Source organism: Microcebus murinus, chromosome 32, assembly GCF_040939455.1.
Source record: "Microcebus murinus isolate Inina chromosome 32, M.murinus_Inina_mat1.0, whole genome shotgun sequence".
NCBI lineage: Eukaryota > Metazoa > Chordata > Mammalia > Primates > Cheirogaleidae > Microcebus > Microcebus murinus.
The window spans coordinates 155,757-227,263 of NC_134135.1; the positions used below are offsets into that span (position 1 = coordinate 155,757).

Sequence of the window (71,507 nt, forward strand, 5' to 3'; positions counted from 1 at the left end):
TGGAGCCTGGGCCCATGTACAGCGGCCGGGAGAGAGTGACCAGGACAGGCAACTTGGTGGTCAGGAACTGCATGCTAAACGACACAGGAAACTACACGGTCCGGGTGGACACTGGCAACGGCACCCACACAGCAACTGGCTGGCTCGAGATCCGAGGTGGGTTGGCAGGCTGCCCACGTCCCACCCAAGGAGGACTGGACCTGAGGGCCTTGGGTGTCCTCGTCCAGGTCCTCCGCCCACCTCCGATGACACGCGAGCTTGACACACGGCTGTCCAGCATCTCGCGCAGAGACGGGTCACTGCCACCTTTAAAGATTTCAGTGTCTGTGTCAGATAGTGATTCGATTTCTACCTGTGTGACAGATATCCTCCAACGTAGCAGCTTAAAACAACAACCATATTGCACAGATTCTGGGGGTCAAAAGTCCTAGCATAGCTGAGCCGCAAGTCTGGGCGTGGCTTAGCTGGATCCTCTGCTCTGAGTCTCAAAAATCACTGGCCTGACCAGTGTTCTCATCCGGAGCCTTCATTAAGTAGGAAAGGATCTATTTCCAGGCTCATTCAGGTTGGTGGCCCAAATAACGTCGCTCTGGCTGTGGGATTGAGGCCTAGCTGGCTGCTTCCCGATAGTTGCTTGTAGGCTCTTGGGATCCTGAAGCCACCACGTGACCTGCCACATGGCTCTATCCTTGGTATTTCAGATCACGCCTGTCCCTTCCTTCAAGGCCAGCTAAGTGTCCTTCTCTAGTCTGGTAAGATGGAGTCTCACACTAAGAGGGTAGTGATGAGAGTGCCGTTCATGAACCTCTGTCATGCTAGGCTAGAAGCCAATCGTGGGCCCCACTCACACGAGACACAGGAGGACTGTGCAGGGATGAAGGTCCTGGCGCCATCCTGGAGTTCTGTCTCCTGCAGACGGCTCCTGGGGCTCCACGGCCGGGGGAGGAGAGGTGGACTTTGAAGACAAGATGTCCTGCATTTGCTTCTGACTCCCTAAGCTGGTCATCTTACCTCTGTGAGCCTCAGTTTCCTCCTCGGTGAAGTGTGAGAAATGTCTACCATTGCAGTTTGCTGCAAGATTGGAGGGAGTATTCGTAAAGTGAATGGGACTCCAGGATTGGGATCATTTATGATGTGTCATTCAAATGCCACCTGGATCCTCCAATGAGGGTTCCCGGTTTGGGGGTTCAGAAATAACCATCAGGTCACGTGTCTGTGGGAAGAGCCCACGATTATTGAAGCTGACACAGAGAGATGTCCCAGGAAGGACCCCCACCTCGGCGGCCCCAGTGTCCACTCCCTTCCCCTCTGCCCCTCAGCTCCAGCTTGACCCTTCCCAAGACCCAGACCTCACTGTTGGGCTCTTAGCTTCTCTCCAGCATGCCCCACCGCCCGTCCCCCTTAGAGGAACAGAGCGCAGGGAGGCGCACCCCACCCCTAATCTGCCCTCTTCCTGTTTCTCCCAGTGTTGGGGAGCATCCCGGGCATCTCAGTCAACGCCACCTCCCTGGTGGAGAGCATGGATTCTGTGGCCGCCTACTGCCACACCAACGTCACCAGTGTCACCTGGTACTTGAATTCTGTGCCAGCATCCAGCAGTAACCGAATAAGCATTTCCCCCGACGGAAAGACCCTCGTCATCCTCAGGGTCAGCCGCTATGACAGGACCCTGCAGTGCGCGGTGGAAAGTGACCCTGAGACCTTTCAGAAAAGCGAAGAGGTCGCCATGACTGTGGCCTGTGAGTGACCTGGGGTCCTGGGAATCAAGCCAGGGTGGGCTCGGGGCCTCCCAGGGACAAAGTGACAGGCCAGGCAGACCTGGAGCGAGGTCCGTTCTGGGCCGGCCTTCGGCCAAGTTCATCTGCAAGGAATCCCCGCTGGGCTCTCTGGCTCTGTGGCCTTGGATCTTCCCTCCCCACCGAGAGCCACGGAGCACTTGATTGAAAATGGGGAACCCCGTCCCCACTTCTCAGATTGGAAATGGTCAGTGTGGGTTAGATGAGATTGGGCTTTGTGTCTAGAGGGGACTTCTTATAGCCACTGTCTCTTAAATCAATACTCAATTTATTAAGTTTTCACTATCGTACTTTCCCTCAAGCCTTCAACTTCTAGTGGGTGATTTCTTTATTCTGTTCTTCTAAATTTAGGAAAATCATCATATTTTCTTCTTTCCTCAAACGGAACTGACTACTTACACAATTTGACCTAAAGACGTGATGATGCATCCCACACTTTCTCCTTCCTTTGTGCCTCTCCTGCTGCCAGCCAGACAACTTTACAACCCAGAAAGAGCTGCTCAAAGTGTCCAGCAGTTCTTGTCAATCTAACGCATTGAACCTACAACTCTGAGACGCCCATTCTTTCCAATGTTCCATGACTCTTCACAGAGAGTATGGAACTCTATCCCTTCTTTCAACTTAGAAAAAAAATCGCAAGTCTAAAATCATTTTCACACCTCCATCTGCCACCATTGTCATGGTCCCTCAGATTTCCTAATTAGCAGGCTACGGGGACGGGCCCATGGGAGCCCAGGTCGCGGTGTGGACGATTTCTGACCCCCATGCAGCGGTTGGCAGGTCAGAGGTTTGGAATCAAGACCCAGGATGCAGAGTCTGCGGCTGTTCAGGACTTGCTAACCCTTTCCTCTCAGTAGGGGACTGAGACCCTAGTCCTCTCCTCTGAGCCTCGTTTTATGCACCTATAAAAGGGATCAGTTAGTGGAGCAGATCACATGAGCTGCCGCGGGGATTGAAGCTGTGTGGGGAGGGAGCTCAGAAGAGTGCCGCCACCTGGTCGGCCCCACTGGCTTGCTCCCACCCGCACCTCATTCAGGGTGGGCGAAGGGCGGCCGTGGGCTGATCACGGAGATGCTCTCGTTGTCGCTATTGCGGCTGGCATGGTGGCCTTGCCTGGGGGGTCTAGGTCAGCTCGGGGTGCAGAGTGAGGCCCCTCTTGGCTGGGGAAGGACTTCATGTGGACTGAGGGAAGGAGACGGGGCCCTGCGGGGTCAGAAGCAGCTCCGGACCTCCTGCCCTGTCTCCGCAGATGGGCCCGACAACGTGGTGCTGTGGGGCTTGCCCGACATCTTCAACGGCATCCTCACTGCTCAGCTCGGCTCCCAGGTGGAGGTCGAGTGCGTCTCCACTTCCCGCCCCAGCAGCACGTACCGCTGGACCCACAACGGCTCCCTCCTGGACCTCTCGGACCCAAAGATGACCCTCCCGAGTCTGGCCTGGGAGCAGACGGGCCACTACCGATGCATCGTGGAGAACCCTGAGGCCCAGCTGAGCTTGTACAGGAACGTCAGGATCCAGACTCCCGCTGAGAGTGAGTGTGGCCGCCCCCTCCAGCCTCTGCCCTCCAAGTCCTCCTGCCTCCATGCTCTTGTCTAGGCAGTGCCTGCATCAGGAATGCCACCGTCCCCTAAACACCCCATGCTCACGACTTCTGGGTGAAATCCTCCCACCCTCTGGGGTCTGGTCCAAAGCTGCTTCTCTGTGGATGCCCAGAGCCCTCGGATTGGAGTCAGGGAGGCCGCCAGGCAGTCTGGAGCACTCATGGCTGCCTGCAGTATTATGCATCTCCTGCTTAATTGTCCACTGTCCACTTCCCAGCTGGAATGTCAGCCCCAGGAGGGCAGGGAGTTTGTTTGGTTCGCAACTGAAACCCTAGTGCCTGCAACTGTGCTTTGCACAGAATGGGTGCTGAGAAGCCTTTGAGAAACAGAGGTGTGGACGAGTGAATCGAGTGAATGAATGAGCCAACGGTGGTCCTGACCCCAGGTGTCCTCTCCCTCCAGAGCCCTTACCTGAGGTCCACAGCGATTTCTACCTCTCGGGAGCCATGGTGGTGTTCCTCATCATACTGACAGTCCTGGGCAGTGTCTACCTCTGTGGAGTCCTGGTCTACGCTCTCATCAGACATTACTCAACCAGGTGCCCTTTGTTGCTCTGGGTCAAGGGTAGGGCGTTGGCGGGGTCTGGGACTCAAGGGCCGGCACACCCTCCAGAGAGGAAGGCTGAGCCAGAGGGGAAAGGACAAGCCAGGGGAAGGGTGGTCAGGGATCACCTGGGGCAGACAGGTCCCAGGACCAGGAGCTGGTGGGAGAGCGGGAAGCTTAGAGACAGCCACGCCTCTGAGTGGCTGTGGGGTTTCAACCAGCCACTCCCCTTCTTGTAGAAGCATCCCTTCCCTTCAGATGCATTTAAAAATGGACACTGAGTTTTACCTGGAGTGACAGGAAATAAGAGGGTCACATGTCAAGTTTCTGGTACCGAGTAGTCACTTTTCACCAAGTGAAGTTGAGGAAACAGGTATCAGAGGTCCACCATGCAGAGAGAAGAGGTTGGGTGGCGAGATGATCAGGGTGTAGGTTCAAGCCCCAGCTCTGCCACTAGCTGGCTGGGTGACCTGGGGAAGATCACCTCTCCCCTCGGATCTTCCTTGGCCCCACCTGGAGGGTGCAAAGAGCAACATCTGCCCTGAATGGTGAGGTAGGGATTAGAGACCTGTCGTAGATGAGGAAGGGATTGGCGGTGTTCTCAGCATAGAGAAGATCAGAGTTTCTTGACCTCAGCAGCTTTCAGCATGGTGCCCAAGGAGAAGCTAATTATTACAGGACGTTTCCAGGACCAAAGATTGCTGCCTCCTTCCTCCTAAGACAGGAGCAAGCGCAACAGGTGGATCTACTTTGAGCCCCCAGGTCTAGGAAAAAAGAGCCTTGGTCTCTTGGGTCCATTGTCTCCACAGGAGATCATAATGCCTTGGACAGCTCACTTCCCGAAGACTCTCACATATGTCCAGGTGTCCAGCAGATCAAAATTCCTCTTAATTGAACTAATTTTAATTTAAAATTTTAAACTAAATAAAAGTCTAATTGAAATGTAAACTTTGAGATCAAGCTATATTGAAAGTTTATCTATGCTTGAAGCTCTTACTCGAGGGGGAAGGGGAATGGGCAATATATGTAACCTTAACATATGTACCCCCATAACACGCTAAAATAAATAAATAAATTAATAAAATTCTAATTTAGTCATAAAAAAAGTTTATCTAAAAAAAAGATTCATCATTAAACAAGATTTTAGTCCTGACTTTATTTAATGTCACATTTAATTTAAAACTTGAAGGGAGGGTCTCTAACCTGAATTATCCAATAGGGTAGTTATCAGCCCTATGTAGCTATTTCAATAAATTAATTAAAATCAAATAAGAGAAAAATTCGGTTGCTCAGTCACACCAGTCACATATCGAGTGCTGGAGAGCCACATGTCGCTATTGGATACCAGTGGAATCATGCAGATATCGAACGTTTGACTTACTGCAAAAAGTTGTAATGGACAACATTGCTGCAGGCCAATCATATAAAAATGTCCTTAAAGACTAAAAAAGAAAAAATAGAGAAATAGAAAGAGACAAATCGAGTGATTCCTCCTCCGAGGTCTGAGCACTCCAGTCTGCATGAGAGCAGGGTCTGGGAGTCCGAGAAGCCAGGTTGACAACTGCAGCCTGTGTCATGTTCTGGGAGTGGGACTTTGGGCAGATGACTCCACCTCTGTGAACCCGCATTTCGCCATCTGCAGTGTGCTTAAAGTGTTGTGGCTGCTGGGAGGGTTAGAGATAATTTCTGTATACTATAAAACAGACATATAATAAGTGTGAAGTAAATTATTATTATCCCTATTATCATTATTATTACTGTCACCACTGGTAATTAAGATGGCAGTGCCCACTCCTTCCTCAGGTTCACGCAGCCTCTTTTCCTCCCCAACCCCCACCCAATGGCATCTTCCTCCAGTGACCTTAAGACCTCAGAAACTTTCAAAGTGTGGGGATGCTGACGACTCCTGGTGTAGAGGTCAAGCCCCCAGATCCACTTCCCCCACTTCCTAGGGCCCCACATGGGGAGGGCTTGGGCGTGGTGTAACAGTTGGGCCCCCTCATCTCTCTACCCTGGACCCTCCTGGGTTTCTTGTGACTCTGAGATGTGACTCCCCTGATTTCTTCCCACAGGACACACCGGGCTACCTGAGTGTCCACCTCAGACCTGGACGACAAGACCAGAGGGCAAGGAGGTGAGGGAGTCTGATGGAGAAGGGCTGAGATCTGACTGGGACCGGCCAGGGTGGACAGGGTCCAGGGTCTCTCTGGACAGTCGAGAGAGGGAATCAGCCCAGTTACACCAAGATGGGAGACAGAGGCTCCTGGCAGAAGTCTTGAGGCCCCACTTTGGACTTGGGATGACACCATGGGCAGCATGGCCATTGGCAGCTCCAAATGCCAATCAGAGCTGGCCAATAGGATGCAGGCTGGGGCGGGCCATGAGCAGAGCTCTGGCTCTAATTCCCAAGGCTCCTCCCCCTCAGCTCCTGAGGGTCCAACTTCTCAGTTTCCCGCACTGGACCCCATGGCATCATCAGAGATGCTGCAAAGATGCCTTCTCGGCAGTGCCAGGGACAGGGATACGGACCAATCTAAAAGTGCCACACAACAGGAAATTGATTAGATAGGGAACAGCCCACATTGAGCTAAGCTTTCATCGTGAGAAACCACCTGCGGAAGGATGCTTCCTGCTGCCGAAAATGCTCAAGACCTGATAGCAAGTTAGAAATATGTAATGCAAAGCTGCATCTGACAGGATCGTAGTTACGAAAAAGAATAGGTTAATAGGCAAAGATAGATATAATATGCACAGTATGTCTATATGTGTTTTCCACAGTTTTATGTGTACAAACACATACAAAAATTGTGGAAAACAAATATTAACAGTATTATCTCTATTTTAATATTGCTCTGTATGCCTTACTGTATATAGTGGTTTTTTATTCACAAAGTCCACAAGATGATTTTATAATCAGAAAAACAAATTAAAAACAGTGAAGTTACTTCAGAGTTCATAATTCTACTTCTGGAAAGCTTTTCTGAGCTATCTTCATGAATATGCTCCTAAATATGTAAGGAAATTTGTTCATCATAATGGCATCTGTAATTGAAAAAGAAAGTAAGAAAGTGGGAGGGGAGACAAGAAGGGAGGAAGGGACGGAAGCAGGGAGGGTGGGGACAGAGGCTCTTTACTGGCTGAGTCTGACTCTGTGTGGGCTGCAGGCCCTGCTCTCAGGAACAGCTTCACTGTGGGGCACCCTCCTCACAGGGCTGCAGGGAGGAAGCAGTGAGCAAATGCTCACAGTTATGACAGTGCCTGGCACAAGGCCATCCCTTGGTTAGGTGCAGCTCTGTGGCCCACTGATTAAAGCCCATCTATGGCCCACTGATTAAAACCCATTTGTGGCCATAGGGAAGCTGCCTGGATTCAACCCGGTCCCTGCACTTGTGTCCTGTGTGGCTCTGTGACTGTCTCTGAGTGACTGTGAAGCCTGCATGAGACAGGACAGGTGCAGGATCCCATGCACAGTGGTGCCCAGCAGGTGTGCTGCCTTCACTGCACTGGCTTCTTAGGGCTGCTAGGACACATTGCCATAAACATGGTGACTTAAAACCACAGAGATTGATTCTCTCACAGTTCTGGAGTCCAGGTGTCCAAATTCAAGGTGTCAGCAGGGCCATGCTCCCTCTGAAGGTCCTAGAAAGAACCCTTTGCCTCTTCCAGCTGCTGGTGGTTGCCAGCAATCCTTGCCATCCCCTGGCTTCTGGCACCATAAGTCCAATCTCGGTCTCCATTGTCACTTGGCCGTCATTCCTATGGGTGTCTCTCTGTCTGAATTTCCCTCCTTGTGTCAGGTCACCAGTCATGGGATTTAGGGACTGTCCTAATCCTGTTTCACTTCATATTATCTTGATTGCATCTGGAAAGACCCTGTTTCCAAACTAACTCACTTTGGCAGGCACAGGAGTTAGTACTTAAACATATCTCTTGGGGGACAATATTCAACCCACAGCACTGGGGGTTCATGATCAGAACTATGTGACCACCTGATGTTTCCCAGTGTCCATCTCTAGTCCTCCCCTCATGAGCTGCTGGATGCTGGTCTCCACCGGGACATCCCAGAGACTCTGGAGCAGTTGTCCTCAAATGTTTTGAACAGGGGGCCAGTTCACTGTCCCTCAGATCGTTGGAGGGCTGTGGAGAGTGCGGCGCACATTCCACACATGCGCACTGTGAACCTGGAACGAGTCGGCTGCTAAGCAGGACAGGCAGCCTGGGCAAAAACACCCGGCAGGCAGGATAAATGTCCTAGGAGGGTGGCCTGTGGCCCGAGGGCCACAGTAGAGGACCCATGCTTTGGAGCATCTGGCATGTGAATCTGTCCTCACTGTGCCCGTGCCACCCTTGCCCCCAGCACCCGACAGAAATGGAAACATCTCAACACAGTCTTCTGCAAACATCTTCACAGCAGTTATATTCATAATTGCAAAAATGAAAGCAAATATTCATGAACAGAAAATAGTAGGTAAAGGAACAGTGATATGCTCATACTGTGGGATCCTGGTCAGTGATAACAGGGACTACAATGCTGACACATGAAACCACATAGATGAATCCCAAAAAGTACCATGCTAAGTGAAAATAAAATGAGACACAAGAATACATACCATAGAATGCCAAATATATAATGTTTAAAGACATGGAAAAGTAATGTCTAGTGATAAGTATCAGAGTGTGTTGGTTCTCATGTTGCGGATTGACTGGGCATGGGAGCCAGGAGTTCTCTGCTGTGATGGGAAATTTCCATATCCTTGATTGGGGTCCTGATTGGGGAACACAGGTGTACAGGTTTGGCAAAACTCATGGAATCACATGCTTAAGATTTGTGTATTTGTAGCAGGTGAATATTGTCATAATTTAAAAAACGAATGATACTTTTCATTTTTAAGAAAAAAATAAACAAACAACGTTCAATTAAAATAGCTAATAACTGGGTGACAATGAACAAATAAATGAAGAACGGCCAAAAAATTGAGATGTTCCCATCCCTTATCTACTCAACTTCACCTTTCTTCTCCCTCAGACTCTGGACGATTTACTATCACCTCTTTAGCAAATATCAAGACCATTCAGGAATACTATTTCCTACTAACTTATGGCCAAAGGGGCCAGGCTTGCAGGTTACGTGACTCAACGTTAAATGAGAGCAGAGACTCAGAATCAGGTGGGGTTAAAACCCCAGCCCTGCCCGGAGTAGCTGAGTGGCCCTGAGACAGCCCCAGTGAGATTTCCATACATGTAAACCTGGTGGAATGATCAGGTCAGGAGAGTGAGTATACCCATCACTGAAACTGCATCAGATCAATCTGGGTCAATTTTTATGTAACAAAGTTGTGATTTGCTTTCCAGTTGCCCCGAACCCCCAGTTTGAAGATCACATAACCTGAGTTTGCCCTGAGCATGCAACCACAGGCGGAACCTAAATGGTTGGGCCCAGGAGTGGGGACTGAATTCAGAAGCGCACAACACATGGAAGGATCCAGGTTCCAATAAGATTGGGCCCTGGTGTCACCTCCATGTCAGGATCCAGTCACCCCTCATTACCCTGTCACTATAAAACCTGTCCTAACCCCTGCTCACGGATACAGGTTTGGGCATGACTTCTGTCTCCTCATTCAGCTGGCTGGAAATAAACCATTCTTGCTGCAAAAACCTGGTGCTTCCATGTTTGCCTTTACATTGTGCATGAGGAGAAAGACCCAGATCTCTTTGTTAACATCAACTCACCTATTATCATTTCTTTTTAGTAAGAACATTTATAATCCTCATTTACCTATTTTGAAATATACATTATTCTCTCATTTGAGAGACCATGGATCAAACTAAAGGACATTATGTTAAGTGAAATAAGCCAAGCACACAGAGACAAATACCTTTTATTCACACTTACATGTGGAGTCTATAGCACTCTAACTCACAGAAGCAGAAAGTGGAATAGTGGGTATGAGAAGCTGGGAGGCAGGGCCGAGCAGGACAGAGAAAGGGGATACAGAGGTCAGTGGGCACAAGGTTTCAGTTTCACAGGAGGAGGAAGCTCGGGGGTTCTGCTGGGCAGCGTGGGTCTGTGGAGGGCTTGGATTCTGCAGGAATGAGCCTCTGACGTCCCCTTTGCCAGGAGGGGCGGGATCCCCCCACAGGGCCCGGTCTCCACAGTTTCTCACTTGTGGATCTTGATCTCTGAGTACTCTCTGCCTGTGGCCTCCCATCCTGCAGTGTCCTGAGCCTTCCTCTTCTGGAAGCTGAGGGATGCATACTGCACCTCTTGTTCCTGCCCTGAGGAGGGGGCGTCCACAGCTCGGGGAGCCTGGTCTGGGGGGCTGTCACCTGCCTGGGGTCCAGTCAGGGACTCCTGAGTGAAGAGAGAAAGAAGGGTGTGAGAGCAGACAATGGGGACAGGACAAGGCAGGGAGGCCAGGGAGGCCAGGGAGGAAGGCCATGAGTTCCTTCTCCCACTCGTCCTTCAGGCATTTTTGTGGAATCTCCTTCTTCCAAGTATCTATAAACATTCAGTACTTAATGAGCACCTCCTCAGGTGTTTATCAATTTCATTAAATTCTCACAACAATTTGATGAGGGAAATATTAAATTGCCTTCATTTTATAGATCCGAGCACTGAAGTGGAGGCAGGAAGCAGCCTGCCCAACTCCCTGCTGCTCCAGGATCCAACCCAGGCAGTTCTCTGACCCCACAGCCTGCTGTCCCATGGAGGCCCCTGTGTGTGAGGCCCTAAGCTGGGAACTGGATGTGCTGGGTGGACAAGCTGGACAGGGGCTCAGACCTCCTGCAGCTCTCTCTGTAACTGAGGGAAGTGGCAATAAATAGCCATCAAACAAACAAATGCTCATTAATGAATTATTATGTTGGCCCAAAGCAAGGTCTGTGATAATTATAGGCCGTTGATTCAGACATGGCACTTGCCTGTAGGAAGCTCATAGTTTGGAGAGGGGGCCGGTGTAGGGACAAGCCAGTCACAACAAGCATATCCCTTTGATCAGAAGATGAATGGTTCACAAAAATGTCCCCACCCTAACCCCCTGGACCCTGGGGGTATGTAACCTTACGTGGCAAAAGGGACATTGCAGATAGAGGCAAGTTAAGGACATTGAGATGGGAAGATTACCCTGAAATATATGGGTGGACCCAATGTGATCAATGAGTCTTAACAAGAAAAAGAGGGGACAGGTAGAGAAGGGACCAGAGCTGAGGGTCGCAGGCACCTCTAGGAGCTGGAAGACCAAGAAAGTGGGTCTTCCCTACAGCAGCCAGAAGGCACTGCCCTGCCGGCCAACACCTTGATTTTAGCCCAGGGAAACCTCCTATAGACATCCGAGCACCAGAACTGTAAGATAACACATTTATCCTGTTTGAAGCCATAGCAGAGGTGATGCAGGCTGCCTGCGAGGCCATCTGCTTAACCGGAGCCCTTCTCAGCTGCCCATGAACACCGGAATATGTGCACAGAACTGTGAGTTTGCTCCTCCATTCTCTTTAGATTATTCAGATTAGAATTCACACACACACACACACACACACACACACACACACACACACACACACACAACTTTTCAGCACAGCTAGTATCAAGATCACCACCATCCGCACTTGGCTAATCCGAATGCCCATGTGTCAGTCTTCCCCGTCCTGGGTGTGGCAGTAGCAGAGGACCCAGTTGCACATGGTGACTGCACAGAGAACCTCCATTACTCAACTGCAGGACATCACAATTTCTGGGTCCATCCCACCTCCTTGGAAGCCCTTTTGCTGCTTACGCCACATCTCCCTGACCCCTAAATAGCAGAGCTGCCCAGAATCTTTACTTCTTCAAATTTGCTTTGTAATCTGACCCACTATGTGGATTTCATAACACCTACAGACTGATGATCCCCAAATCCAGAATTCCATCACATTCCCCTCTCCTGGTTACAAACTTTGATCCAACAGTATACTTGAAACTCTGACTCCCTGCTCCAAAGACACCTAAACCTCAGCCTATTTACACTGAACGTCTTCTTCTCTCCCCGAGATCTCTTTCTCCTCCAATATGCTCACCCTCAGTGACTACCACCTCCATTCTTCCAGCAGCTCAGGTCAAAAATCCAGGAGACATCCCTCACCCTCTCTGTCACTCACGGCCCACTCCTAAGTCATTAGCAATTCCCATGAGCCTTCACTTCAAATCGTCCAGAATCCAGTCCGGCCCAGCCTCCATGGCCATCCTCCAGCTGGGTCATCTCTTGCCTGGAATATCCACCAGTGTCCTCTCTGACTCTCCGCTTCTGCTCTTCCTCTCCCACACCTGCTCTCTTCTGCACAAACTCTCCAGATGCTCACAGTGGCTGTGCGTTCAGACATGACCCCCACACAGGCAGGGCTGGTCCACGCTCACTTCCTGCTCAGGGCCCCTGCCTCCCTCTGTCTAACCACACGGCCCTCCCTGTGGCTCCCCACTCCCCGCTCAGCCTCCTGTGTCTGAGCTCTGCCCCTTCCCTTCCCCCTTCCTACTGTCACACAGTCGAGTGCCAGACTCTGAGCCTTCTTCATGCCTTTGCTCAAAAATCATTAACAGAAACTACTAGTCAATGTATCATTGGTGAAAAAATTTGAAAATCCTACATGTGATTAGAGGTGAATATCCAGAATATATAAAGACCTCATATACCTCCACAATGAAAACCAATTAAACCGGTTTAAAAGTAAGTAAAAGATCCTGATAGACTTTTCTCAGAAGAAGACATATAAATGGTCTAAGGGCACATGAAAAGATGCTTGGATCACTAATTACAAGAGAAATTGAATTTGGCAACATAGAATGGCGACTGTGAAAAACAAACAAATAAAACACAGAAAATACCAGCTGTTGGTGAGTATGTAGAGAAATGAGAACCCATAGATACTATTGATGGAAACATAAAATGATATAGCCAGTATGGGGAAGCATATGGCAGTTCCTCCAAAGATTAATCAATTAAAAATAGAATTAACATAGGATCCATCATTCCTCTATTTGTACACATATCCAAAAGGATTGAAAGCAAGATCTTGAGAAGATATCAGCACACCCAGTTTCACTGCAGCATAATTCACAATTGCCAATGTGGAAGCAACCCCAATGCCAGTCCATACATAAATGGATTTTAAAAAGCAGTGTGTATATGCAGAATTGAATATTAGGAATCATTCGTTGAAAGGAAGGAAATGCTGTAATATCCTACAGAGTGGATGAATCCTGTGGATGTATGTTAAGTAAATAAGACTCTCACAAATAGACAAATACTGTATGACTCCACTTATATGAAATATGTAGTCATCATTAAATGAGATATGTAGTCATCAAATTCATAGAAAGAGAAAGTAGCATGGTGGTCTCCAGGGTTTCACTGCAAAGAGGAGAGCTGGGGTGGGGAAGTGGGGAGTTGTTATTCAGTGGGTATAGAGTTTCAGTTTGGCAAGGTGAAAATTCTAGAATCTGTTGTGTAACTGTACACTTAAAAATGGTTAAGATGTTCAAATTTGTGTTGTGTGCTTTATTTCTTAACAAAGACAGACAGATACATGCATGACTGGATGGAAGGATGAAAAGATAGAGAGTGAGTTAGAGAGACAGAGATAGTAGACGCATAGATATGTAAATCTCTAGATAGATGATATGTAGATCATACGTAACACAAGACACCATAGGCAATCTCCATCTCCTCAGCTTTTTCTATTTCCTGTAACCTGGATTACTCCTAAATTATGTGTCTAGTCTTGACATTTCCTTCATTTATTTGTTGTTTGCTAGGTTAGTTAGGGACTGGCGTGGATATATCCCTCTCTCTAAAAGAAGACTTCACTGAGCCCATGATTTCTAAATGCTTTTCATGGATGGGACCCTGGCACATACAGAGCTTGTCTCTTGGTAGGTGTTCAATAATTTTTTCTGACCAAATTGAAGAATGAAAGGATGTTGTCACTCTCTTTCTCAAAATCCTCTATAGGAAGTGAAATGAGCAGGGAAGAGCATTTGAAGATGGAGGAACAGCCAGTGCAAAGATGCAGAGTTGCTAATCACCTTGTTGTGGGTGACAATAGTGAAAAGCCCAGTGTGGGTGGAGCTCGAAGCAGGAGGCAGGAAGTAGCTCAAGGGAAGGTCTGGACCAAGGTGAAGAAATGTGGTACTCGCCAGAGTCCAAAATGAAAAGGCAGCCAAAGATGTCGGGATTGAGATGAAGAATATTTCAATGCAACATTTTAAAAAATAAAATTGAGGAAGGAAATAGCAGAGGACTTTAACAGGTGGAAGACCATATCATGCTCGTGGGTCGACAGAATCAACACTGTTAAAATGTCAGTACTACCCAAAGTGATCTACAGATTCAATGCAACCCCTATTCAAGTACCATCATCATTTGTCACAGATATAGAAAAAATAATTTTACACTTCTTATGGAGGCAATAAAAACAAGATGGGAGGTATCAATTTACCAGACTTCAAACTATACTACAAGGCTATAGTCATTAAATCAGCTTGGGATTAGCATCAGAACAGGAACATTAACCAGTGGAACAGAACAGAGAACCCAGATGTAAAACCATCCTCATATAGCCATCTAATCTTTGACAAACAGAGAAAAGTATACACTGGGAAAAATAATCCTTATTCAATAAATGGTGCTGGGAAAACTAGATAGCCACATGTAGAAGACTGAAACAGGATCCACACCTCTCACCTCTCACAAAAATCAAGTCACGCTGTGTAACAGACTTAAACCTAAAGTGTCTAACTATTAGAATTCTACAGGAAAACATTGGAAATACTCTTCTAGACATTGGCCTATACAAAGAATTTAAGAAGAAGACCCCAAAGGCAATCACAGCATCAACAAAAATAAGTAAATGAGACCTGATCAAATTAAAAAACATCTACACAGCCAAAGAAACTGTCAAGAGAGCAAAAAGAAAACCTACAGAATGGGAGAAAATTTCCACATGCTACACATTCGATAGGGGGCTGATAACTAGAATCTATTTAGAACTCAGGGAAATCAGCAAGAAAAAATCAAACAATCCTACCAAAAAGTGGGCAGGAAACATGAACAGAAACTTACTAAAAGAAGACAGAATAATGGCCAACAAACATGAAAAAATGCTCAACATCTCTAATCATCAAGGAAATGCAAATAAAACCACAATGAGATATCACTTATCTCCAGTGAGAATTACCTTTATTAAAAAGTCCCAAACAATAAATGTTGGCATGGATGCAGAGAGATAGGAACACTACTACATTTCTTGTGGGACTGAAAACTAGTTCAACTTCTGTGGAAACCAATATGGAGATGTCTTAAAGTGATACAAGTAGATCTACCATTTGATCCAGCAATCCCATTACTGGGCATCTGCCCGAAAGAGCAAAAGACATTCTATTAAAAAGACATCTTCACTTGAATGTTTATAGCAGCACAATTCACAATTGCAAAGATGTGGAAACTACCCAAGTGTCCATCAATACATGAGTGGATTAATAAAATGTGGTGTATGTATACCATGGAGTACTATTCAGCTATAAGAAACAATGGTGATACAGCACCTCCTGTATTTACCTGGATAGTGCTGGAAACCATTCTCCTAAGTGAAATATCCCAAGAATAGAAAATTAAGCACCACATGTACTCACCAGCAAATTGGTATTAACTGATCAACACCTAAGTGGACATATAGGGATAACAGTTATCGGGCATCAGGCAGATGAGAGGGGGCAGGAGGGATGGGTATGTACATACATAATGAATATGATGCGCACCATCTGGGGGATGGACACACTTGAAGCTCTGACTCCAGGGGCAAAGAAGGGAAAAGGCAACACATGTAACTTAAACATTTGTACCCCCTTAATATGCTGAAATTTAAAAAAATAAAGAACAAAAAAACGAACAAGAAAATTAATGCTAAAGATCCATGGAGAATAAAAATTTAAATAAACCCAGATTAGGAAGTGTGCTTTCCTGAGCAAATTGGAGCCCAGCTCTAACGTACACAAAACATCTAGCTGCAGAGTCTCACTCGCCTCACTAAAATTCAATCCTTAGGGGACATGTAGTTACCTAAAAGGCCTGAAGGGCAGAGCTGCAGGCTGGAGAGTCGGGGCTTCATTCTCTAGACAAAGGATGGGCAAACTACGGCCCTTGGGTCAAACTCTACCCACTGCCTGATTTTGTAAATAAAGTTTTATTGCAACACAGCTAACCTCATCATTTTCACATGGTCTATGGCCACTTTCATGCTACAACAACAGAGTTGAGTAGCTGCAACAGAGAGTATATAGCCCACAGATCCAAACACATTTACAATCTGGCCCTTGCAGAAAATGTTTCCCAGCCTCTGTTCTAACGGTGTTGGGGGTGGGGGAGCAGCTGTTCAAATGCAGAGGGACCAGGCAGTGATGGCTTTTGGACAATCCCTCCAGGTAGGGAAGGGGAGGTGAGAGGCAGAGAGGTGAGGGAGTCCAAGAAGAGAACCTGAGGCCTCAGCAATGAGAGGGGTCAGGATGGAGGGAGGGGACCAATGCTGGCTGTTCTTAGGGGGAAAATGGGCAAGACATTTGGCCATAGGAGAAGAAAGCAAGTACATACAGGAGGTAACTCTTCCAGTGTCTGGCCGTGGAGGAGGCAGAAGGGATGGACTTCCGTGTTTGGGGCACCATGGGGAATGCTGCAGGGGGCAGCAGCTTTTAGGTAGGAGGAGTAGATGAGGAGGCAACTTTGGCCATGCCCAGCTAAGCTATACTGGAGGCCATCCTGTGGGAGGTGTCCAGGCTGCAAGCTGGATGTGGAGAGGCCCATGTCACTTACCCAAGAGCCTGGGACCCTGACAGCGTCTGTCTCCTTCACGCCCGTGTCCGCCACACCTGATGCTGCTCTTGCCACCTTCCACCTGCGGGATCTCACGCTGAGAGGAGAGACCAGAGAGCCTTAGTCTGGGCAGATGAGGGCACAGTGGGCAGGGTGACCCATCCGTTTCCTAGTAAGAGGCTGTAGGGATGACCGTGGTGGGACAGAGGTTTCCAGTCACACAAATGCCAGTACTGAGAACACACACACCTCACTCCTGGATATGGGGGCCAGAGCTTTACCATAGACTAGGAGCCCCCAAAACAAGGGAGCTCATGAAATTGTCACTGTGCATCCCTCACCTTCTTCTTGTCCTTGCTTCAAGCTCATGACCCATCAGGCTCCCTCCAACTCCAGCCCCAGAGACTCTGCTCCCGGCAATCCCTGCCCCCACGGTCAATGCTTACACGATGAAGATGACGCACAAGGACAGGAAGACCAGGACTGTGGCTCCAGCTCCCCAGACAGCCCCCAGCGTCACCCCTGAGACTGGCCGCACTTTGCCTGCAGATGCATGAGAGCAACTCTGGTGACTCACCTGCAAGGGCTGGGTCTCTCCTCCTGCCTCCCTTGTAGGCCCTGGGCTCTACTCCCCTCCCCCATCTCAGAGGCAAAGAACCTGGATGGGAGGGAGGAGGGAGGAATCTGCTGGTGGGACCAGTGACACATGGAAGTGCTGCTGCAGCCTTTCTTTATTTAAGATTTTGAGATTTTGTTCATCATTGACTTTTTTATGTTCAATTTTTTGTTTTAAAAAGATCACTGCATCACAATATTATTTCCCTTGATTGCTGACTATTTCATCCTTCTAAAATTTTGTGCCCAAGGTGAGTTCTTGGTGTGTCTCACCCTAGTCCCAGCCCTGCAGAGCAAGGAACTTGTCTCCCCAAACACCCCTGTCCAGGCCTCAGCCCCTCCCCTCCACGGTCCACCTCTTCCCCTCACCCCACGTTATGCCCTTGCCAGGCAGGAAGAGGACAGTGATGGTCAGGGTCACAGGGAAGTTCTAGAACTCACAGCTGAGCTTCCCTTTGTAGCGCAGAGGGCTGCTGGGCAGACCCTGAGGGTAGGGCAAGTGTGTCTCCTCTATTCCTCCCCCACCCACCTGTGTACTCACTCTGCAGGGAGAGGCTCAGGGAGACATGCTGGGAGCCCAGAGGGTTCTGAGCTCGGCAGGTGAATTCTCCTTCATCCCTGGGGTGCACTCGAGGCAGCTCCAGCAAAAGAGGCCCCGAGGGCTGCGAGGGGTACAGGGTCAGGCTTTCCCGGGTCCAGCTCAGCCTGGCAGGGGGGTTGCTGCTGACAGCACAGAGCAGGCGCAGAGACTGGCCCTCCAGGACTGACACAGATGAGCCGTTCTCCAGGAGAGTGGGTGCTGTAGAGAAAGAGACAGAGGGTCAGAGAGACAGAGAGATCTGCAGACAGGAAGGAAGGACAGAGAAAGGGACTTGTGAGGGGAGCAGACAGGGACTGCAGTGGAGGAAAACACACACTGTCAACCCTCCCTGTTGGAAATGTAAATTGTACAACCTCAATCCAGAAACACTTGGTCATATTTCTCAATATTAAAGAAAATTCAGGACCTATCTATATCATTTATAGGAATTATCTGACAGACAAACACACACATGTGAAAGGAGATAGAAGATATTCCTTGCAGTGTGTCTGTTGATAGGATAAAAGAATGCCATGATTTTCCATTAGCATAAGATGTATATACACTCAGGGTCCACCCATGCAGGGGGACACCACACAGTCACACAGGACCATGGGGACAGGCTGCACTACTGATGTCAAACCACCTCTGAGGTCCTGCAGGTGAACAGACCAAGGCTCAGAGCAGCCTGTGCGGACCCTGGTGGGTTCTGGGGAGGGAATGGGCCTCTAGTACATAAACTATTGGGAAATAAACACAGGAGGCTAAGGAAGTGTTCAGGGGATGGATGACAAGGGGCCTGGAGGTCGGCTCTGCTGTGAGTGTCGCCCTGTCCTTATTGTGGGCCAAGGGGTTGTAGAGAAATCTGAAAGGAGGGAGGGCCCCTGGGGTAACCAGCAAGGGAGTCCCAGGTAACCAGGTGAGTCCAGGTGAGGAGGACCTGCCTGCCCTGACTGAAGAGACCCTGCTCCCACAGCCCAGGGAGGGCCCTGCCTACCTGAGCCATTTCCTCGGAGGAAAGTCACGGTCAAGTTCTGAGGAGAGTCTGGGGCAGAGAGACACAGCAGCCCCAAGTCACTGCTGAGGGTTGGGTGGATGCTACCTCTGTCCCCAGGAGTCATGTCAGGGGGGAAGGTGGATCCAAGTCATCCTGACCCTCCCTTCCTGGACCTAGGTCTCAGCACCCCGTGTGCATCCCTGACCCATCCCGCTGCCCTGGAGACCCCAGCAGGACCCCAGGCTTCCCAGCCCAGCTCTCACAGGACACATTGAGGTGGACGGTCCTCGTTCTTGTCACACCATCCTCAGGCAAGGTCACCTGGCAGGTGAGGCTGGTGCCGTGGTCCTGGGGCTGAGGGGTGATTGTGAGCACCGAGGAACAGCCAGTGGTGGATTGCTGAAGCGACACAGAGGCCCCCACCCAGGAGAAGATGTGGAGTGTCCAATGCTTGCAGGGCCAGGGCACAGAGCAGGTCAGGGTGCTGGGGTGGCCGCACTCCAGGGTCCCCGGGAGGAGGATGTCGGGCATCAGGGCTACAGAGAAAAGGGGGACACGCTGGGTCAGGAGGGTACAAGGTGCGACCCTGAGAGGACTCAGGCTCTGGTCCAGCTCCTCCTCTGAGCCCCACACACTTCACCCCCAGCCCCTCCCAGACCAGAGGTCCAAGCCCAGCCCTGCCCTGCGGCCCCCTCTACCTCCCCCAGTGGGCACTCCTGGAGCCCGAGCCTTACCCGTCACATGAACAGAGAGCTTGTTTTGTGCATAGTTCCATTTCAAACTTCCTCGCTCCACCCGAAAAAAGTATGAGCCCTGGTCCCTCCTTGTGGCATCTCTGATGCTCAGGGAGCAGTCATTCCTCCCTGGATGACCAAAGAGGTGGAATCGGCCCTGGGTCTCCTCCTGCACTTTCCTAGCTGGGTTGTTTGTGGCCACTGGAGTATCATAGTATATATTGGCCCTTTCCCGGAACCAGTAGCAGTGAACAGGGTCAGAGTCAGTCCAGCCATCCCGGGGGTAGGAGAAGGAGCAGGGCACATGGACACACAGGCCCTCCTGCACCGTCACCACGTTCTTCAATTCCAGCCTGTAACCTGCCCTGTCCCCTCCCTGTCCCTCCACCCCCGCCGTCCCCCAGAGCAGGGCCAGCAACAGCAGCATGTCCGGGCGCAGGTGCCAGGGCCCCCGGGGACAGTCTGCTCCTCGGGGTTCTTCTCTTGGGAACTGAGAGCTGCAGGACTTAGAGGAGGCCCCACAGGAAGACGGGAGCGAGGTCAGAACTGTGACCCTCCTCAGAGAGGAACTTCACAGCCTGACACTGTCAGGGCCAGGGCAGGACTCGCAGATCAACTGTCACCACCCACGTCCACTCCTGGGGAGCCTGTGCCTAGAAAGGGCTAGATTCACCCAAGTTCCCACCCCATGAAGAGCCAAAACATATCTCCTGCTTCTGTGACAACACCCTTCCCTTTCGGGTACCTTTCCTTGAAGGTGAAAATAGGTCCCACCTGGCCAGACCTTGAATCACAGGAAATGGGTGATTGTGGGGTTCAGGGGTGGGGCTCAGGGACAAGGTGTTGGGGGAGGCCCAGGCGGGGTGGCATCAGCCTCCTCCCCACTCAGCAACCACGCGTGGCCGTCCCCCCTCTGCACATCGAGGTCAACACAGCAGACCCGGATCCTGTATTCATGGAGTCACCGTCCAGGGGGAGACAGTGAATCACCTGACCTCTGCGCTCCCTGTGACAGTAGGCTCACGGGTGACACAGAGGCAGGGTGGGGGTGGCTCCCCCTGGGCTGGAGGTGCAGCGTCAGGAGGACTGAGCACAGGCACATGGGGGTCACGGTGAGGATTCCACAAGGGACCAGAAGGGAGCCCGGCTCACGGGAGTCCTGAGAACCTGAGGCTGCCATTGTTGTTCATGCGATTTTACAAGAGAGAAAGTGAGAAAGGGAAGGGAACAATTTTACAAGGGTAGAAACTTCTCTTTTTGTCAACACATTCTGGACATAGGGTCAGATTATGTCACCCCTGTCACCTCACTCAGCCACACTTCTGGCTCCTCCAGAGCATGATGGGTCCCCGGCCACCAGGGCTTTGCTGCAGGTTCTGCTCCCGGGACTGTCCCCGGGAAGGGGAGACAGGGAGCCAGGAACACCTGCCCTGGGGCTGCCCACCCTCAGGGAAGTCAGAGTTAAGGGAGAGAAGAAACTTGCACTGGAATTCCGGGGAGGATGATTTTAAACTGTGGGTGGAGGCTGGAAGTGGGGGAAATTGTGAAAGGGGAAAAAACTGACCCGGGTTGATTTTATTCAAACTTTTCCTGAGAGGAAATACAAGACATATAGACAAAAATGCCCACAAATTAAACTTTCAGTGATTTACAGAAATGAACACCTAGGACCACCCATTTTTCCCCCTTGCTGTGTCCAAGCCCCACTCCCTCCTGGAGGAGTCCTGCCTCACAGTAATGCTAGTTATCTCCCAGTTTTTTTCTTATGTAATTGTACATCTGAGCATGCTGCCTGGAATCCTGTGGCCTTGAGAATGTTTTCCTGAATCCTTCTACACGTAGAAAATTACAGCATTTTCTTCCACTAACCCTCATGGCTTGTCCTGTCCCCTGCTGTGCTCTGACAGCCCATTCCCTGGGGTGTCCTTGGGCTGTGGTGACTGAGGAGGGACAGTGCAGGGTGTGAGCAGGCACAGCCGCCCCAACCACCATTTCCTGCATCTCCAGCTGGTGTCACCTCCTGCAGCCTCATTTCCCTCCAGCTCCCACCCTTGCCCAGTCACTCTCCCCCAGCAGGGAAGTTCAGCACTGCAGTGGTCAGAAGGGCTGTGCTGTGGCTTCTCAGTTTCCCAGAGTCCCCAATTTGCAATTGAAATGAGAGATTCAGAAAAGGGAGATGAGTCATAGGGACACCACAGAGACTCTAACCCTGTGCCAAACAGGAACTTATGATCCACTTATGACCCACTAGGGCTGGGAGGCTCTCTGGCCCCACGTCCCTAATGTGCAGAGAAGGCACTGAGGTCCCCACTGACAAGTGTGATGACCAGAATGTCTGTGACTCGCCCTGCCCAGATCCATATGTTGAAATCCTGACTCCAAAGGCAATGGTTTCAGAAGGTGGGGACTTCGGTAAGTGATTGGATCATGACAGTGAGCCCTAATGAATGGGATTTGTGCCCTTATAGAAGAGACCAGGAGGGCTTGTCTGTACCGTTCTCCACGTGAGAACACAGAGAGAAGGAGGCCCTCCTGGGACACCAAACCTGCTGGCATCTTGATCTCACACTTCCCAGCCTGGAGAACTGTGCAAAATAAATTTGTATTCTTTAAAGGAAGAATGCATTTTGTGATATTTTTTATAGCAGCCTAAGTGGACTAAGGTTCTCACTGAATTGCCCAAATCACATGGGTGCCCTGTCTCATGTACAACTGTCTGCTCAGGAGACACTTGGTCAAATTTGATCTGTCCAGGAGTGACTGGGCTGGGAGAGGGGAAGCTTGTGTTAATTTGACAGGGAAGAATTGTCAAGTTTCTCCGATATGATGAGGGAAGAAATTTCATTCATTCATTCATTCATGCATTGACTCAGCAGCCAGGTCCTAAGCATTAATGCTATGCCTTGACGTTTCTGGGAAAGGCATGAATAGCACAGACCCAGTCCTTGCCTTTGATCAGAGCAACATCTGCTTTGGAGACAGACAAATCACCTGACATTTCCAAGGTCAGAGGGTGGGTGGCTGTGATGGGGAGGCACAGACTGTTGATGGGGGGATCTTGCTCTTCTGGAGTGGAGGGTGAGTTCTCAGGAAGGAAAGGGCAGAGAAGACACAGTAGGGACTCCCAGGCAGTCACTGTGGATGTGACTGTCCTGGAACGCATTAATCCCTGGACTCTTACATGTTGTGTTCCCATCCCTCTCACCTTCCCACTGTCCCGGAGACACTAAGGCAGCTACCAAGTTCTGCACTCTGTGTGTGGCCAACAACACCTCTGCCCCGAGGGGACAGGGCACTGCCCACAGGAGGTGTCTGTCCTTCTGCCCAGGACAGACTCTCCTTCTGGGAAAACCTAAGCCTGGCAGCTGCTGCTGTCCGTGGTGCTGATGTAGAGTTGAGTCAGGATTCTGGAGTTGTCTGCAGCCTGAGGAGGGGCTGATCACAACACAGTGGCCCTAGGTTGCAATCAACATGTCAGATGTCCCTGAGAGAGTGTAGGTCCACCTGGAAGGAGGCACTCAGAAGAAGGAGAGGCCTCTGATTTTGTGCCTTGTCCTTCTCTCTCCCCTCAGCGATGTCCTATGGACAAGGCCAGGCTGTTGTCATGCTCCAGCAGCAAAAAGGGGAAGGCTTTGTGCAGTCCCTACACACGTTTCCACTTCATGCTGTCCACAGCCTTGACTGAGAGAGGCAATCCCCCTCAACAGATAGAGGGGGCATCTGACACTCAGGCCCCCGAGCAGCTGTAGGAACTTGTATCCAAATAAAGCCCCTAACAACGCCAGTCCACCCAGTGCAAATAAAGTATCGCTTTAATTACACAATCAAGTTCATTATTACTATTGGCTCCTATTTTTCAGTCTGGATTGCACTGGTGACTGCTTTGACCCATACAATGTGGAGGACAAAATGTTCTAGTCTTCCCTCCTGGCCACAAGGTAAGTATTGAGTGGTGAGAGCATAAGGTCCTCAGGTCTGGTGCCTCCATCAGAAGGCCCAGACAGGGAACAGGAGGGAACAGAGATGGGCAAGGGAGTGGAAGGTGCACAGATGGGGACAGGGGAAGACAGGACACAAAGGGCAGTCAGTGGGGCATGAGTGGACAGTTTCAAGAGAAAAGCTGACGGTGATGTCCCACGTCTGTCCCTCATGGCTAGGCATCCACACCACAGTTCTGTCTGGAGAAGGAGGGGTGAGTCAGGCCTCCCATCCCAGCTCCCCTGGGGCCCCACACCTGCACAGCCACACGGGTCTCAGGTCACAGTTGGTCAGTTTAATTCTGGCTCCAGGTGGGTGAGGACAGCTCAGCCCCACCTGGAACTAAGGAGCTCATTACCGGGCTTCCCTGGAGACAGGCAGGCCTGTTCACCTGCTGCAGTAGCTCCAGGTGAGGCCACAGGGGAAGAGGAAACCGGCCCCCATGAAGGTCCCGCCATTAGGGTGAGGACCCCGGCCCATAGACCTCCTGGTTCCCAGTCACACATCTGCAGCCAGAGGAGCCTCCTGGGGAAGGCGAGAGGAGGTGAGGATCTGTCCCCAGCTCTCAGCCCCTCACAAAACCTAAACACTAACCAGGCTGCCCTCACCAGCACCTGCCTCTCCCTCCTCTACATGGGACAGCTGCAGAACCTGGTGCTGAGGGCTGGAAAGGATTCAGGGTTTTTCCCTCCTGGGACCAGCTCAATGTGGCAGGGGTTGCTGTCAGCCACACTCACCAGGAGCAGGGACTGGCCCTCCTGACAGGCGGGGACGAGCCATTGCTCAGGGTCTTCAGGGCTGTGTGACGGGCAGAGCAAGGAGAAGGCTGAGCTGGGAGGCCTGTCTCTCCCTTACCTCAAATCAAAGACAAACACAAGATGCCTACTGTTTGACCCATACTCTTGAATAAACAGTCCATGAGTCCACATGCTGAAAGACCCTGGAGGGAAACAGGCTGAGCTGAGGGTGGAAGGAGGGGGAGTTGTCACAGAGCATCATGAGTGGAGAGGAGGAGAAAGGCTCTGAGACAGCCTGGCAGGTGAGGGGACTGCAAGTATATCTGGAATCTTCCAGGGGGACACGCTGGGACATGGTGAGCTGAGGGTGCTGGGAGAGCATGGGACACTATGAGCAGGGAGCAGCAGGGGTGGGTGCAGGAAACTCTCTTTAGACCTGGGTGCTGTGAGGGGCACAGCATGGGGGGGGATGGGGCAGGGAGGGCAGGAGGAAGGGTATGGGGCGACATTTTTTGGAATGAATGATACAGGACCCACCGAGTCCAGATCATGGTGAATGGAAAAAGTAGGCATCTGGGGTAAGTCCTGCGTTCTGCCTGGTGACAGGGGTCGGGGAGTGGTGACAACATGTGCAGGAGGAGGCTGGAGGGGCAGCAAGTGGGGGGAGGCATCAGGGCAAAGCTCAGAGGAAAGGACTAGTCACTGGGGCGCACGAAGGGGTAGCAGCAGCCCAGAGCACAGACACTATCCTGGGACTGTCTAGTCACAGGGTCACTCGGTGGAGGAAAAACAGGCTGGGGAAAACTAGAGAAAACCACAACAGGAAGCCAGAGTGTGAGGACGAAACAGTCGTTGTGCACGTGGGGGAAGCTGCAGACCCAGCGCTGCCCGAGACAGGAGGTTCCGGGAGCTGAGCCTTCCCCACTTCCTCCCCCTGCAGCCCACAGCACGGTCTGGAGACAGCAAAGCACTCCCCAAGGTCACACTGCTGCTCCTGTCCCTCTTACCTGGAAGAGTGTATGAGAAATTGGAATTGTTTCTGCCTTGCACATGGGAAAGAAATTGCCAGTGAATTTGATCCCTAGAATGTAATATTAGCTACTAAATCATTCCTTAGTGAATAAAGGGTTATTTGGGTTGTTTTTTTCTTCTTGAAGTGATCAAAGTTAATTATGATTTTCCAATAGTTTTTCTATATCATCTATATTTTATCATTAATTAGCATTTATTTGTGTGATAATTAAAGATATTGGAGCAGAACATACTATTCTGCTGTTGAGACCGTGCACATATTATTGGTCAATTTTCATGAAATGGAAACATTCTTGTAACAGTGGTGCAGACCAGGAAGGCCCCAGCCCCCATTCCTAGTTCCTGCCCCTCCCTGCAGAGCGAACCCTGTGATGATTTTTATTTTACATAATCGCAACCTTTCTGTGTGTACTCTTCTGCCTCTGACTTTTGTACTCACTCTTGTAAGATCTCTCCCCATTAGTTCACACGTCAGTAACTGTCACTGCTAAAAGAATCGCAATGTGTGTTTGTGCCACACAGGATCCAACCTTCCTACTTTAGGGAGCTAGTTAGATAATATCCAGTTGCAGGCTTTGATGAAAAGCTGCTGTGAACATATCTTCTAGTATGTACATGCACTGTGGCTGGGTATGTTTTTTAGAGTGGGATTTCTCAATTATCCCAACTAAAAACTGGGTGGAGGAAGACGGTGAGTTCTGCTAACCCTGTGACATGTACGCCTGTGGTTTGTACGGCTTCTCCTATGGAATTCTAGTCTTTGATTTCACCCGGTCTGTCCACAAGGTGAGTGAGCACATGTGCATATCGGTCTCAGTGACCATTTTCAGAGTTTTAACAGCTGAACTTTCTTTCCATAGTCCTGCTTCTGGAGAAGAGGCAAGTATTTTGGGGCATAGAATTTTTAGAGCCACCGTATAACCTTCAATTTCTTTCCTATCTGATTTATTTAGAAGTATATGGCATTATGTTTTATTGGACCCTGGTTTTGATTGTTGCTGGTGAAATTTTAGTTCCTGTTCTTTAAATGTCATGTGTTCATTTAATACACTAAGCGACTTGGCACTCCTGGCATCAGACTACATTGACACTCAGGAACCTCCTACCAGAGGGCTGAGGACCTAGCACTCAGGAACCCACATCTTGTACTAAGACTCATATAGGATGATCTGCACAAGTCATACCATCCCTCTGAGCTGGCACTTATTTCTGACTTAGCAAGCAGGAAACTGAGGCACAGAGAGGTGAAGTCATTTAGTAATCAGGATTGAATCCAAGCTTCCCTTATTCTAACACATGTATTTTTTTTCCTATACAAGAGAAGTCCCAGGAATAATTTCTCAACTATTAAGGAGAGACACATTTACTCCATAAGAACAAGTGTGTGAAGTGTCCCTTCCCCAGACAGGACTTGGGCCCCAACAGCAGGCCACAAGCCCTGGGTGGTTCCTCACCAGCATCTGTCTTCTGGGTATAATGAAAATCGGTCTCACATGTTTCTTTCTGATATTATAATATGACTACTGGACATTTTGCGTTATATACCTGACTCACATTCAGCTAGAGTCACACTGGGAGCCTGTTGTGTGGAAGATGCAATAGCGCACAGTCACTCAGGCCCCCCTGCACTGTCCCTGTCTGGCACTTCCAGCCCGAATCTCAAGTCTTGAGCCAGGATTTCCCTGTGGGGCAGTGAGGATTGCCCAGCCCCGCCCCCACCCCTAGCGAGTCTACAGGGAGTCATCAAGAGGGCTCACTGTGTTCCTGCAAGTGCAGGCTCAGAGCAGCCTGGTCTGGCCCACAGTGGACCTCGCAGGCCACACACTGCTCAGCGGCCAGTCTGAGAGATGGGGCGGCTGAGAGGGTGGAAGGAGAAAAGGGAAGTGAGAGGTCTGGGGCTCCTCCCGCACCAGCTCTGACTTCCGCACAGCTGGGACTTCCCCGCCACACTCGCCCTCCCCTCCCCGCGACGCCACAGCGCCCTCTGCTGGCCGTGGCCCGCACTGCTCCCGCAGCCTGGGCGCGGGCTCCCACCTGTGCAGCGGGGTCCCTGGGGGCCAGGTGGGGTGAGGCCGACCCTGGAGGGGCACCCGCGGTGCCAGCGGGGCAGAGACAGGGTCACCGCCTACAGTGATCGGGCTGAGCCAGCGGGAGCCCAGGGAGGGAGTGAGGACCTGCCGGAGCCGGGACAGGTGAGCGGGGAGGAGAAAGGTGAGCAGGGCTGTAGGGGACACACGTTCAGCCTGCAGCAAGCAGGGACAGAGACAGCGACCCTGGAGGAAACATGAGTGAGAAAAAGCAATGACAACACTCTGCCCACAGAGAGCTCACGTCCTAGTATAATCCAGTAGTAAAAGTGTTCCAAAGTGTGCAGTGGGGACCGTGAGAGAAAAACAAAGCAGCGTTAATCGAGAGGACAGGGAAGTCACGGGGGACAGTAGTGTGACTTTACTGCCTGGTCCGCAGAGCCCTGGCTGAAACGAATATGCGCACAGGAACGCCCATGGCCCCGCCCATGGCTTCTGATTGGCCAAGCCCTCAAGACTCTGCTGGGCTCACAATGGGGGGAGGGACTTGCACTGTCAGCTCCTGATTCGCTCTCGCAGCTGAGTCTCAGCTCCAAGAGGCACGTCGCCTTGTACACAACAGTCCATCTGCCTTATTGATTGGCTGAGGAGTAGCATCCAGCTGCTGATTGGCTAAAGTAGGCCTATGCAGCCCCTGATTGGCTGTGGGGCGGACGCGCTCTCTGTGAGGCTCCTGGGCAGAACCCACAGTGACAGTTGGGCGTCCACGCCGCCTTCGCTGCACACAGGACACAGAGTGACTGACCCCAGGGGGCCCGAGCTGTCTTGCTGGTGTCCCCGGCATTCGTCGGGTGACGGACCTGCCTTGGGGCTCCACACACTGGGCTTCCCGGAGAGCGGGGAACCAACCATGTGATTGGAAGATTGGAACTTTCAGTTTGTATTCCAGCTGAAAACTTCTCGGGAGGGAAGAGGGACTGAAGGTTATTGATCACCTATGGTCAACCATATAATCAACTATACCTAGAAGTTTCATGAAAACCTCAAAGGGCTGGGTTCATTGAGTTTCTGGGAAGCTGAACAGGTGGAGGTTCCTGGAGGGTGGTGCCCATGAAATGGGCATGGAAGCTCCACACCCTACCTGCCACGCCTCGCCCTGTGCATCTCTTCCATCTGGGGCTTCATCTATATCCTTTATTAACAAACCAGAAAACCCAGTAGAAGTAAGTAAATGTTTCCTTGAGGTTTGTAAGCAACTCTACAACTTCATTCAACATAAAGATGAGATTGTGGGAACCCCAATTCATAGCTGGACAATCAGGAGTGCAGGTAGCAACCTGCTAATTGAACTGGCATCTCAAGTGGGGGCACTGTTGTGGGACTGAGCTCTTAACTTGTGGCTCCTGATGCTATTTCCAGGCGATAGTGCCAGATTAAAATGAATTATATGTCTTCTACTCAATTTTGCTGTGAACATAAAACCATTGTAAAAAAAAAAAAGTGTCTTTAAAATGAATTGAAAAGACTTAAACGCTCTGAAGTAGAGAATTGGTTGAACAATTCGAACCATATCCAGTTCAGTGGAATGCGATGCAGTCATGAGGAATTCACGGTGATGGTGCAGAGTCCTGCTTCTCCCATGGGAGTCCAGGACGGAGGGCAGGTGATGGTAGGCAGTGTCAGAGGACCCAGAGACAAAAGATTCAATTGCATAACTTCTAGGGGCGTCACTTATACTCAAATACTTGAGCAGGACCATTAAGTAGCTTCAGTGGTAAGTAATGCATTATTTTCCTATCATAACCAATGGAGATGTATTTTGTATAGGCTGCAAATATTCTTATGAGATTTTAGGGTACATCAGAAGACCTCAAAGATATTTTATAAAACACGAGATACTCAGAGATGTAGATTCACCTTCCTGCAACTACCTATGGGTTAAAGTTTGAGAAGCCCTAATAGAGAAGGCTATTTAATGATGTCATTCCCCTTTGTTAAAAAAAAAAAGGATATATGCATGAGTATATATAACATACGAAAATTGAAAATATACAGAGGAAAATGCTGGACTTGTCTCTCTGTGGTCAAATTATGGCAAGTGATTGTAACTATTGTATTCATTATATTATAATGAATCCTTAGTTTTATTTCTCATGTTTATATTTCTTAAAATGTAAAAATATGTACACGTACAAATATAGGTGAACCTTGACAACCATGGGATTGAAATCCATGGATCCACTTATATGCAGATTTCTTCTCCTAGAAATATAATGGAAATTTTTTTTGAGAGTCTAACAATTTTGAAAAGCTCACAGATGAACTCCATACTCTACTAATAATAAAAATATTAAGAAAACGTTAGATATGTCATAAATGCATAAAATCCATTAAGTACCCTAAAATACACTAGAGAACAGTAAGACCAACCCCTCCTCTTCCTTCTCCTGCTCAGCACATTCAGGATGAAGACTTTATGATGATCCACTTCCACTTAATGTATTATAAATACATTTTCTCTTCCTGATGTTTTTCTTAATTATATTTTCTTTTCTCCATCTTGCATTATTGTAAGAATACAGTATGTGATGCACATAATGTACAAAATATGTGCTAGCTGACTGTTTATGTTATCAATGAGCCTCCAGTCCACAGTAACCTATTATTAAGTTTTTAGGGAGTCAAAAGTTATACATGGATTATCAACCACACAGATGATTTGGTGCCCCAAACCCTGTGTTGTTCAAGGGCCAACTGTGTATGAATTTTTATACATTTATTGATTTATAAATATTCTTACATTTATCAATATATAGTAATTATTAAACTGTTATAATAATTTTCTTCGTTTGTAAGGACATTCCAAATTCTATAGCAAATGTATTCATTTTATAATTTAAAAAGCAGTTGGTGTTGTTATTAAAAAAAAATAGAAACACATTCCCAAGTTCAGAATGAAAGACTTTGTCACTTGACTATTTCTCTCTGTGTCTCTCGCTCTGTTAGGTCTCAGCACACGTAGACACTGTTCCATCTGTGTATGGCTCGACTCCCCCTTCCTCCACTCCCTTCTGCAAGGACCACCTACTGTTTGCTCCTAAACCACAAAGTTACCCCTAAAGGTGTATTTTAGGATGACCCTGAAACTCCAACAACAGGGAACAGTTTGTACACACTTCGTTCAGGTGTATAACAAGCCCTGCAACCATTCAGAATGGCCATGGAGAATATTTAAGGAAGCTGGGCAACAGTACACTATTGAGGAAAAGAAGCCACTTGTAACACAGGACGAGGCACATTAAAAAGTGGGCGAGGCAGTGGGTAGGAAAATCAAACGAAAGAACAGGACAAACATGAGCAATTTTGTGTCTTGTCTTTGCTAAGCTTTTTTGTATTTCCGTGGTCTCCCAAAAGTAAGGCTTTGTTTTGTTGTGTTTTTAATAACCTGAAAAAAATAATATAAATAAATATAAAAATAAGGTAGATAAATATTAAATGAAGGCAACAGAAAGCCATAACGATAAGAGTTGACTCCCAAGAGCCCTGTTTTCCCAGGCCCCAGCTCTGCTGGTCAGAGTCCACCCTGGGAGGAAAGGCCGCCCTGGAGGGCTCAGGAGACACAACCAGAAGCCTCTGGGACCTGGGACGTGGGTCTGGGAAGGGCAGAGGGGCGGCCACGTCTCTGGAAAGACCCTCCTCCTGCAGGACCCCAGGCAGCTCATGGACCTTTCCAGCACCAGGTGCAGCCTTCAGAGGGGCCTCTTGCTCGTAGGTAAGAGAGCACTGACCGCCTTCCCAAGGCTGAGGGAAGAGCAGCTCAGAGCAAGGGTGGGAGGGGCTAGGACCACCCCATTTAGGGACACAGCTGGAACCCATAGGGCCGGGGCGGGAGGAGGGGAGAAGGACAGGACCCTTAGTAGGACTTTCATGGTCTCAGACACCTGTGCACAGCTCACCATAGACACAGACCTGCACACACCCACAGACATACCATCACACTCACTGACACACACACACCTACACACGGCTTTGTGAACTTGGGCAAACACACACACACACACAGGAACACACGCCCCACAGATACATGGTTTCCATCCACCCCAGGAGTGATGAGCTTGGACCCCCACCCTCACCACCCTCCAGTCACATCTGCCTGGGTGCCCCGTCTGCCCAGATGCCCCCCCAGCTCTCACACAAGAACGTCTCCTGGGCAGCAGGAGGCCCATGGGACCTATGGGGGTGAAGTCAGCGCTTACTGGTAAAGAGCTCGGGGCAAGGATTGCTGCACAGTCAGCACTCAATAAGATCTTTGATAGTATTGTTGCTATTAAACTATTAAATGCACAATCCCAAACTGGCTATGATAAAAATCCAGAAAGATCTAGAGTGTTTCCCAGAGACTCAGTCAACCCTCCTTTCAGAACCTGGTTGGATCCCCCTACTTAGCAGAGCCACCTCCTCACACCCAAAACCCCCCAACACCACCGTCCTATTGACGGTGCCACATGCACCATGGCCTGAGCCTCCAGTCTGCATGACAGCAGGTGTCTGGCAGTCACAGAAGCCAGGCTGAGAACCGTGTTCTCTGTCATGTTCTAGGAGTGGGACTTTGGGCAAATAACTCGACCTCTGTGAACCCAATTTCATCATCTTCAGTGTGGTTAGTGCCTCTCTGGTGTAGCTATTGGCAGGGTTAAAGATCATGTCTCTCTACTACAGAGCCAGGTATATAATAGGTGTGAAGTAAATTATTATTGTCCCAATGATCATTATTATTACTGTCACCACTGGTAATTAGGATGGCAGTGCCCACTCCTTCCTCAGGTCCATGCAGCCTATTTTCCTCCCCATCCCCGAACCCCCCAATGGCATCTTCCTCCAGGGACCTATTATCTCAGAAATCTTTCAAAGTGTGGGGAATGCTGACGACTCCCACCCAGTCCCTGCACTTGTGTCCTGTGTGGCTCTGTGACTCCCCAAGCACTGTGAAGCCTGTATGAGACAAGACAGGTGCAGGATCCCATGCACAGTGGTGCCCAGCAGGTGTGCTGCCTTCACTGCACTGGCTTCTTAGGGCTACTAGGACACATTGCCACAAATTGGGTTACTTAAAAGCACAGAGATTGATTCTCTCACAGTTCTGGAGTCCAGGTGTCCAAATTCAAAATATCAGCAGAGCCATGCTCGCTCTGAAGGTCCTAGGAAGAATCCTTTGCCTCTTCCAGCTGCTGGTGGTTGCCAGCAATCCTCAGCATCCCTTGGTTCATGGCAGCATAAGTCCAATCTCTGCCTCCGTTGTCACTTGGCCTTCATCCCATGTGTGTCTCTGTGTCCAAATTTCCCTCCTTGTATCAGGACTCCATGCATTGTATTTAGGGACCGATGTAATCCTGTTCCATTTCATATTATCTTGATTGCATCTGATAAGACCCTATTCCCAAACTAACGCGCATTGGCAGGTACAGGGTTTAGGACTTGAACATATCTCTTGAGGGACAATATTCAACCCCCAGTACTGGGGTTCATGATCAGGATTATGGGACCTTATGTTTCCCAGTGTCCATCTCCAGTCCTCCCCTCGTGAGCTGCTGGACGCTGGTCTCCAAGGGACATGCCGGAGGCTCTGGAGCTTCCAGCATGTGAATCCATCCTCACTGCACCCATGCCACCCTTGCCCCCAGCACCCGACAGAAATGGAAACATCTCAACACAGTCTTCTGCAAACATCTCAGCAGCTGTATTCATAATTGCCAAAAATGAAAACAAATATTCATGAACAAAAAAATGTAGGTAGAGGAAGGGTGATATACTCATACTGTGGAATCCTGCTCAGTGATAACAGGGACTAGAAGGCTGACACATGAGCCAACACAGATGAATCTCAAAAAATAGAATGCTCAGTGAAAATAAAAACAGACACAAGAATATATACCATATAATGCCAATTGTATAATGTTTAAAGACATGGAAAAGTAATGTCTAGTCATAGGAATCAGAAAGTGTTGGCTCTCAGGGTTGGGGATTGACTGGGAATGGGAGCCAGGATCTTTCTGCTGTGATGGGAAATTTCCATATCCTTCACTGGGGTCCTGATTGGGGAACACAGGTGTACAAGTCTGGTAAAGATCATGGAATACACGATTAAGATTTGTGTATGTGTAGTAGGTGAATTTTGTCATAATCTTAAAAAATGATACTTTTCATTTTCAAGAAAAAATACACAACTTTAAACTAAAAGTTTTAATAATGGGGCGATGACAAATAAATAAATGAAGACTGTCCAAAAGGGGTGATCAGAGATCCCCAGCCTTCATCTCCTCAACTGCACCTGTCTTGTCCCTAAGACTCTGGCCCATTTACTTCACCTCCTTAACGAATTTCAAGACCAATAGGAATATTATGTCTGCTAATTTATGGCCAAAGGGAGCCTGGCCTGCTGGTTGGGAGACTCGATGTTAGATGAGAGGAGAGACTCAGAATGAGGTGGGGTTTAAACTCCAGCCCTGACCTGAGTAGCTGTGAGGCCTTGAGACAGCACCAGTGAGGTTCCATACATGTAAACCTGGTGGAATGATGGCGTCAGGAGAGTGAGTATACCCATCGCTGAAGCTGCATGAAATCAACCTGATTTAAATTTTATGTAATAAAGTTGTGATTTGTTTTGCGGTTGCCACGAATCCCCAGTTTGAAGGTCACGTAACCTGAGTTTGCCCTGAGCATGCAACCACAGGCGGAACCTAAGTGCTTGGTCCCAGGAGAGGGGACTGAATTCAGATGCGCACAACACGTGGAAGGATCCAGGTTCCAATCAGACTCTGTCCTAGTGTCACCACCAGGTCAGGATCCAGTCACGGCTCATTACCCTGTCACTATTAAACCTGTCCTAACCTCTGCTCAGGGATACAGATTTGAGCCTGACTCCTGTCTCCTCATTCAGCTGGCTGGAAATAAACCTTTCTTGCTGCAAAAACCTGATGCTTCCACATTTAGCTTTACATTGTGCATGGGGAAAAGGACCCAGATCCATTTGATAACATCGACTCAACTACTATGATTTCTTTTTGCTAAGAACATTTATAATCCTCTCTTTGGCTATTTTGAAACATACATTATTCTCTCATCTGAGACAGCATTGATCAAACTCAAGGATATTATTTTAAGATAAATAAGCCAAGCAAAGACTGGGAAATAACTTTTAATCACACTTACATGTGGAATCCATAGCAGTCTAACTCACAGAAGTAGAAGGTAGAATAGTGGGTATGAGGAGCTGGGAGGCAGGGCCGAGCAGGACAGAGAAAGGGAAGACAGAGGTCAGTGGGCACAAGGTTTCAGTTTCACAGGAGGAAGAAGCTCTGGAGTTCTGCTGGGCAGCGTGGGGCTGTGGAGGGCTTGGACTCTGCAGGAATGAGCCCCTGACGTCCGCTTTGCCAGGAGGGGCGGGATCCCCCCACCAGGGCCCAGTCTCCACAGTTTCTCACTGGCGGATCTTGATGTGCAAGTACTCTTTGCCTGTGGCCTCCTGTCCCGCAGGGTCCTGAGCCTTCCTCTTCAGGAAGCTGATGGTTGTATACTGCACCTCTTGTTCCTGCCTTGAGATGGGGCTGGCCACAGCAGGGGGAGCCTGGTCTGGGGGGCTGTCACCTGCCTGGGGTTCAATCAGGGACACCTGAGTGAAGAGAGAAAGGAGGGAGTCAGGGCAGGCAAGGAGGACAGGACAAGGCAGGGAGGCCAGGGAGGAAGGCCATGAGTTCCTTCATCCACTTGTCCTTCAGGCATTTTTGGTGGAATCTCATTCTTCCAAGCTTTGTATAAATATTTAGGGCTTCCTAAGCCCCTTATTTGGTGTTTCCCAATTTCTTTAACTTCTCACAACAACCGCATGAGGAATAATATTAATATTGTCTTCATTTGATAGACATAAGAACTGAGGCGGAGGCAGGACGCGGCCTGCCCAACTCCCTGCTGCACCAGAATCGAACCCAGTCAGTTCTCTGACCCCACAGCCTGGTGTCCCACGGAGGCCCCTGCATGTGAGGCAGTAAGCTGGGTGCTGGATGTGTTGGGGTGGACAAGGACAGGGACCACACCTTTCGCAGCTCACTCTGTAACTGAGGGACATGCCAATAACTGACCATCAAACGAACAAACACTCATTTGTGAATTACTATATGATGGCCCAAAGCACAGTCTTTTAGACATACAGGTCCTTGATTCTGACATGGCACCTGCCCTTAGAAAGCTCACAGTTTGTTGAGGGGGCTGGTGTAGGGACAGGCCAGTCACAACAAGTATATCCCTCTGATAAGAAGAGGAATGGCTCATAAAAATGTCCCCACCCTAACCTCCTGTACCCTGGGGGTATGCAACCTTATGTGGCAAAAGGGACATTGCAGATGGAGTCCATTTAAGGACAATGAGATGGGAAGATTATCCCAAAACATTGGGTGGCCCAAATGTGATCAGTGAGTCTTAACAAGCAAAAGAGGAGACAGGTGGAGAGTACTAGATGCTTCACGGGCAGCCTTGTAGCGGGAGGAAGGGACCAGAGTCGAGGATCGCAGGATCTCTAGGAGCTGGAAGAGCAAGAAGGTGCGTCCTCCCTGCAGCTGCCAGAGGGCACCGCCCTGCCGGCCAACACCTTGATTTCAGCCCAGGGGAACATCCGCCTACCAGAACTGGAAGACAACACAATTATCAGGTTTGAAGACACAGCACACAGTGATGGAGGCTGCCCGCGTGGCCGTCTGCTTAACCTGAGCCCTTCTAGGCTCCCCCCTCAACACATCAACATGTCCACAGAACTGTCAATGAGTTTGCTCCTTCACTGTCTTTTGATTATTCAGATTAGGATTAACACACTCACACACACACGTGCATTCACACACACTCAATCACACACACACAATCACACACACTCAATCACACACACATGCACCACTTTTCAGCACTACTATTATCAAGATCACCAGGACCCCACTTGGCTAATCCTAGTGACCACGTGTCAGTCTTCCCCGTCCTGGGCGTGGAAGCAGCAGAGGACCCAGTTACACGCGGTACCTGCACTGAGGCCCTTCTTTACTCAACGGCAGGACGTCACACTTTCTAGGTCCATCCGACCTCCCTGCAGCCCCTTTGCTGGTTACGCCACATCTCCCTGACCCCTAAATAGCAGAGCTGCCCTGGAATCTTTACATTTTCAACTTTGCTTTGTGAACTCACCCACTATGTTGGTTTCATGTCACCAATAGGCTGATGATCCCCAAATCCAGAATTCTAGCCAATTCCCCTCTCCTGGTTACAAACTTGCATCCAACAGTATACTTGAAATTCTGACTCCCTTGTCCAAAGACACATAAAACTCAACCTATTTACACTGAACTTCTGCTTTTCTCCCCCAAATCTCTTTCTCCTCCAATATTCTCAGCCTCAGTGACTACCACCTCCATTCTTCCAGCAGCTCAGCTCAAATATTCATTCCCTCACGGACATCTCACCCTCTCTGTCCCTCACGGCCCACTCCTAAGTCATTAGCAATTCCCATGAGCCTTCACTTCAAATTTATCCGGAATCCAGGCCTTCCCAGCCTCCATTGCCATCCTCCAGCTGTGACATCTCCTGCCTGGAATATCCACCAGCCTCCTCTCTGACTCTCTGCTTCTGCTCTTCCTCTCCCACACCTGCTCTCTTCTGCACAAAACAAAACTCTCAAGATGCTCACAGTGGCTGTGAATTCAGACATGACACGCACACAGGATGGGCTTGTCCACGCTCACTTCCTGCTCAGGGCCCCTGCCTCCCTCTGTCTAACCACACGGCCCTCCCTGTGGCTCCCCACTCCCCGCTCAGCCTCCTGAGTCTGACACTGCCCCTGCCCTTCCCTCTTCCTACTGTCACACAGTCGAGTGCCAGACTCTGAGCCTCCTTCATGCCTTTGCTCAAAAACTATTAAGACAAACCACCAGTCAACGTAAGATTGGCCAAAAAATTTGCAAACCATACATGTGATTAGTGGTTAATATCGAGAATATATAAAGAACTCATATACCTCCACAATGAAAACCAATTAAATCAGCTTAAAAGTAACCAAGGATTCTGATAGACTTTTCTCTGAAGAAGACATATAAATGGCCTAAGAGTACATGAAAAGATGCTTGGACCACTAATTATAAGAGAAATGGAATTCAGCACTATAGTAAGATGTAACCTCACACCCATTAGAACAGCTACTGTAAAAAACAAACAAGTAAAACACAGAAAATACCAGCTGTTAGTCAGAATGTAGAGAAATGGGAACCTGTACATACTACTCATGGGAACGTAAAATTATATAGCCAGTATGGAGAAGAGTATGGCAGTTCCTACAAAAATAAAAATAGAAGTAACATAAGATCCATCATTCCTCCTTTTGGACATATATCCAAAAGGATTGAAAGCAAGATCTTGAGAAGATATATGCACACCCATGTTCACTGCAGCATAATTCCCAATTGCCAACATGGAAGCAACCCAAATGCCCAGCCATAGATAAATGGATTTAAAAAAGCAGTGTCTATATGCAGAATGGAATATTAATAATCATTCTTTCAAAGGAAGGAAATGCTATCATGTCCTACAACATGGATGAATCTTGAGGTTGTATGTTAAGTAAATAAGCCAGTCACAAGAAGTCAAATACTGTACGACTCCACTTATATGTGATATGTGGTCATCACATTCACAGGAACAGAAAGTAGCATGGTGGTCACCAGGGTCTCTTGGATAAGAGGACGGCCGAGTGGGGAAGTGGGGAGTTGATATTCAGTGGACATAGGTTTTCAGTTTTGCAAGGTGAAAAATTCTAGAATCTGTTGGACAACTGTACACTTAAAAATGGTTAATATGTTCAACTTTGTGTTATGTGCTTGCTTTTTTACCTAGACAGATAGATACATGCAAAAATGATGGGAGGTTGGAGAGATAGAAAGATAGTGAGTTAGAGAGAGAGAGAATAGATGCATAGATATGTAGATCTCTAGACAGATGACATGTAGATCATACGTAACACAATACACCATAGGCCATCTCCATCTCCTCGGCACTTTCTATTTCCTGTCACCCGGATTTTTCCCAAATTACGTGCCTATTTTTCACATTTCCTTCATTTATTTGTTGTTTTCTTGGTTGGTTAGTGACTGGTGTGGATATATCCCTCTCTCTAAAAGAAGACTTCACTGAGCCCACGATGTTTAAATGCTTTTCACAAATGGGACCCAGGCACATACAGAGCTTGTCTCTTGGTAGGTGCCCAATAATTTTTCAGACCAAATTAAAAAATGAAACGACACTTTTCACTCTGTTGCTCAGAATATCCTACAGGAAGTGCAGTGAGGATGAAGAGCCTCTGATGATGGAGGAACAGCCCATGCAAAGATGCAGACGTGCAAATCACCTTGTTGTGGGTGACAATAATGAAAAGCCCAGCATGGGTGGAGCTCAGAGCAGGAGGCAGGAAGTGGCTGGAGGTCAGGGCTGGGCCAAGGGGAAGAATGGTGTTACTCACCAGAGTCCAAAATGAAAAGGCAGCCAAAGATATCAGCCATTGAGATGAAGAATATTTCAATGCAACATTTTAAAAAATAAAATGAATGCTAAATATCCATGAAGAATAAAAATTGAAATAAGCCCAGATTAGGGAGTTTGCTTTCCTGAGCAAATTGGAACCTAGCTCTACTGGAAGCAAAAAGAGACAAAACTTTCAAAATCCACTTCTTCCCTTCCCTGATTCTCAGATGAGAATGCTGCCCTGTGAGACAATTTGTCTTGATTAAGTGATGATCTTAAAAACTTTTAATTAACTTCAGTTTACTGGACCTGTCATTATTTAAAATGTTGATATTTTACTCATCATGAATTGTTTCCTTGATTTCCATCTGTTAAAAAATTACATAAATTGTCTCAATCACTGAGAGTTTTCACAACCCCTAAAATTTTGCATCTAGCTCAAGAGTCTCAGTCACCTCTGGGTAATTCCATCCCTAAGGGACATGTAGGTACCTAAGAGGCCTGGATGGCAGGGCTGCTGGGCTAGAACTTGGGGTTTTCTTCTCTAGACCTTGGGTGGGCAAACTATACCCTAGTCAAAGTTCACCCACTGTATGCCTTTTTAAATAAAGTTTTATTGAAACACAGCTAAACTCATCATTTACACGTGGTCTATGGCGAGTTTCATGCTACAACAGCAGAGTTGAGTAACTGCAGCAGAGACCGTATAACCCACAGAACCAAACACATTTACCATCTGGTCTTTACAGAAAATGTTTCCTGGCCCCTGTTCTAACAGAGTTTGGGATGAGGGAGCATCTGGGCAAATAAGGGGGACAGGGCAGTGACAGCTTTTGGACAATCCCTCCAGGTAGGGAAGGGGAGGTAAGAGGCAGGGAGACGAGACCGCCCAAGAAGAGAACCTGAGGCCTCAGCAATGAGAGGGGTCAGGATGGAGAGTGGGGACCAATGCTGGCTGTTCTTAGGGGAAAAACGGGCAAGACATGGTGAACTTTTGGCATAGGGGAAGAAAGAAAGGACATACAGGAGGTAACGCTTCCAGTGTCCCTGGCCGTGAAACAAGCAGAGGGGATGGACTTCTGTGCTACTGGCACCATGGGGAATGCTGCAGGGGGCGGCAGCTTTTCGGTAGGAGAAAGAGATGAGGAGGCAACTTTGGCCATGCCAGCTGAGCAATACTGGAGGACATCCTGTGGGAGGTGTCCAGGCTGCAAGCTGGATGTGGACATACCCAGTAGCTTACCCGAGAGCCTGGGACCCTGACAGCGTCTGCCTCCTCCACACCTGTGTCCCCCACGCCCGCTGCTGCTCTTGCCGCCTTCCTCCTGCGGGACCTCATGCTGAGAGGACAGACCAGAGAGCCTTAGTCTGGGTAGATGAGGGCACAGTGGGAAGGGTGACCCCACATTTTCTTCCTAGGAAGGGGCTGGAGGGATGGCCATGGTGGGACAGGGGTTACCAGTCCCACAGATGCCAATACTGAGAACACACCGCCCAGCCTCCTGGATGAGGGGTCCCCAGATTGCCATAGACTAGGAACCCCCAAAACAAGGGAGCTCATGAAATTCTCACAGTGCACTCCTCACCCCCTTCCTGCCCTTTCTTCAAGCTCATGCCCCACTCAGCTCCCTCCACCTCTGTCCACAGGGACTCTGCACCTGGCCTGCCCTCCCCCCACAGTCAATGCTTACATGATGAAGATGACGCACGAGGACAGGAAGACCAGGGCTGTGGCTCCAGCTCCGCAGACAGCGCCCAGCGTCACCCCTGAGACAGGCTGCACTGTGGCTGCAGATGCAGGAGAGCAACTCTGGTGACTCACCTGCAAGTGCTGGGTCTCTCCTCCTGCCTCCCCTGTAGGGCCCTGGGCTCCTACTCCCCTCCCCCATCTCAGGGGCAAAGAACTGGGATGGGAGAGAGGAGGGGGGAGACTGCTGGTGGGACCAGTGACACATGGATGCACTGCTGCAGCCTTTCTTTATTTAAGATTTTCAAATTTTGTTCATCATTCATTTAATGTGTTCTATTTTATTGTTCTAAAAAAATCATTGCATAGCAATATTACTTCCCTTGATTGCTGACTGGTTTGTCCTTATGTCTTCTGAAATTTTGTGCCCAAGTTGAATTCCTGATTTGTCTCACCCTAGTCCTAGCCCTGCAGAGCAAGGACCTTGTGTCCCCAAACACCCCTGTCCAGCCCCAGCCCCTCCCCTCCAAGGTCCACCTCCGCCCCTCTCCCCACCCCAGGCCCCTTGCCAGGCAGGAAGAGGACAGTGATGCTCTGGGTCACAGGGAAGTTCCAGACCTCACAGCTGAGCCTCCTTGTAGATTAAGGGATTGCTGGGTGGACCCCAAAGGTGGGGAAGGTGTGTTCTTCTCTATTTCTCCCCCACCCACCTGGGTCCTCAGTCTGCAGGGAGAGGCTCAGGGAGACGTGCTGGGAGCCCAGAGGGTTCTGAGCTCGGCAGGTGACTTCTCCTTCATCCCTGAGGTGCACTTGAGGCAGTTCCAGCTCCCCAGAGCCTGAGGGCTTGGAGGGGTTCAGGGTGAGTCTCCCCCAGGTCCAGGTGATCCTGGCAGGGGGGTTGCTGTTGACAGCGCAGACCAGACGCAGGGACTGGCCTTCCAGGACCGACACAGATGAGCCGTTCCCAAGGCCAGTGACTTCTGCAGAATAAAAAACAGAAGGTCAGATAGACAGAGAGATCTGCAGACAGGAAGGAAAGACAGAGAAAGACCCTGCTGAGGGGAAGACACATACGGAGAGTGCAGTGGAGGCAAACACACACGTTGACCAATCCCTGCTGGGAATGTAACTTGTACACCCTTTATACAGAAACACTTGGCCATATTTCTCAAAATTAAAGAAAATTTAGGACCTATTTATTTTTTTAAAGAATTTATCCCACACACATACACAAAAGTGTGAAAGGAGATAGAAGACATTCCTTGCAGTGTGTCTGCTGATAAGATGAAATAACGCCATGACTTTCCATTGGCATAAGATGTATACAGACTCAGGGTAAATCCATGCAGGGGGACACCACACAGTCACACAGGACCATGGAGACGGCTGCACTACAGATGTCAAACCACCTCTGAGGTCCTGCAGGTGAACAGACCAAGGCTCTAGCAGCCTGGGGGACCCTGGTGGGTTCTGGGGAGGGGACAGGCCTCTGAGGACTCACTCGGCTGTACATTTGGAATTGTCACCCATGTGACCGTATCACACACCCAGAATTAGGTAAACACTTGGGGAAAAAAACAGACGAGGCTGAAGGAGTGTTTAGGAGACGAATGACAAGGGGCTTGGAGGCCAGTTGTGCTGTGTGACTGTCACCCTGTCCTTGTGGGCCAAGGGGGTGAGAAGGTGTCTTAGGGGAGGAAGGGGCCCTGGGTCACCAGAAGGAGGTCTCAGGTGACCAGGTGAGTCCAGGATGAGAAGGACGCGCCTGACCTGACCTAAGAGGCCGTGCTCCCACAGCCCAGGGAAGGCCCGTCCTACCTGAGCCGTTTCCATGGAAGACAGTCATGGTCAGGTTCTGAGGAGAGTCTGGGGTAGACACACATGGCAGGCCGAAGTCACTGCTGAGGCTGGGTGGGCGATGCCTCTGTCCCCAGGGGCCACATCAGGGGGGAGGGGGGAGCCAGCATCCCCCTAACCTTCCCCAATAGGACCCAGGTCCCAGCACCCCATGTGCAGCCCTGACCCCATCCTGCTGCCCTGGGGACCCCAGCAGGACCCCAACTTCCCAGCCCAGCTCTCACAGGACACGTTGAGATGGACGGTCCTCGTCATGGTCACACCGGCCCCAGGCAAGGTCACCTGGCAGGTGAGGCTGGTGCCGTGGTCCTTGGGCTGAGGGACGAGGGTGAGCACCAAGGAGCGGCCGGTTGTGGGGCCCTGGGGAGCCACGGAAGCCCCCTCCCAGGAGATCCTGGGGGGCGTCCCCTGCTCACAGGCCCAGGGCACAGAGCAGGTCAGGGTGCTGGGGCGGCCACACTCCAGGGTCCTCGGGTGGAAGATGTCGGGCGTGTGGGTCAGTGCTGGGGAGGAAAGGGGGACACGCAGGGTCAGGAGGGAGGGTCCAAGGTGCGGCCCTGAGAGGACTCAGGCTCTGGTCCAGCTCCTGCCCTGAGCCCTACACGCTTCTCTCCAGCCCCTCCCAGCACCGGGTCCCAGCCCAGCCCTGCCCTGCGGCCCCCACCACCTACCCTGTGGGCACTCTGGAGCCGGAGCCTTACCTGTCACAAGCACAACCAGCTTGTTTTGGTCATAGTTCCATTTCATCCATCCTTGCTCCACCCGAAAAAAGTATGACCCTTCGACCCTCCTTGTGACATCTCTGATGCTCAGGGAGCAGTCGTTCCTCCTGGGATCCCCTAAGAGGTGGAATCGGCCCCGGGTCTCCTCCTGCACTTTCCTAGTTGGGTGGTTTGTGGACACGTGAGGATCCCTCTCCACACTGGCCCCTTCCCGGAACCAGTAGCCATGAACAGGATGAGAGTCCTTCCAGCCACGCGGGGGGTAGGAGAAGGAGCAGGGCACACGGACACACAGGCCCTCCTGCACCGTCACCACACTCTGCACTTGCAGCCTGTAACCTCCCCTGTCGCCACCCTGTCCCTCAACCCCCACTGTCCCCCAGAGCAGGGCCAGCAGCAGCAGCATGTCCGTGCGCAGGTGCCAGGGCCACCAGGGACAGTCTGCTCCTCGTCGTTCTTCTCTCCGGAACTGAGAGCTGCAGGACTTAGAGGAGACCTCACAGGAAGACGGGGGTGAGATCAGAACCCTGACCCTCCTCAGAGGAGGAACTTCACAGCCTGACACTGTCAGGGCCAGGACAGGACCTAAAGATCAATTGTCACCACCCATGTCCACTCCTGGGGACCCTGTGCCCAGACAGGATGACAGTCACGAAGATTCCCACCCCATGCAGTCCCCAAACACATCTCCTGCCTCCCTGTCAAAGTCCTTCCCCTCAGGGGACATTTTCAGGAAGATGATAATGGGACCCATCTGGCCGGACAACGAGTCACAGGTTGGGGATGTTTGTGGAGTTCTGGGGTGGGGCTGAGGGACATGGCCATGGTGGGGGCCCAGGCAGGGTGGGCAGCAGCCTCCTCCCCTCCTGCAACCACGTGTGGCCGTCCCCTCTCTGCACATGGAGGTCAGCACAGCAGACCCGGGCGCTGTCCTCATGGAGTCACCGTCCAGCTGGGGAAACATGAGTTCTCCCGGCACCTGGAGCCCCTCACGACAGCAGCTGTGACTCTGTGAATATGGGTGTTTTTGTGTTTTAAAACTTCATGAATAAATGCACACATACTTAGAATTTTTATCTTATTCTGATGTTTAAAGCTTTGATCTTTATAAAGTTCTCTTTCTTCATCTGTGCTAAAGCACTTTGCCTTGTGACTCATCATCTGATATTAGGAAAGTGCCACCAACTGCCTTTTGTTTACTGCTTGCATAGTGCCATCATTTATCCTCTTAAATTTTAAACTTTCTGAATCCTTAGGTGATATTTCTGTTTCCTGTAAGTAGCGGGAGGGAGGCCACCTTCCCTTCACTTACTGCGTCATTCATTCCTCCAGACACACAGGGCTGTGTCCTCTCTCGGGGAAAGAGAGAAGGAGGCGAGTGTGACAGACCCAGTGCTGCCCTCACTGTCCCGCAGGGAGCCCAGGCTCTGCTGGGAAACAGCTCCTGCCCCTGGATGAGGAGAACTTGTCCCTGCTGGGAGGTGGGGGCTGTGGAGGAAGTGGGTTCCTGGGAGACGGGACAGAGGATTCAGGGAGTCTCCTTAAATGGATTGAGTGGAGATTTTCACAATGTTAGCACATTCTAGTTCTTTGATGTTCCATGTACGTATTAGAATCAACGTGCCAATTTCTATACAAGCTCTTCTGGAAAATTTCTTTGAATTACTTTGAATGCATGGATCAATTTGGATAAAACTGGGATCTTAAGAATATTGTCTTCCCCTCCTTGAACATTGCATGTGTGTGTGTTTGTGTGTGTGTGTATAAACATGTATGTATTTAGGACATATGTATTATGTAGATCTCTTTTTATTTGTCTCAGCAATGTTTTGTAGTTTTCAAATAAAGTTCTTACATGTATTTTTGAAATTTATTTCATGTTTATAATGTTATACTAAAGTGTACTTTTAAAAAATATTTTATTTTTAATTGTCCTTGGCTAACATGTAGATATCCAATAGAATTTTCTAGTTTGAACCAATATGCTGCCACCTCCATTAATCATTTATTGGTTTAGTAGCTTCTTTGTGGATAACTGTGGATTTTGTCTGTACTCAATCATGCTGTCTCTGAATAAAAACAGGTCTACCTCCTCCTCTAAGATCTGAATAGCTCTAATTTCTTTTCCTGTTTTTATTGCACTGGGAAGAGGCTGCAATATGTTTACTAGAAGTGGCGACAGCAGCCACTCTGCCTTGTTTCCAATGCTAGGGGAGAAAGTTCTCAGTCTCTCAGATTGTTGGGGGCTGATTCTGGCGTTCTCCCTTATGCTAATCAGTCACTATAGCCTGTAATGTACGGGTGCTGCATGACGTAATGATAGTCAGCATTTTCTTCAGACACGGTTGCTGTCTCGTGACATGATAAGAGGCCTGAGTTTCTGCACATAAGCAAATGCTGCCCGGCTCCCACACGGAGGGCCCCGTGGTCAGAGTCTGGAGGCCGTATTAATAAAGAAAACACTCCTACAACCTGGCCCCCGTTTGAAGGTTAATAATCAATGACAGATAAGAGTGCTCAGAGAAAGAGTGACCTAAGACACACATAACCATAGGGGTCAGCCACTGGCTGAGAGAGAGCCGGCTGGCTAAAAAAAAAGCACAAAAAGTTCTTCTGATGGCTGCATTATTTAACGTTGCTTATCTCGGCCTTGGCTTTTAAGTCATGTCTGGCACTAGCACCTCAAGTAACCGTTTCGAGGTCTGAAACCATAAAAAATTATTACCTGATGAACACTCCAAAATTAACAGTTATCGCTACTATACCAAAATGCTCACATACAAAAAAAAACCTTTAACCTAAAAAATATAAAAATAAAGCGACCAATATATTAGACATTCAAGTCATTTCATGCCCATATGTGTCTGTGTTATTATTTTTATGTTCTATGTCCATCTTCTGTCCTATAATCAGGCCACAACACAGATCAAAGTGAGATATTGCAGATCCTATCTTTGGAAAATACGTGTTCTCTGCTTTTTCCAGATTACTGAGAATTTTCATCACAAATTGGTATTAAAGTTTATCAGATGATTTTGCATGTGGTTTTCCTACTTTGCTCCTTTAAAGGAATAAAATACATTATTTGTTTTTTAAATATTTTAATTGTGGAAAAAACACATAACATAGAATATGCATCTTAACTATTTTTAAGCACAGAGTTCAGTGGTAATAAGTATATTCACAATGTTGTGCAACACATCTCCAGAGCTTTCTTGTCTTGCAAAACCAAAACTCCACCCCATTAACTACAGTTCCCTAAGTCTTCCCATCCCCTACTTCCTGGTGACCACTGCTCTACTTCTGTTTCTACTTCCACTCAAGGAAGTGGAATCACAGAGTACTGGTTTTTTTGGTGACTGAGAATTTCACTTAGCACAGTGTCCTCAAGGTCCTTCCATTTGGTGGCATGTGTCAGAAAGTCCTTTCTAAAAGAAAGAATAGTATTTTGTATTCAGTTAGACATGTTTTTGTGTATCCATGCATCTGTCACTGGAAACTTGGGTCACTTCCACTTCTTGGCTATTGTGAATAATTCTGCCATGGACACGGGTTTGCCAGCATGTGATCAAGTCCCTGCTTCCAGTCATTTTCATATATATGCACAAGGGCACTTGCTGATTTAGACTAATGCTGCTCGTAATTTATGAGGAATTACTTACTCACGTCACCCCTTTCATTCCCTCGTCAGTTGCCGTGTTATGCCCACAACACTCCACCTGGAGTCTCCTACTGAGCTGCCAACACACGTGTCTAGCTGTGTCCCTGATGTCCCCACTCTGACGCCAGGTGGACTGTCAGGACTGACCCTGCCCTGCAAAGCCCTCCCTCCGCAGCCCCTGTGGACACAGCTCCTTCCTTCCAGGAGCTCAGAGTACGACTCCGGATCATCCATGTTTTCCAGTCCCCTGATGACCACGCCCATCAGAAACCTTGTGAGCATGACCAACCACACGTCCCACATCACGTGCTCACCCCGGCCCTGCCCCCCTGCTGCAGCCACCATCCCTCCCCCTGATGGCGCCTTCCCAGTCTCCCTGACCAGGGCAGCCGAGGTCCTGTCACGGTGCAAGTGCAGTCCTGTCCCTGCTGTCCCCAAAGGCTCTGGGTTCCTGGGTGTCAGCCCCGTCCTCCCCCTGCTCCTCCTCCTGCCACCTCTGCTGTCACACACGGGCCCCCGGAGAGTCCCCAGCACCCGGCCTGCCGCTGCCTCTGAGCACTGCGCTCGCTGTTCCCTCTTCCCTCCTCCTGGGACGCTGTTCCTGACTCTCACGCAGAGCCTGACTCCTCACCGCCCTCACGCTGTGCCAGACACCACCTCCTCACACTGTCACACGGAAACTGTCCCCAGTGTGTCGTATTCTCCTTTCTCTGAGTTATTTTCTCTCTAACCCAGGTGGCCACTCAGCATGGCCTCACATTCTTTATTCATTTTCACCTTTTTCCATCCAGTCTGCAGAGCAACAGCTCCCGATGACGGACCTGAGGCTGCGTGTGCGGACATGCCTTGCATGCACAGTAAGGCTGGGACAGCGCAGGGGACACCAGCAGCCACCAAGGACGTCTGTTAGTGAATGGAGTGACCCACCCTCCAGTTTGTGTCATACCAGACTCATGCACGAATGCACACACACACACACACGCACGCACACACACACACACACACACGCACACACACACACCTGGAGGACAGTGGAGACGGGGCCTGCAGGTGACCAGGGCTGGCAGAGATAGGGGTGGGGAGGGAAGGGCATTTCAGGAGGAGGAACTGCACATGCAAAGCCTCAGAGTCACAGAGGGCTTGACCTAGGGGTTGTGGGGACACGTGGGGAGATGCAGGGACGGAGGGATCAGGAGGACAGTCCAGCTGGGGACAGACCCTGTGAGGTCCCCAGTCCTGGCCATGGCATTTGCACCTTGTTCTCCAGCAATGGGGGAGGCACGGCCGTCCGCACTGCACAGGGCTGAACGAGGACACTTCTGGAGGCCCAGTCTGGAGGCCTGTGCTGGGGAGAGACAGAGACAGGGGTGGGGTGGACTCAGGGAGCAGGGAGGAAGTGAGGCTGCAGGAATGACCAGGGCCGGGGTGGAGAAAAGTGCTCAGGATGAGCCGAGCTCAGGAGAAGGAGGGACAAGAGTGAGTGACCCATGGGATTTGGGGGAGGGGGTCAAGGTGGGGAACCTCACCCTGGATCTGCATATAGAGACTCAGCTACCCAGTCGTCAGCCGGACAGGGGACCCAGCAGGACAAGGGGGCTCGGGGACGAGATAGAGTGCTCGACTTGGCCATGCTACCAGAGCAATACTGGAGGCCATCACAGAGGAGGTGTCCAGTGGGTTGTGGGAGCTGAGACATCACATCACTCACCTGAGGAATTAGCCCGTGACAGTGTCTGCATCCTCCGTGCCCCCTGCTGCCCGGTGCACCATCCCCCTGTGGGACCTCACTCTGAGGGAACAGACCAGGGCCTGTCATTAGGGCAGGACCAGGGTGCAGAGGGCAGCAGCCTCACCTCCCTGGGCCCTGTCAGGGGCAGGAGGGGACTGAGGAGGAGACAGCAGGTCTAGGCCCCAAGGCCCTCTCGATGACAGCAGGAACGTCCCCCCTGGACCCTTGTCCAGAGCTGGGACACCACTAGCCGCGTGGGATCTCACCACCCGCTCAGCCCTGCTGGCCCAGGCCCTGTCCCCTTTCTGGTCCCTACAGCACAGGGCGTGGGGATCAGGCCGTGTCCCCAGCGCTCCCACCCCTCCCCTTGGTCCCAGGCCGTGCTCACCTGAGGAAGACGAGGCACAGGCAGAGAAGCAGGATCTTCACAGCAGATCCCACAACGGCCACCAGACCCACCTCTGCCAGGGTCCCCGGTTTCCCTGTGGACAGTGGGGTGAGCCGGCTTCCCCTCGAAACCACAGTCTGCGTCCTTCCTCCCTTACTGGGACTCGGCTGTGGGCTCCCCAGGCCTCACTGTGTCCCTGGGTGTGGGGCCACCTCAGCACAGGGCTGACCCGCCCTGCCCAGACGGACCACAGCAGGCGGAGAGCTCTGCCCCCGGGGACGCTTTGGGCGCACAGCTGAGTGTGACCCTGAGCGGGGCACAGCCTTCTGACCCCACTGAGCCCAGGGGCTGCTTGCTCGGTGACCCGGGGCTGCGGGTCATGGCTGGGCTCTGGTGTGCAGCCCCTGACACTCACGCTGCAGGGAGAGGCTCAGGGAGACGTGCTGGGAGCCCAGAGGGTTCTGAGCTCGGCAGGTGAATTCTCCTTCATCCCTGACGTGCACTCGAGCCAGCTCCAGCTCCCCAGGGTTCGAGGGCTGAGAGGGGCACAGGGTCAGGCCCCCCTGGGTCCAGCTCAGCCTGGCAGGGGGGTTACTGTTGACACCACAGAGCAGGCGCAGGAACTGACCCTCCAGAACTGACAGAGCTGAGCCGTTCTCCAGGACAGTGGGTGCTGTAGAGAAAGACACAGAGGATCAGAGTGACATTCTGTTGAGAGAAAGAGGAATGTAGAAAGAGTTCGGGAAGAGCGAAAGACTCAGACATATGGACGTAGACTGAGAGAAACAGACTGTGAGATGGACCCAGAGAGAGACGGAGCACGAGCCCCGAGCCTGGCTCCAGCCCCAGTTTCTCTGTGCCGGGCGATGTCAATTCTCCTCTGCACAGATGGGTCCTGTTGGGCTGGACTGTGGCCCCAGAAGTCACAGAGGAAGGGGCTCGGGCTCACAGGACACCCAGATATGACGTCAGCTCAGGCCCATGTTCCAGGCCCTCTTCAAGGCTCTCGCTGACGGCTCAGAATCCAGGTTCACCCGAAGAGTCTTGATCTTTCTCCAGCCCTTCCCGTGACAGCGGTTCACTGAGTTATCATTGTGCCTCTACGTGGGGCTCACTCCAGAAATTCAGAGTCTGGGGGGAGCAGGGGCTTAGAAACAGCTGCCCCCGAGGTCACATGACATGTAGTGGAGGGGACTCAGGCTGCACCAGCCCTGGACAGTGTAAATGAGAAGACCCAAATGCTGTGGGCCAGGAGGGCTTCCTGGGGGAGGCACACCTACTTGGCACCTGGAGGAGGGTGTGAAGGACCAGCAGGCGGCTAGAGGATGAGGGGGAAGGGAGTTCCAGGCAGCAGGAACAGACAGTGCAAAGATGACAGGGCCTGAGCCAGTTCAGGAAAATGTGAATAGACCTGGGATAGGATGTAGGGTGGAGCAGGGGGTGGAGTCCAGAGACAGGACACAGGAGGAATGCAGGGAGATTTGTTTTCATAACCTCAGAGTGGGGAACCAATGGCATTGATAAATGTAGCTAAAAAATAAAGAGGTCCCTGTATGGTGTGAAAATCATAGACATCCAAGGACAAACCCACCTGGCATATTGGGAAGTGTATTTGCAAAAACATCTCAGGCAAAGATACTGACTTCTCAAACTGAAAAGAACTTCCAAGAATCAATAATTAAGGTCAAGCCACTCTTGAAAGCTGAACAAAGACTATGAACAGACAGTTCCCAGAATAAAAGAAGTACAGATGTCTCTTTGTGATAGAAACAGATGCACAACTTTAGTCATAATAAAGGAAATGCTCCTTAAAGCTCCATGGAGATTCTGTCACCTGCTATTGGCAGAGACCAAAAGGTCCAGCACACTGGGTGGTGAGGCTGGGCGACACTCGCACATCCACTCCTCCCTGCTGGAAATCTAAACTCCTGTATCCTGGATTGGGAAGAACTTCGGATGTGTCTCAATCTTAGACCCAGCTATTTTGCATTTGGACAATCATCCCTCAGAGACACAAACCCATTTGTCAAAGGAGGTACAAGATTATTCACGGAGGCATTTCTGTTGATAGAATAAAATTAGTGCCTTGAGGTTTCACTAAAATAAAGTGTGTCCAAAACCAGAGTCCACCCATGCAGTGGGACACCACACAGCCCCAGAGGAGCACGGGGACATTCTGCACGACTGACGTCAAACCACCTCCGAGGTCCTGCCGGTGAACAGACCAAGGCTCGGAGCAGCCTGTGCAGGCCTGGTGGGTTCGGCAGAGGAGGCGGGACTCTGAGGACTCACCCTGCTGTGCACTTGGAATTGTCGCCCATGAGACCGTATCACCCACCCATAAGTGTGTAAGCTATTGGGCAAATAGACAGATGAGGCTGAAGGAGTGTTCAGGACATGGATGACAAGGGGCCTGGAGGTCGGCCCTGCTGTGAGTGTCGCCCTGTCCTTGTTGTGGGCCGAGGGGTGTGCAGGTGTCTGAAGGGAGGGAGGGGCCCTGGGGTCACCAGCAGGGAGGTCTCGGGTGACCCTGTGAGTCCAGGTGAGAAGGACGCGCCTGCCCTGATGGAAGAGACCCAGCTCCCACAGCCCAGGGAGGGCCCCGTCCTACCTGAGCCGTCTCCTCGGAGGGCAGTCACCGTCAAGTTCTGAGGAGAGTCTGGGGCAGAGAGACACAGCAGCCCCAAGTCACTGCTGAGGGCTGGGTAGACGCTGGCCTCTGTCCCCAGGAGCCACATCAGGGGGGAGGGTGGCACCAGCCTCCTCCTGACCATCCCCTCCTGGACCCAGGTCCCAGCACCCCGTGTGCAGCCCTGACCCCATCCCGCTGCCCTGGGGACCCCAGCAGGAACCCAGGCTTCCCAGCCCAGCTCTCACAGGACACGTTGAGATGGACGGTCCTCGTCGTGGTCACACTGGCCCCAGGCAAGGTCACTTGACAGGTGAGGCTGGTGCCGTGGTCCTGGGGCTGAGGGATGAGGGTGAGCACCGAGGAGTGGCCGATGGTGGGGCCCTGGGGAGCCACGGAAGCCCCCTCCCAGGAGATCCTGGGGGGCGTCCCCTGCTCACAGGCCCAGGGCACAGAGCAGGTCAGGGTGCTGGGGCGGCCGCACTCCAGGGTCCCCGGGAGAAGGATGTCGGGCGTGTGGGTCAGGGCTGGGGAGGAGAGGGGGACACGCAGGGTCAGGAGGGAGGGTCCAAGGTGCGGCCCTGAGAGGACTCAGGCTCTGGTCCAGCTCCTGCCCTGAGCCCCACACACTTCACCCCCAGCCCCTCCCAGCATGGGGTCCGAGCCCTGCCCGCCCTGCAGCCCAACCACCTCCCCAGTGGACACCTGGGGATCCGGAGCCTTACCTGTCACATGTACAAAGAGCTTGTTTTCTACATAGCTCCATTTCAACCTTCCTCGCTCCATCCGAAAAAAGTATGAGCCCTGGTCCCTCCTTGTGGCGTCTCTGATGCTCAGGGAGCAGTTGTTCCTCCTGGGATCCCCGAGGAGGAGGAATCGGCCCTGGGTCTCCTCCTGCACTTTCCCAGCTGGGTTGTTCGTGGCCACTGAAGCGTCATGATGTGGATCGGCCCCTTCCCTGAACCAGTAGCCATGAACTGGGTCAGAGTGGTTCCAGCCGTACCAGGGATAGTAGAAGGAGCAGGGCACATGGACACACAGGCCCTCCTGCACCTTCACCACCCTCTGCACTTCCAGCCTGAAACCTCCCCTGTACCCTCCCCGTCCCTCCACCCCCACCATCCCCCAGAGCAGGGCCAGCAGCAGCAGCATGTCCGGGCGCAGGTGCCAGGGCCGCCGGGGACAGTCTGCTCCTCGGGGTTCTTCTCTCGGGAACTGAGAGCCGCAGGATTTAGAGGAGGCCCCACAGGAAGATGGGGGCGAGGTCAGAACCATGACCCTCCTCACAAGGAGGAACTTCACACCCTGACACTGTCAGGGCCTGGGAAGGACTTTCAGATCAAGTGTCACCACCCACATCCACTCCTGGGTACCCTGTGCCCAAGAGGGCAAGAGTCACCCAATTCCCACCCCATGAAGGGCTCAAACACATCTGCTTTTCTGACAACACTATTCTCTTTTGGGTACCTTTTCTGAAAGGTGACAATGGGTCCCATCTGGATCTACCCCTGAGTTTCAGGCTGTGGGTGTTTGTGGAGGTCAGGGGTGGGGCTCAGGGACATGGTGATGGGGGAGACCCCCGAGCGGAGAGTAGCAGCCTCCTCCCTTGTCACCAACCCCATGTGGCCGTCCCTCTGCACATGGAGGTCAGCACAGCAGACCTGGGTCCTGTCCTCATGGAGTCACCGTCCAGGGAGAGACAATAAATCTCTGGACCTCTGACCTCCTGTGACAGTAGGTTCACGGGGGCACACAGGCAGGGTAGGGTGGCTCCCCCGAGGCTGAAGGTGTTGTGTCAGGAGGACTGGGCACAGGGACATGGGGCTCAGGTTGAGGATTCTACAAGGGCACAGAAGGGAGCCCGGCTCATGGGAGGCCTGGGAACCTGCGATTGTTCAGTGCGATTTTACAGAAATGAAAGTGAGAAAGGGAAAGGAATATTTTTACATGGGTAAAAACTTCTATTTTTGTCAACACATTCTGGTTGTCAGACCAGATTTTGTCACCCCTGTCACCTCACTCAGCCACATTCTTGTTCCTCCAGAGCATGATGGGTCCCCCTCCCTCAGAGCTTTGCTGCAGGTTCTGCTCCCAGGAGTGGCCCAGGGAACAGGAGACATGGGGCGAGGGACACCAGCCTTGAGGCTGCCCACCCTCAGGGATGTCAGGGTTAACGGGGAGAAGAAACTTGCACTTGAATTCAAGTGAAGATGAGTTTAAACTGTGTGGCTGTAGGCTGGCAGGAAGTGAGGTAGTTGTCAGGGGGAAAACTGGCCCAGGTCAGATTTTGTTTAAAGTCTTTCTGGGAGGAAATACAAGACACATAGATAAAAGTGCCCACAAATGAACCTCTCAGTGATTTGCAGAAATGAACACCCAGGACCACCTGTTTTCCCCCTTGCTGTGGTCCAAGCCCCACTCCCTCCTGGAGGAGCCCATGCCAGATGGTAATGTTAATTATCCTCCTGCATTTTGTTTGTTTGTTTGTAATTGTGCATCTGAGCATGCTGCCTGGAATCATGTGACTTTGAGAATGGTTTCCTGAACCGTGGGACACATAGAAAACAGTCTTTTCTTCTACTCGGCCTCATGGGTTGTCCTGTCCCCTGCTGTGCTCTGACTGCCCATAACCAGGGGCATCTCTTGGCTGTGAGGACTGAGGAGGGACAGTGCAGGGTGTGAGCAGGCATAGCCGCCCCCACTACCATTTCCTGCATTTCCAGCTGGTGTAACTTCCTGCAGCCCCATTCCCCCTGTGCCCCCACCCCGGACCTCTTCTTTGCACAGTGGCTCTCTCCAAGGGAGAAAGCTGCAGCAGTGCAGTGGTCAGAAGGGCTGTGTGTGGCTTCTCTGTTTCCAAGAGTCCCCAATTTGCAATTGAAATGAGAAAATCAAAACAGGGAGATGAGACATCGGGACGCCACAGAGAATCTAACCCTGTGCCAAACAGGAACATATGGTCCACTTATGACCCACGAGGCCTGGGAGGCCCTCTGACCCCATTTCCCAAATGTGGACAGAAGACACTGAGGTCCCGACTGACAAGTGCTACGGCCTGAGTGTCTGTGGCCACCCCTCCCAGATCCATATGCTGAAATCCTGACTCCAAAGGCAACGGTTTTAGATGGTGGGGTCTTTGGGAGGTGACAGGATCATGACAGTGGGGCCACCATGAATGGGATCTGTGTCCTTATAGGAGAGATGGAGGAAGCTTGTTTCTACCTTTCCACCATTTGAGAACACAAAGAGAAGGAGGCCCTCATGAGACACCAAACCTGCTGGCATCTTGATCTCGTACTTCCTAGCATGGAGAACTGTGAGAAATACATTTCTATTCTTTAAAGCAAAAATGCAGTTTATGATATTTTCATAGCAACCTGAGTGGACTAAGGTTCTCACTGAATTTCCCAAATCCCATGGGTGCCCTGTCTCATGTGCCACTATCTCCTCATGAGACACTTGGTCAAACTTGGTCTGTCCAGGACTGACTGGGCCAGCAGAGGGGAACCTTGTGTTAATCTGATATGGAAGAATTGTGAAGTTTCTCCCATGAGATGAGGGAAGAGATTTCATTCATTCATTCACTCGCTCTGTAGCCAGCACTAAGCATTAATGCTGTGCCTCAATGTTTCAGGGAAAGGCGTGAATAGCACAGACCCAGTCCTTGCCTTTGAACAGAGCAACATCCTCTTTGGAGACAGACAAATCACCTGACATTTCCAAGGTCAGAGGGTGGGTGGCTGTGATGGGGAGGCACAGACTGTTGATGGGGGGATCTTGCTCTTCTGGAGTGGAGGGTGAGATCCCAGGAAGGAACAGGCAGAGGAGACACAGTAGGGACTCTCAGGCAGTCACTGTGGGTGTGACTATCTGGGAAATCGGGAATCCCTGCACTTTGAGGTATTGTGTTTCCATCCCTCTCACCCTTCCACTGCCCTGGAGACCCTCAGGCAGCTACCAAGCTCTGCCCTCTGTGTGTCACCAACCCCACCTCCGCCCTGGTGGAAGAGGTCACCACCCATAGGGGGCGTCCTTCTGCCCAGGATAGACTCTGGCTCCTGGAGATCTCTAAGACTGACTGGAGGTGCTGTCCGTGGTGCTGATGCAGAGTTGAGCCCTGATTTGGGAGTTGTCTGCAGCTTGGGAGGGGCTGGTCACAGAACAGCGGCCCTAGGTTGAAGTCAACATGTCAGATTGCTGGGAGAGTGTAGGTCCTTCTGGAACGAGGCACTGGAGAGAGGAAATGGCCTGTGTTTTTGTGCCTTGTCCTTCTGTCCCACTCAGCAATGCCCAATGGACAATGCCAGGTTGTTGTCATGCTCCAGGGGCAGAAAAGGGGAAGGCTCTGTGCAGCCCCTACACACCTGTTCCCTCTTCATGCTGTCGACATCCTTGACTGAGAGAGGCAAACCCCTCAACAGATAGAGGGGGCATCTGACACTCAGACCTGTGCAGCTGTAGGAATTTGTCTCCAAATACAGCCCCTAACAATGTCAGTCCACCCTGTGCAAGAGAGTGTTCCTGTCATTACACAAGGGAGTTTATCATTATTATTGTCTCCTCTTCTTGAGTCTGGATTGGGCTTACGACTGCTTTCACAAACAGAAAGTGGAGGACAATACATTCTGAGACTTCCGTGGATCAGACAGTAAGCAGGCCTGGAAGATTCCTCCCTAGACTTATGGATCCTGAAGCTTCTATGTGAGCATATCAGGGCACCCCTAAAAAAGACATACTAAATGGAATAGAACTGAGATGTCAGATATCCAGCCCCAGTCCAGGCCATGACTTCAATGCAACTGCCTGAAAGAGTCCAAAGAAAATCTACTAATGAAACTGCCCATCTCAGTCCCAGTCAAACTGCAGCAATGTGACATACAGTGAAATGATCGCTTTGGCCACTGAATTTGGGGATGGTTTGATGTGCAGCAGTAGATAACTAAAACATTAGCCCACACAAATCATTGCTAATAGGGAAACGGAAAGTTGGGGGTTTACTTGCCTGACTAATTTATCTACATGGTGTATTTAATGGATCATGGGTTACTTGTCAAAGGTAATTCAAAGTCTTCAGTGTCTTCACTTCAACTTAGCCTGGATGAAAGCACGTTTCCCAGAATCTCCTTCCCCATTTGCTTCCAGGTTGAAGTTGACATAAGAGAAGAAGGAAATTGAAGCAGGAGCCACAAGGCTCTGAGTGCCAGTGGACGGACAGGTGCTACTGCAGGTATCACACATGGTAGCTGATTGCTGGCCCATCTCGTTGGCGAGGCATAGCAGCTGCTGAACTGCTGGGCTGCAAGGAGGCTGCTGGGAACAGCCACAAGCTGGGCATCAGGGAGCAGAGAATCATTGAGTGACACATGCATTGGTGACACAGGTGTCCAAGACAGTGTGCAGTGGCATGCAAAGAATCCAGGAAAATGGCATCCCTAATATTCTGCTCTTCCTAGCACATTGTCTCACCTCCCTTTGACCTGAAAAGTAGAGCTATTTGCCTATTCATGGGAGCCCCGTCTTCCCAGGGCCAAGGGCAGGAAACACCTCAGTACTCAGAATGCTCGGCGTGCAGGTGTGGGTTTCTGTGTGAGTGTGTGAGTGTGTGGGTGTGTGGACCAGAGAGGGAGAGAGAAGAAGAGAGAGACTCTGAATGTGTGAGAGAGATTGAGTCTGATTGTGTGTCTGTGAGTCTGCACGTGCTGAGCATCGGCCTCCTAGGACAGTGGGACAGTTACTTTCATGTTTCAACTTGATGGGTCCGTGAGGTGCTCAGATACAACCTTATTCTCTTTGTGTGTGTGAGTGGGTTTGTAGACCACATGAGCATATAGGTCAGAGGATCAGTTGGGTAGATGGGCATCACCTACACCTCTGAGGCCTCAATAGCCTAAAACTGGAGCAGGGGAGGATTCCTTCCTTCCCGTCTTCTCCATGGGGCTGGAACACCCGCCTTCTGCTGCCCTGCACCAACACTGACCCCACTGGTGTTCCTGGTCCTGCATCTCGCAGGTGGCAGACTGTGGGACATCGTGGCCTCTGAGATTACCTGAGCCAATCCCTCAGGATAAATGTTCATGTGCATACATACATACATGCACGTGTACATATATGTACCCCATAATGGGAGGGGTTCTGTTTTTCTGGAGAAAACTGACTAATACACCCAAAAGGGGAAAGATAGGAAAGTCTCATGGGCCACTTTCCTAGTTTGACATTATTTTGGTGAGGAATAGGGCCCATGGAAGGGCTGTTTAAGTATGAGAGGCTGGGGGTGACACTGTCATATCTGCGTTTTCAGGTGTCCACTCTGGCTGCCCTGTGGGGACAGGGAGCAGGAGGGGCAGCTGGAGGGTACCAGGACAGCAAGCAGGAGTTTGGGCCCCTCATCATCCCAAATGCTGTGGGCGGGGACTGCTGTCACTCAATGCAGAATGACCTCGTTCACATTAATAACCCCTGAGAATATTGAGCCTGGCTTTGCCAATAGTAGATGATACAAACGCAGAAATACAAAGGACAGATTTAGGGTGAAAAATGACAAATCTAATATACTATAGGAACCAGATTTGGGTGAAAACTGTATGAGCCAGGTTTGGGTGAAAACTGTATAGTGATAACAGGTAACTTTATTTTCTTCTTCTTTTTCTTCTCTTTAAGGCAGAGTCTCCCTCTGTTGCCCAGGCTAGAGTGAGTGCCGTGGCATCAGCCTAGCTCACGGCAACCTCAAACTCCTGGGCTCAAGCGATCCTCATGCCTCAGCCTCCTGAGTAGCTGGGACTAGAGGCAGATGCCACCACACCTTGCTAATTTTTATATTTTAAGTAGAGATGAGATCTCACTCATGCTCAGACTGGTCTTAAAATCTGACCTCAAGTGAACCCTCCTGCCTCGGCTTCCCAAAGTGCTAGGATAACAGGAATGTGCCGCCCCGCCTGGCAACAAGGTAACTTTTGAGTGGTGGGAGCACAAGGTTCTGAAGTCTGCTCTGCCATCAGAGGACTGGGACAGGGAACAGGAGGGAACAGGGATGGGCAGGACAGTGGGAGGTACATACATGGGGAGAGGGGCAGACAGGGCACAAAGGGGCAGGCAGTAGGGTGTGAGTGGACAGTTTCCAAAGAGAAGCTGACATGATGTCCCACGTCTGTCCCTCAGGGCCTGGTGTCCACAGCTCAGTTCTGTCTGGAGAAGGAGGCGTGAGTCAGGCCTCCCAGCCCAGCTCCCCTGGGGGCCCCCACACCTGCACAGCCAACACGGGTCTCAGGTCACAGTTGGTCAGTTTAATTCTGGCTCCAGGTGGGTGAGGACAGCTCAGCCCCACGTGGGACTCAGGAACTCAATACTGGGCTTTCCTGGAGACAGGCAGGCCTGTTCACCTGCTGCAGTAGCTCCAGGTGAGGCCACAGGGGAAGAGGAAACCAGCCCTGATCAGGGTCCCCCATCAGGGTGAGGACCAAGGACCCAGGAGCCCTCGTGGTTCCTAGTCACACATCTGCAGCCAGAGGAGCCCCTGGGGAAGGGGAGAGGAGGTGAGGATCTGTCCCCAGGCCTCAGCCCCTCCCACAGCCCAAACACCTGACCAGCACCTGCCTCTCCATCCTCTACATGGGCAGCTCCAAGGCCCTGGTGCTGAGAGCTGGGGAGGATTCAGGGCTTTTGCCTCCTGGGACCTCAGTGTGGCAGAGGTTACTGCCAGCCACACTCACCAGGCGCAGGGACTGGCCCCCCTGATGGGCAGGGACGTGCCATTGCTCAGGGTCGTCAGGGCTGTGTGAGAGACAGAAGGAGCAGGAGGCTGAGCTGGGAGGCCTGTCTCTCCCTTACCTCAAATCAAAGACAAACAGAAGGCCCATATTTGACCCATAATCATGAATAAACAGTCCATGAGTTCACAAAGCTGAAAGCCCCTGGAGGGAAAGAGGCTGAGCTGAGGGTGGAAGGAGGGGGAGTTGTCACAGAGCATCCTGGGTGGAGAAGAGGAGAAGGGCTCTGAGACAGCCTGGCAGGTGAGGGGACCTGCAAGTATATCCGGGATCTTCCAGGGGGACACGCTGGGACATGGTGAGCTGAGGGTGCTGGGAGAGCTCGGGGGCTCTGAGCAGGGAACAGCATGGTGGGTTGTGGGTGCAGGAAACTCTCTTTGGCCCTGGGTGCTGTGAGGGGCACAGCATGAGGGGAGGGGCTGTGGGGGGGAGGGTGCCATATCCAGGACAGAAAAGGACATGGGGATGGAGGAATGGGATGAGGCAGGGAGGGAAGGAGAAAGAGCTAAAGGGCAACAATTTTTGGAATGAAGGATACAGGACACACTGAGTCCTGATCATGGTGGGTGGAAAAAGGAGGCATGTGGGGTAAGTCCTCGTTCTGCCTGGTGACAGGGGTCTGGGACTGGTGACAACATGTGCAGGAGGAGGCTGGAGAGGCAGCAAGTGGGGGAGACATCAGGGCAGAGCTCAGAGAAATGGACTAGTCACCTGGGGTAGCAGCACCCAGAGCACAGGCGCTATCCTGGGACTGTCTGGTCACAGAGTCACTCGGTGGAGGAGGAACAGGCTGGGGAAAACTAGAGAAAACCACAACAGGAAGCCAGAGTGTGAGGACGAAACAGTCGTTGTGCACGTGAGGGAAGCTGCAGGCCCACCGCTGCCCGAGACAGGAGGTTCCGGGAGCTGAGCCTTCCCCACTTCCTCCCCCTGCAGCCCACAGCACGGTCTGGAGACAGCAAAGCACTCCCCAAGGTCACACTGCTGCTCCTGTCCCTCTTACCTGGAAGAGTGTATGAGAAATTGGAATTATTTCTGCCTTGCACATGGGAAAGAAATTGCCAGTGAATTTGATCCCTAGAATGTAATATTAGCTACTAAATCAATTCCTTAGTGAATAAAGGGTTATTTGGGTTGTTTTTTTCTTCTTGAAGTGATCAAAGTTAATTATGATTTTCCTATAGTTTTTCTATATCATCTAAATTTTATCATTAATTAGCATTTATTTGTGTGATAATTAAAGATATTAGAGCAGAACATACTATTCTGCTGTAGAGACCATGCACATATTATTGGTCAATTGTCATGAAATGAAAACATTCTTGTAACAGTGGTGCAGACCAGGAAGCCCCAGCCCCCATTCCTAGTTCCTGCCCCTCCCTGCAGAGCAAACCCTGTGATGATTTTTATTTTACATAATTGCAACCTGTGTGTACTCTTCTGCCTCTGACTTTTGTACTCACTTTTGTAAGATCTCTCCCCATTAGTTCATAAGTCAGTAACTGTCACTGCTAAAAGAATCGCAATGTGTGTTTGTGCCACACAGGATCCAACCCTCCTACTTTAGGGAGCTAGTTAGATAATTTCCAGTTGCAGGCCTTGATGAAAAGCTGCTGTGAACACATCTTTTTTAGTATCCACATGCACTGTGGCTGGGTTTTTTAGAGTGGGATTTCTCAATTATCTCAACTAAAAACTGGGTGATGGAAGACGGTGAGCTCTGCCAACCCTGTGACATGTACGGCTGAGGTTTGTACGGCTTCTCCTATGGAATTCTAGTCTTTGATTTCGGCCCAGTCTGTGCACATGAGTGAGCACATGTGCATATCGGTCTCAGTGACCATTTTCAGAGTTTTCACAGCTGAACATTCCATAGTCCTGCTTCTGGAGAAGAGGCAAGTATTTTGGGGCATAGAATTTTTAGAGCCACCGTATAACCTTCAATTTCTTTCCTATCTGATTTATTTAGAAGTATATGGCATTATGTTTTATTGAACCCTGGTTTTGATTGTTGCTGGTGAAATTTTAGTTCCTGTTCTTTAAATGTCATGTGTTCATTTAATACACTAAGCGACTTGGCACTCCTGGCATCAGAGTACATTGACACCAGGAACTTCCTACTAGAGGGGTGAGGACCTAGCACTCAGGAACCCACACCTTGTACTAAGACTCATATAGGATGATCTGCACAAGTCATACCATCCCTCTGAGCTGGCACTTATTTCTGACTTAGCAAACAGGAAACTGAGGCACAGAGAGGTGAAGTGATTTAGTAATCAGGATTGAATCCAAGCTTCCCTTATTCTAACACATGTATTTTTTTTCCTATACAAGAGAAGTCCCAGAAATAATTTCTCAACTATTAAGGAGAGACACATTTACTCCATAAGAACAAGTGTGTGAAGTGTCCCTTCCCCAGACAGGACTTGGGCTCCAACAGCAGGGTACAAGCCCTGGGTGGTTCCTCACCAGCCTCTGTCCTCTGGGTACAATGAAAATCGGTCTCACATGTTTCTTTCTGATATTATAATATGACTACTGGACATTTTGCGTTATATACCTGACTCACATACAGCTAGAGTCACACCGGGAGCCTGTTGTGTGGAAGATGCAATAGCGCACAGTCACTCAGGCCCTCCTGCACTGTCCCTGTCTGGCACTTCCAGCCCGAATCTCAAGTCCTGAGCCAGGATTTCCCTGTGGGGCAGTGAGGATTGCCCAGCCCAGCCCCCACCCCTAGCGAGTCTACACAGAGTCATCAAGAGGGCTCACTGTGTTCCTGCAAGTGCAGGCTCAGAGCAGCCTGGTCTGGCCCACAGCGGACCTCGCAGGCCACACACTGCTCAGCGGCCAGTCTGAGAGATGGGGCGGCTGAGAGGGTGGAAGGAGAAAAGGGAAGTGAGAGGTCTGGGGCTCCTCCTGCACCAGCTCTGCCTTCCGCACAGCTGGGACTTCCCCGCCACACTCGCCCTCCCCTCCCCGCGACGCCACAGCGCCCTCTGCTGGCCGTGGCCCGCACTGCTCCCGCAGCCTGGGCGCGGGCTCCCACCTGTGCAGCGGAGTCCCTGGGGGCCAGGTGGGGTGAGGCCGACCCTGGAGGGGCACCCGCGGTGCCAGCGGGGCAGAGACAGGGTCACCGCCTACAGTGATCGGGCTGAGCCAGCGGGAGCCCAGGGAGGGAGTGAGGACCTGCCGGAGCCGGGACAGGTGAGCGGGGAGGAGAAAGGTGAGCAGGGCTGTCGGGGACGCGCGCTCAGCCCCCTGCAGCGAGCACGGACGGAGCCAGCGCCCCTGGAGGAAACATGAGTGAGAAAAAGCAATGACAGCACTCTGCCCACAGCGAGCTCACGTCCTAGTGTAATCGAGTAGGAAGAAGTGTTCCAAGGTGTGCAGTGGGGACCGTGAGAGGAAACAAAGCAGCGTTAATCGAGAGGACAGGGAAGTCACGGGCGGAGGGGGGGGGCGGGGGGGGGCGGACAGCCGACTGACTTTACCAGCTTGGTACCTTGAGCCCTGGCTGAAAGAATATGGGCCCAAAAGCCCAGGACACCGCCCACGGCTTCTGATTGGCCAAGCCCTCAAGAATCTGCGGGGCTCACAATGGGAGGAGGGACTTGCTATTTCAGCTCCTGATTGGCTCTCCCAGCTGTGTCTCGCTCCCAGAGGCACGTGACCCTGTACGCAGCAGTCCATCTGCCTTATTGATTGGCTGAGGAGGAGCATCCAGCTGCCAAATGGCTAAACTAGGCCTATGCAGCCCCTGATTGGCTGTGGGGCGGACGCGCTCTCTGTGAGAATCGCTGGCAGAACCCACAGTGACAGTTGGGCGTCCACACCGCCTTCGCTGCGCACAGGACACAGAGTGACTGGCCCCACGGACCCGAGCTGTCTTGCTGGTGTCCCCGGCATTCGTCGGGTGAGGGACCTGCCTTGGGGCTCCACACACTGGGCTTCCCGGAGAGCGGGGCTCCCATCAGCCCGGGTCCCTCACTGACCTCCCTGACCCGAGGCGGCCGAGCCCCTTGGTTGCGCAGAGCCCGGTTCCGCGTCCGTCGTGCGGCCACACCGCGGACCGTCGGTGGCTCACAGGAGCCCGTCTGTGCTCCTCAGCCCGGCACCGCGCGGGGCGCCCGGCCAGCACTGAGGGCAGCGGGTCATCCGCCCCGTGAGGGACCAGGTGGGTGGCCGGGTTAGGGACCAGGTGAGTGGCCGGGTTAGGGACCAGGTGGGTGGCCGGGTTAGGGACCAGGTGAGTGGCCGGGTTAGGGATCAGGTGAGCGTCCTCCTGAGTCAGAGCCCGGGTCACTTGCAAACCAGCTAATCAGATAATCCACCGTTCCCTTCCTGCCCTGTCATCGGTCAGTCAGGCTCCCACGAAGTCGGTCTCTTAGCGAGGCCGTCCCGATAGGGCACCGGGGGTTACTCACGCCCCTCCCGTGTGTGCCAGGTGATTGTCTCACACTGTCAGTCATTGGTTTTCTTAGAAATTCAGTTTTCAGGTCAGTCATCCCTAAGTCAGTACTGATGGGCTGCAGCCCCACCCACCATTTCACCCCTTTGGCCTCAGACACCTTCTTCAACCTCTCTGCTCCAGGGTCCGAGGAAATCCAAGCTTGAACCTCACACTCCATCTCCTCCTACTCCTCTTTTGGGGCATGGGGTGGTGACCGAGCCAGCAGATCAGCTCTGCAGCAGCAGGACTCCCTGGTGTCTGTGCAGGGGACTCTTCCCTTCTCCCCTGACTCACCTGTATGTCTGTGTTTCCTGAGGCCCAGAGCCGTTCCCACCTTCCTGACCAAGCCCAAGGGCCCTGCCCACCCCCAGTGGTCAGCCTGAGTGTGGATGCAGCTGCTGCTGCAGGGACAGGCCGGCACCACAGTGGCCAGGCCAGCAGGATCCACTGGACCTCAGGCAGCGGGGACAGGGAGACTGTGACATCAGTAGCCAGAGTGGGGAGATATTGAAAGCTAAAAGGTCAACCGGATGACAGAAAGTGGTTTCTCGGATTCATCAGCAGCACTGTTTGTGGTTTCCTGCTGGGGCTTTGGGTCAGGTTGGACTGGGAACCAGGGCTCCAGTCTTCCCAGGGAGAGATCCCAGGGAGGAGCCATCTCAGGACCCAGGTGTCTGATGCCCCTTGTTGTGTGTCTGTAATGAGAGTGTGTATGATTCCCTTGTCAGTGTTTATATATCTGTGGTGTGTGTCTCTGTGCCTGTCTGTGGACTATATGCATGCATCTGGGGTATGGATGTGTGTGTGTGCTGTGTGTTTGAAATATGTATGTGTCTGTGTGACTGTGTCTATATGTGTGTGTCTGGGGTATTTTTCTGCACGTCTTAGTTGTGTGTCTCCTAAGTGCCTATGGTGTGTGTGTATGTGTGCATACTCCAATGTCAGTTTCTCAGTGATGAGGTGATGGACAACATAGTCAAGAATCCATCCCGTACTCCCTATCTATCTTTACTGTCTTTTTTAGGGCAAACCTGTTATTACTGATCAACATAATATCATCTAATTAATTATTCTTTACTATTTTCTCACACTATTAAAATTAAGCTTCATGAAGGATTTTGTGTCCTTTTATGTATTGCTCAGTATGGCCTTCTTGAAAAAAGCTTGGCATATGTTATGTGCTCATTGAATACTTATTTGAAAATTGTAAGGAAATTTGGAAGAAGCAAAATAGGAGTGGAGGGCGATGATGTGGGAGGGCAAGTCAGGGAAGGGATCACTGGTGGAGTTTGAGCAGCCAGTGAGACTGACATATTGATGATACAGTTTATATCAATGTCCACACTGTTCCTCTGGACCAAGTGTCACTAAGGGATAAGTAACCAGTATGCAGGAAACTCTCACTATGCCCAGGACTGGTGTTTTCCATGTGCATCCTTATTTAATCCTCACAGCAGCCCTGTGAGATAGGACATCTTGCATTCATTTTGCAGAGCAGGAAATTGAGACATGGAGGGAACGATAGCTCACCCAATGTCATGCTCTTAGCATATAAAAGAGCATAGATTGGTTCCCAGGCCTCCAGGAACAAAAGATAATATCAATACAGCAGGAAATTCACCATCAGTGTATTAACACATTGACTATGGGGAGTTAAATCTCATCAATGAGCCATCGGTCTCTCTTCCCATAGAGGATGTGAATCTTCTCATTCAGTCCAGTGACCTGTCACTTCCTCACTGGGTCCTGATCTCTGAGCAGTCACTGGAGGTGCTCTCCGAAGGATTCTCCTAGACAAGCTGAGGAAGGCATAACACAGCTCCTCCTCCATCTCCATGGTGGAGGCAGCCCCCCAAAATTGATGGGTCCATGGAGCTATGGAACTTGGACGACTTCTGGTGTTCCTGTGGGAGAGGAGAGAAGGGGCCAGAGAGGGGCCATGGGAGGGGGACCTTGAGAAGGCCGAGAGGGTCCATGAACTTAGTCTGAATCTTTTTTTTTTTTTTTTTTTTGAGACAGAGTCTCACTTTGTTGCCCAGGCTAGAGTGAGTGCCGTGGCATCAGCCTAGCTAACAGCAACCTCAATGTCCTGGGCTCAAGCAATCCTGCTGCCTCAGCCTCCCAAGTAGCTGGGACTACAGGCATGCGCCACCATGCCCGGCTAATTTTTTCTATATAATTTCTTTCTATTTATAGTAGAGACGGGGTCTTGCTCTTGCTCAAGTTGGTTTGGAATCTTGAGCTCAAACGATCCGCCCGCCTCAGCCTCCCAGAGAGCTAGGATTACAGGCGTGAGCCACCAAGCCTGGCCAACTTAGTCTGATTCTGAGAGGACATTTCTTCACTCTTGTATTCCTTCATCAAATGTTTCTTAAGGTCCACTTATTCAGTTAACGAACACATAGAACACTTACTGATTGATTTCCAATTCTCCTAAACACTCACACAGATGAATGTGGAAAACACTATTATTTTACCCATTTTACAGATAGGGAAATGAAGTGGAAGAGAAGTTAGATACCTCCCTAGCTAACACATTTATTGACCACAAATGCAACCCCAGAGCTCGCTGAGAACTCCTATGTGCTGGGAAGTAAATCGACAGGCAGGGAGCAAAGCAGAGGTGGCCCTGTGACCTCCAGTGCTTAAGGAGATGAAGACAGAAGCAGAGTAGTGATACACATGCAACTGCAAATTGTGACCCTGTGCAGGTGAACAGGAGAGAGTAGAAGAACAAAGGTCTTATCAGACCCAAACTTGTCCTCATGGAGCTTGCAGTGTTGTTGGGAAGCCATGGGAATACAGTCACCACAAGAAGTGAAAAGCCCTATGCAAATAAGTCCATGTGGTGTCATTGGAGACAGGAAGTCAGATTCTTCCAGAAATGGCAAAGATTTAGAGAGTTGTAGCCATTTTCTGCTGCAGGCCCATTTCTTGCCTCTACATTTACTGCAAAATGTCTCAAAAGAGTCCTTGGCACTCACGGTTTCTACTTCCTCCCCTTCAAATCTCTTTTGAACTCTCTACAATGAAGACATATCTCCACTAGGCTACCAGAACTCTTTTTGCCAAATACACTGTGATACCACTTACGTAAATTCAAATGGTCATTTTCAGTCCCTCTCTTACAGGATTTATCAGTATTGGAAACAAATGACTAGTCTCTCTTTCCTGAAGATCCATGTTCTCTTGGTCACCAGAACTTGACCCTTGCGATCTCCTGGTCATTCATTCCTCTTCCCTAGCTGCTGCATCTCAGTCTTCTTGCCATTTACACCTCATCTCCCTGGCACTAAAAGCTGCAATTTCCCAGGCCTTTGTCGTTGGAACTGCAAGGAGACATTGGGACTTTCTTGCATACAGTGTGAGTTAATACAAGCTTGAAAAATACAAGAATTTCATCTTAGTAATCATGGACAATGTGAGATGCATAGAAAAATACCTTCTGATGAATAAGAAAAAGCAGATGAATAAGCATGCAAAAACCTTTCTTACCAAGCAATATTCCATTGGAAGATTTGAGAAAGACCAATCGCATTGAACGGATGGGAATGTGCTTTTTCTGGAAGCAGGTTTGCATATGGAAATGTCATCATCACTAATCAGGACCATCTTTCTAAGTCTTCCAGCCATTGACCTTTTGCTGGTTCCACAATTTCCATCTCCATGGGGCTTGTGGCTGCTTTTACAGCCTTTCCCACAATATGTAAATCAGACACTGTCTAGGAAGTACCACAGTGGAGTTAATGTTCACTTAAAAAATGGGACAGCCACATGCAGAAGAATGAAACAGGACCTCTATCTCCCACCACTCACAAAAATTAATTCAAGATGGATAAAAGACTCACATGTAAGGCACAAAACCATATAATTTGATAAGAAATTTTAGGAAACACTCTCCTAGACATTGGGCTATGCAAAGAACTTATGATCAAGACCACAATGTCAATTACAGCAGCAACAAAAATAAATACATGGGACTTGACTAACTTAAAATACTTCAAACAGCTAAAGAGTAAATACACAACCTACACAATGGGAAAAAAAGATTTGCTGGGTTCATTGAGTTTCTGGAGAGCTGAACAGGTGGAGGTTCCTGGAGGGTGGTGCCCATGAAATGGGCATGGAAGCTCCACACCCTACCTGCCACGCCTTGCCCTGTGCATCTCTTCCATCTGGCGCTTCATCTATATCCTTTATTAACAAATCCAAAAACCCAGTAGAAATAAGTACCCTTCCAATATAGGGCTAATACCTGGAATCTACAAAGAAATAAAATCAGCAAGAAAATATCCAACAACCCCATTAAAAAGTGTGCAAAAGACAAGAACAAAATTTTCTCAAAAGAAGGTAGACAAATGGACAACAAGCTTGAAAAAATGCTGAACATCACTAACCATCTGGGAAATGCAAATTAAAACCACAATGAGATAACACCCTTACTCCTGTTAGAATGGCTTTTACTATAAAGTACAGAAACATTAGATGATGGCATGGATGTAGACAGAAAGGAATTATTATACACTCTTGGTGGGATTGCAAATTAGTACAACTCCTGAGGAAAACAGTATGGAGATTTCTCAAAGAACTAAAATTAGACCTACCATTTGACCCAGTAATCCCACTACTGGGTATCTACACAAAAGAAAAGAAGTCATTTTATAAAAAGACACCTGAACTCAAATGTTTATTGCAGCACAATTCACAATAGCAAAGATGTGGAATCAACCAAAATGCCCATCAATTCATAAGTATATTAACAAAATATGATATATGTATATCATGGTAGTACTACTAGGCCATAAAAATGAATTACTGCCTTTTCCAATAATTTGGAAGGAAATGGAGACCATTATCCTAAGTGAAGTATCACATGAATGGAAAAACACACACGACTTGTACTCTCTAACAAATTGGAACTCACTGATGGGCACGGAAGTACATAGAGCAAAGTAAAAGTCACTGGAGAGGAGGGAAAGGGCAAAAACCCAGCTAACCAGTACAGTGAACACTACATGGGTTATGGGCACATTTAGACACTGACTCAAGCCATGTATCAGAAACTAATTTTGAAGTAAAAAACAAGCAAAAATTTATAAAAGCAGAATAACATGTTTATGGGAATTTCATTAGCTACATTTATAAATGTCACTGATCTTTTTAAAAGGATTTTTTTCTATTGACATTCATTTGGTTAACCTGTTATTATTAAAATTTATTAAGCCTATGAACAAATGTAGAATTTGTACATTGAACTTTAAAGCTTAGCATAACTAGGTTTGGTGGTCTGTAACTTTAATAAACTGAGTATTGATTTGAGACACCGAGATATCCTCAAGAGACTTTTCCGTGCGCAGTTGCCATGCTCAGGGTTTGAAGGGCTCACACAGACTCACCAGCTGGGGGATTCCCCACCAGCTCCATAGACACTCACTTCCTGCCACCCCATGCACACATGTGAGATATTAAGAAATACATACTTGGTTTTCAGCCCCACTTCCTGACATACAGCTCCTAAAACCCTGGTAGAGAGGGGCACTAGGAGAACTTTTTGTTCTAATATTTGGTCTTAGACCCCTGGTTGATGAAGAACCCATGAGACATTTCTAATTTTCTTCATGAAGGGATCATCTTTTGTTCTAATGAGATGACGGTGGGAGGGACCCTAGATGGCCTCAGGAGGGGTGCTGGTTGCCAGGGGAACCAACCATGTGATTGGAAGATTGGAACTTTCAGTTTGTATTCCAGCTGAAAACCTCTGGGGAGGGAAGAGGGACTGAAGGTTATTGATCACCTAGGGTCAACCATATAATCAACTATACCTAGAAGTTTCATGAAAACCTCAAAGGGCTGGGTTCATTGAGTTTCTGGGGAGCTGAACAGGTGGAGGCTCCTGGAGGGTGGTGCCCATGAAATGGGCATGGAAGCTCCACACCCTACCTACCACACCTTGCCCTGTGCATCTCTTCCATCTGGCGCTTCATCTATATCCTTTATTAACAAACCAGAAAACCCAGTAGAAATAAGTAAATGTTTCCTTGAGGTTTGTGACCAACTCTAGCAAATTAATCCAACATAAAGATGAGATTGTGGGAACCCCAATTCATAGCTGGACAATCAGAAGTGCAGGTAGCAACCTGCTAATTGAACTGGCATCTGAAGTGGGGGCACTGTTGTGGGACTGAGCTCTTAACTTGTGGCTCCTGATGCTATTTCCAGGCGATAGTGCCAGAATTAAAATGAATTATATGTCTTCGACTCAATTTTGCTGTGAACCTAAAACCATTGTAAAAAAAAAAAAGTCTCTTTAAAATGAATTGAAAAGACTTAAACACTCTGAAGTAGAGAATTGGTTGAATAATTCGAACCATATCCAGTTCAGTGGAATGCGATGCAGTCATGAGGAATTCACGGTGATGGTGCAGAGTCCTGCTTCTCCCATGGGAGTCCAGGACCGAGGCCAGGTGGTGGTAGGCAGTGTCAGAGGACCCAAAGACCTAAGGTTCGATTTGCATAACTTCTGGGAGCATCATTTATACTCAAATACTTGAGCAGGACCATTAAGTAGCTTCAGTGGTAAGTAATGCATTATTTTCCTATCATAACCAATGGAGATGTATTTTGTATAGGCTGCCAATATTCTTATGAGGTTTCAGGGTACAGCAGAAGACCTCAGAGATATTTTATAAAACACTAGATACCCAGAGATGTAGATTCACCTTCCTGCAACTACGTACGGGTTAAAGTTTGAGAAGCCCTAATAGAGAAGGACATTTAATGATGTCATTCCACGTTGTTAAAAAAAAAAGGATATATGCATGAGTATATATAACATATGAAAATTGAAAATATACAGAGGAAAATGCTGGATTTATCTCTCTGTGGTCAAATTATGGCAAGTGATTTGTAAGTGCTGTATTCATTATATTATAATGAATCATTTTATATTTATTTCTCATATTTATATTTCTTAAAATGTAAAAATATGTGCACGTACAAATATAGGTGAACCTTGAAAACCATGGGAATGAAATCCATGGATCCATTTATATGCAGATTTTTTCCCTAGAAATATAATGGAAGAATTTTTGAGGGTGTAACAATTTTGAAAAGCTCACAGATGAACTCCATAGTCTACTAATAATAAAAATATTAAGAAAATGAGAGATGTATCATAAATGCATAAAATACATTAAGTACCCCCAAATACCATAGAGAACAGTAAGACCAACCCCTCCTCTTTCTCCTCCTGCTCAGCACATTCAGGATGAAGACTTTATGATGGTCCACTTCCACTTAATGTATTATAAATATATTTTCTCTTCCTGATGTTTTTCTTAATTATATTTTCTTTTCTCCATCTTGCATTATTGTAAGAATACAGTATGTGATGCACATAACGCACAAAATATGTGCTAGTTGACTATTTATGTTATCAATAAGCCTCCAGTAAACAGTAACCTATTAGTCGTTAAGTTTTTAGGTAGTCAAAAGTTATAAATGAATTATCAACTGCACTGATGATTTGGTGCCCCTAACTGTGTGTTGTTCCAGGGCCAACTGTATATGAATATTTATACATTTATTGATTTACATATATT

General features: G+C 49.9%; 2 protein-coding genes across 2 annotated transcripts; both read right to left on the reverse strand.

Moving 5' to 3' along the window:
• Nucleotides 1-9,803: 9,803 nt before the first annotated feature.
• LOC105882132 (sialic acid-binding Ig-like lectin 9) lies at nucleotides 9,804-44,037 on the reverse strand. Its single transcript, XM_075998970.1, has 8 exons — nucleotides 43,949-44,037; nucleotides 43,263-43,759; nucleotides 42,786-43,064; nucleotides 42,523-42,570; nucleotides 41,415-41,684; nucleotides 40,709-40,805; nucleotides 40,261-40,357; nucleotides 9,804-10,292 (listed from the first exon to the last, which is right to left on the reverse strand). Exons 1-8 carry the CDS (start codon nucleotides 44,035-44,037, stop codon nucleotides 10,101-10,103), a joined length of 1,569 nt encoding a protein of 522 aa, XP_075855085.1. The 3' UTR covers nucleotides 9,804-10,100.
• A 5,401-nt stretch (nucleotides 44,038-49,438) lies between these two features.
• Nucleotides 49,439-52,904, reverse strand: LOC105870500 (sialic acid-binding Ig-like lectin 8). The gene is made up of 4 exons (XM_075998971.1): nucleotides 52,416-52,904; nucleotides 51,939-52,217; nucleotides 51,673-51,720; nucleotides 49,439-49,734 (listed from the first exon to the last, which is right to left on the reverse strand). The coding sequence occupies exons 1-4, from the start codon at nucleotides 52,840-52,842 to the stop codon at nucleotides 49,439-49,441; spliced, it is 1,050 nt and encodes a 349-aa protein (XP_075855086.1). The 5' UTR covers nucleotides 52,843-52,904.
• Nucleotides 52,905-71,507: the final 18,603 nt, after the last annotated feature.

Coding starts and splice junctions, on each gene's coding strand:
- LOC105882132 (XM_075998970.1), bottom strand. CDS start 44,037: ATGGGTCCCATTATCATCTTCCTGAAAATGTCCCCTGAGGGGAAGGAC. Junction 40,358..40,708: donor TCGTGCGTCATCTTCATCAT/GTAAGCATTGAC, acceptor CTGTCCTCTCAG/CATGAGGTCCCGCAGGAGGA. Junction 10,293..40,260: donor TCAGGGTCCCAGGCTCTCGG/GTAAGCTACTGG, acceptor CTCTTCACTCAG/GAGTCCCTGACTGGACCCCA.
- LOC105870500 (XM_075998971.1), bottom strand. CDS start 52,842: ATGCTGCTGCTGCTGGCCCTGCTCTGGGGGATGGTGGGGGTGGAGGGA. Junction 51,721..51,938: donor CGTCCATCTCAACGTGTCCT/GTGAGAGCTGGG, acceptor TCTCTGCCCCAG/ACTCTCCTCAGAACTTGACG. Junction 49,735..51,672: donor CCTCCGAGGAGACGGCTCAG/GTAGGACGGGGC, acceptor CTTTCTCTACAG/CACCCACTGTCCTGGAGAAC.